The 65,301-nt window shown below is 27.1% G+C and overlaps 4 protein-coding genes across 5 annotated transcripts; 2 read left to right on the top strand and 2 right to left on the bottom strand.

Annotated features, from left to right (window-relative positions):
* The first annotated feature begins 25,998 nt into the window (after nucleotides 1–25,998).
* On the top strand, nucleotides 25,999–27,512 carry LOC135927366 (uncharacterized). The gene is made up of 2 exons (XM_065463333.1): nucleotides 25,999–26,086; nucleotides 27,132–27,512. The coding sequence occupies exons 1-2, from the start codon at nucleotides 26,059–26,061 to the stop codon at nucleotides 27,488–27,490; spliced, it is 387 nt and encodes a 128-aa protein (XP_065319405.1). The 5' UTR covers nucleotides 25,999–26,058; the 3' UTR covers nucleotides 27,491–27,512.
* Nucleotides 27,513–34,717: 7,205 nt separating this feature from the next.
* LOC135926174 (proteasome assembly chaperone 2-like) lies at nucleotides 34,718–43,301 on the top strand. The gene is made up of 8 exons (XM_065461923.1): nucleotides 34,718–34,789; nucleotides 34,834–35,005; nucleotides 35,043–35,101; nucleotides 35,143–35,261; nucleotides 35,305–35,453; nucleotides 35,506–35,701; nucleotides 36,433–36,541; nucleotides 43,053–43,301. The coding sequence occupies exons 1-8, from the start codon at nucleotides 34,733–34,735 to the stop codon at nucleotides 43,170–43,172; spliced, it is 981 nt and encodes a 326-aa protein (XP_065317995.1). The 5' UTR covers nucleotides 34,718–34,732; the 3' UTR covers nucleotides 43,173–43,301.
* On the bottom strand, nucleotides 43,287–44,661 carry LOC135926173 (uncharacterized). The gene is made up of 2 exons (XM_065461922.1): nucleotides 43,705–44,661; nucleotides 43,287–43,598 (listed from the first exon to the last, which is right to left on the bottom strand). Exons 1-2 carry the CDS (start codon nucleotides 44,647–44,649, stop codon nucleotides 43,377–43,379), a joined length of 1,167 nt encoding a protein of 388 aa, XP_065317994.1. The 5' UTR covers nucleotides 44,650–44,661; the 3' UTR covers nucleotides 43,287–43,376.
* A 3,126-nt stretch (nucleotides 44,662–47,787) lies between these two features.
* Nucleotides 47,788–61,286, bottom strand: LOC135925977 (ERC protein 2-like). 2 transcript variants are annotated; one of them, XM_065461595.1, is made up of 17 exons: nucleotides 61,156–61,286; nucleotides 60,429–61,110; nucleotides 59,472–60,231; nucleotides 58,112–58,333; nucleotides 56,709–56,993; nucleotides 56,522–56,611; nucleotides 55,849–56,016; nucleotides 54,607–54,774; nucleotides 54,238–54,405; nucleotides 53,214–54,011; nucleotides 51,606–51,788; nucleotides 50,441–50,760; nucleotides 49,767–49,902; nucleotides 49,539–49,673; nucleotides 48,641–48,801; nucleotides 48,266–48,410; nucleotides 47,788–47,918 (listed from the first exon to the last, which is right to left on the bottom strand). In XM_065461595.1, exons 1-17 carry the CDS (start codon nucleotides 61,271–61,273, stop codon nucleotides 47,904–47,906), a joined length of 4,554 nt encoding a protein of 1,517 aa, XP_065317667.1. In that variant the 5' UTR covers nucleotides 61,274–61,286; the 3' UTR covers nucleotides 47,788–47,903. The 2 variants fall into 2 exon arrangements, with proteins under 2 accessions (XP_065317667.1, XP_065317668.1); XM_065461596.1 differs by lacking the exon at nucleotides 47,788–47,918 and adding an exon at nucleotides 48,162–48,221.
* Nucleotides 61,287–65,301: the final 4,015 nt, after the last annotated feature.

The raw sequence follows: 65,301 nt of genomic DNA, 5'->3' as shown, positions 1-65,301 counted from the left end.
AGAGGAGCAAGAGAAGAGAAGAGAAGAGAAGAGAAGAGAAGAGAAGAGAAGAGAAGAGAAGAGAAGAAGAAGAGAAGAGAAGAGGGGATCTTGTTTTAAAAAAAATTCTGCAAATAAATGAAAAAATGGAAAATGTATAGAAATTAAAAACAATTATAATATTTTATGATCATGCAACGAAAATGCACCTTATAAAAAACATTTTTTGATTATTAAAATAAATTATTTTAGCTCATCCTAGGTCAATAGTGTCATATTGCTAATGGATTGTATTTATAATAACTTTCCAAAGTACATCTTTTACTCAAAAGTTGAATTGCTTTATGTAAGTTTTTTATCATATTTTTTTTCTTATAAATATGTTAACATTTTAATTTTAATTTATTTGTAGGATCTTTGGTGAGAATAAACGTTTTTTAGATGCCGAAAAATATGCCCTTAAGTATCAAGATTAATTTGATAGTATTATTTAAATTTTCGGGTCTTATATATTAAAATGTCATTGATTATATTACGATCTCGACAAAAATATATTTCTTTTTTTTAAAAAAAAACTCTAAATTATCCGGCCGATTTGGATATTTTTAAATTACCATATTTTAGCCATTGTAAGGAATCAGAATATGGCAGACTCGGAATCAAGAAGAATCTTGGAAGCAAAATCAGAATCAAATTTCCAGAAACGAGAACAGGTTAAAAGACAAAAATGTCACCTTTACTCCAGCAATTTTCATATTTATACCATAAAATAATTATTTTTACCAAATTTCTCCCGCAATTTAAAAATTTGACCTGGTAACCCTGTATGCGATTTATTTTGGAGAGCTTATTTTTATTGCTTATTAGTAGAATTCGGAATCAGAACCGGACCTTCGAACTTCATCAGATCTAGGAACCGAACCCCCATTCGAAATTTTTTAGGAAAATGTACCAGAAACTAAACTCGATTTATTTTTATAGAAAAATTATATATCACCTAAAGGTGTTAGTTCCGATTTAACAAATTTAAATAATATTTTTTAATTTTCGTTAAAATCAATTTAGTTATTATTCTTTATTTAATGTTATACCAAGGTTGTGAACTCAAATTATTCAGAAATTTAAAATTATTTGGTTGGACATTTTGAGACCACAGACCAAACAGTGACAATTTTATGGGCAACCCATCAAACCTGGGGCAATATGAATCCGGAGGGGAGAAGGTCCAGGCCTCTTTCACAAGGTTTCGATTAAGTTCAAAATTTATAGAGTTTATACTGAATCCTAATTCGGGTTCACAACCCTGGTTTTATCTTATAACGATATAATGTAATTAATCATTTTAATTGGGAAAATAAAGTTAAAAAAAATAACTCAATAATTCTTAATTTATCTTAATATTAAATAACGACACCGGTAACTATGTTTTGGGAATTTTTTTTGATAAATTTTTAAACTAAAAAAGATGAAACCCTCCTTTCCATTCTTATTATAAGTCTGTCTCAATCTACCGACTCTGAGACTATCGGCAGATTTACGACGATGGTCTCCGATAAGATTAACTGAAGAATATTTCTTACTTGAAGATTTGACTGATGGATAAATGTTTTTAAAACGGAGCAAACCACTGGAAATAGATTTAGAAAAAAAATAATAACCAAGACAAGAAACATGGAAATAATTTTTTCTTTTCTCACCTCTCGACTCTCAAACAATCAAAAAGATTTTTGGATATTATACTTGATACAAGAAAAATAATGTGTTAGAATAAGGACCTATTTTCTATCCTCTATCAAGGAGGAATTCTTAGAGATTTGTATATATGAAACATTCACTTTTAAATGAGATTTCTTATAATTTAACTCACAAGCAATTGAATATAAAAATTTGTTAAAAATCAATTACAACATCCCACTACTAAATTTAGATGACTTTTAGATGGAAGAAAAGTTTTTAAAAGAAAAAATCTAATGTCAACCTTATCTTAGATCATTTTTTTTAAAACTCAACAACAGCCATTTCCCCATATGTTTTATTTCTCAAAATATCTTAGTGGTTCCAGAGACCACATGAAATATGTTTAAATTTGAAAATATATTAATCTTAATTTTAAAGATAAATCAAGTTATTTGCTGCTTAAAAATTAAAAATATACTTCAAATCACTCTAAACCTTACTCAGAGTTAGATGAGTTATTGTTGTCATTTTGTAAAAATTTAATTGGCCAATCAAGTACAAAAAATATCGATAAGGGACAGATTTATTTGTAATATTGCATTTCATTGAATCTCTCTTGCCTAGGTACTTGCCAGATGAATTTCATTGATGAACAGCATGTTAAAATACGAGTTAAATCACTGAAGTGAGGAGAAATAGTAATGAAAACAAAGTCATAAATATTGCCGAATGTGGTTGGTATATCTCAAAGTAGTAATCTATAAACGAAAATATAAAGTGTTAGAAAATGGCTATATCTTTTGCCCTAAGGAAACCTTTCCATTAGTATTACCTTATCGGTCATAAGGGGAGCCCGACAAATATTCTCACAAAATTCTGACAGATTGAAAGACAGGAATTAAGAAATCTATAAAATTCTCTTATAATTTGACCATAGCGGATTTACTAATAACCAATCAAAGATTATGGGTCTTGTGTACAAATAGGAAGCAGAGACTGCAATTTTTGTTGGCCATACTTTTTAATTGTAAAGGCAAAAATGGTTTCCAAGTACTCTATACATTGAGAGAATTTATAATTCAAGGCAATATTAAGGGAATCGTGGCTACGACTTTAGCAAATCTAGGTTCAGAGAGTTTTCTATGGATAAAAATATGGATTTGAAAATAAGATCCTCATCAATTATACCATCCATGATTACCTATATCCAACTACTAAATCAATAAAAACTTTATGCAAGTAAATCACAATATTTTATCATAAATATTTACAATTTAAATGAGAAAATAAACACAATGAAAACATAATCAACTAATTATACTTTCAAGTAAATAATTTCTCAGATATTTCTTTCTTACCTTACATATCCTCAATCTTCCTCTCTATCTATCCCACAGTTTTAAATATCGAGTTATCGACTAGGAGGGATTGATCAAATATGTTTTTTTTGGAATAGGAGTTGGAGCTATCTTATCCATTTGAATGTAATTCGAGTGACTTGGATAATCTTATAATGCCGATATGTCACACTGCCATCGGTGAACACTTTATTCTACCAAGAGAAAATTTTGCTACAACTAATAACTGGACTATAAGGCTTGCATACATCGATTGAGCTTTTAATTAAGGGCTTAATTTGAAGTACATTCTTTTCGCTCACTTGATGACGCCTATTTTAGAAATGTCATCAAAAATAGGAAAGTTTTAATATACTGAATCTTCTAAATGACGCTATGCCTCAAATATACTTTAACCAGGAAGGTCATCTATCAATGGTCTAACTAAGAAGCTCATCCGTTATCAAGTTCATTTTCTTAATTTGGAGCACATTAATGTGCCATACACCCCTCAAATGGCTGAAGCACCAAAAAAATTACTACAATTTCTTATTCAAATAGAGGGGGTGACTTCATGGTATCCACAAGATAAACTTTCTCAAATCCTATTCCAAAAAAGTCGGAGTATTATTTTACTCTTGCCATATAATAGTAGCTAAGATCTTATTTCATCCAAAATAAAATTATTATATATTCAAGGTAATAATTTCTCTTGGCACGCCTTTACAAAGTATTTAAACGACAATTTCACTCTCGATTATATAATATTCTATCATTGATCCAACTAACAAAAGGATTTCTATTCGCGTTGAATCAAACTCTTATAAGTATCTTTTAGGCATATACACATATGTTTCAATTCCTAATTCTTCAAGAATTTATGTATTACCCTGGATGGTCTAGCTTCTCATATATTATCAAGTTATGAATAACATTTTTTTACAAAAGGCAACTAAATCTCACTTGTTTTTAGCATAGACCTTTGAATTCTTCTAATAGCTTCATAAGTTCTTCAACTCCATTCAAAAATGGTATTTCATGAGAAATGAAGAAGCCTGTTTTTTTTCAAACAAATTCTGGTGACCATACTCACACTAATAAAAAACAAAATAAAACCCAAAATTTCTTTCAGTTTTTCATTCAAGTTAGTGGATAAACTCTATATTTTCCTGTTAATTAGCATCCACCGGGTTTAATTTCAACGATCCCTACAAAAACATAAAGCTTAAGTCTTCCTCAATATTTTTCTAAATTGCAATCTCATACCAAAAAAATAAGCGCGGAACAATTAAAAATAAGTTTTGGGGGGAATATTAGAAATTCTTTTTTTTAAATATTTAATTTGAAATTGCATATAAAGCAAATAAAACAAAATTTTATTTATCAATTAAGTTATAAATTATAACAATTTGAGATTTAGAATCCTTCTCTTCCGGAGGTTTAGTTAGTTCCTAATGTTATGACACGTCCTGTTAATTAAAGATTTAAGTCTCATAATCCTCAATGATAAGGTAAGTGATCAGGCCATGGTTACAGGTAGCTAGAATTTATAATCAATCGACGAAGCTTGAGGTGAATGGGATTGAAACAATGGAATCCTGGATTTACTTACAAGCATAAAAATAAGAATTTTAATGAGATCTTGAAAAAAAAATATTCCATAATATCATACATTTTTCCTATAATTCTGGACTCATATTCGACGAATCTGGCTGGCAGAGATGCATTAGCTGGTATTGTTCAGCGTTCTGTTGAATTGAGTATCGTTACCATAATATTTTTAATTGGGATTAAGATAAACTTTTTATGTTTTATTCTTGTTGCTGTGATTTGAACTTCCTTTTTTGTTCATTATGACTTCATAGAGAGGTAGAAGGGTATTAAGTAGATTGTTAAAGGAGGGGTGGGGGTAGAATGGGGGTAAGAGAGATGTAAGGAGGTTTATAAGTCCCTAGGTTTAGAAGCAACCACTTAATCAATTTAAATTATCAGAACATTAGTAATTAGGATTATTATCTTTTATGGCATTCTCTAGAATTTACGTTATCTTGTGGCACACGAGGCGTATCCAGGTTTATTTCGGATATATATTATCGAAGAAAATTTTAAAAAAAGTGTGAGTAAAACCCTACTCCTTTACGATACTCTAATGATGATATTGGGTCACCTTCCAGTTCTCGGTGTTAGAAGCTACTGTTATCCTCAATAAATGTTGTGTAAAGATTTGAAATATACAGAAAGAAAAGAAGAGTATTATATGCTTTTTGATAAACCTGGCCTTCGTGTTCAATCACATAATATTTTTTCTAATGTCTTTAGGTTTTATCTGAAGCAAAATTGAATGATCGGAACAAATTTCAACTGAGTTATAAGCTGACGATTCTGAAATGCAACTAGGCCATCTTCTTTTATTTATGAGAATGCTGATTTCTACAGAATTACCCCTTGGATATGCCCAAGTCCATTTGTGTTCAATTTTGTGTTTTGTCTTGTCTCTATTATAATTGCATATTCTAAATCTCATATCATCTGGTAAATCATGATAAATTTATGAATTTCTGAAGACGGATTCCTCTTTAAGTGCGAACATCCTCCTTCTTATTATAACCAAAGTATGGAATGTAGGAACTTTCCCGGGTGAATGGCTTACTTCCTGGTAAATTTCCCAAAAATCAAAAACCCTAATTGGAGGGGAATCTTGCTAAATTCACCAATCTATAAAATGTTTACGTACATGATATTTAACAATCCTTTATTGAATCTTTTTTTTGAGAACTCTATTGTCTCCTTTAGGAAACTAAATAATGCCTTGGAGGCACTCCAACACAAAAATATTATAAGAACGGTCCAAAGAACGGAAGAGTCAACTTCTTATTGCAGTTTTAGACTTCAAAAGGGTACAAATCACCTTATGGCAAGCTTTAAAAAAGTCAGGGGTCCATGAGAAATTGCTGTACATCCTTATAGATATTTACCATAATTACTCAATCCAAATAATACACGTGGGACTACAATCCACTTACATCACTGTAAAACAAACGGAAATTTAAAAAGATTCTAGCTGTAGTCTATGATCATTTTACCAACAATTATTGACAGAAAACTAACTTAGGTAGGGTGCATCAAAATTGGATTGTAAATTGGTAAATTTGACTTTTATTACTAATTGTTTATCATGATTTCTTATAACCAGGACACTTATTATAACTAAAAAAGAACGATAACTATATAAATTTTGATAATTTAAAACCAAATAGTTCATTTTAAAATTTCCCCTTGATTACTATTTTAATTTTTTTTAAAGATATATATTTTGGAGGGATAATTTAGCTCTTGTATGACACTTTAATTTTGATTAACTGATATTTAGAATAATTTAGTGATTATTTTGATATAATAAATTATAATAAATATTAATCAAGCATAACATCATATGTAATAGGAGGTAATTGATAGGACTTTTCCCCCTTCTTTCTTCTTTTAGTTGCATTTCCCTCGCTTAATATTAAAATAAAATGGGCAAGCTCAATTTCCACCCTTATTTAATATACCTCTTTAACAAAGTTTGTTGGCACCCTTAGAGAAAAACCGGCATAATTATCCAGAAAATGGACCTATGTATAATTCACGTGTCCTCAATTTGGGCAGGTCCTAGACTAACCTGCTTGGTAAGATAAGATAACTGTAATTTTATTCTTTAAATAACTGTCCTTTGCCTTTCCCAATGAAGTCACCACATATCAGGAATAAGTAATGTTGTCAAACTCAATTTAGATGCTTTATTCAAAAAATACTACCTAAGCCTCGAGATAGATTTAGTCAAAAAAGGGCTAAACTAATCTTAAAGTTCAAATAAAAAAAAATAGGGCAAAAATTTTGATTTAACCGTTTTTTTAAAGTGGCTAAATTGAGGTTTTTGACAACACTAGGAGTATTTAATAATTTAGAACTCCAAAGATAGCAGAGAGTAGGTCTTCATAGAATTGACTTTCATTTGTTAGGGAATAAATATTCATGAGAATTAAAGTTGAATGTTTAGTAAAAAAAAGTGAGTCTCCATTTCAATAGGAGATATTGCTCATTTGTGTTCTTGAATGCAGATAATGTAAACTATCTTTTCCATTCATTTCATTGATAATTGATTCAGTTTTCCACTCTTCCTTAGGCTACAGAATATCTTAAGTTTCAGAAATTGATTAGGAATTATAAAATAGGCAATTTCTAATATAAAATTTAAGTTAATAAAATATTAAATACATACCCGGCGTAAAATAAACTAATGAAAATAATATGGTATGTGCTGCATTACAAAATACTTCAAAATTTGTCAAATATTTAATCTTTTTTCTATAAAGATTTGAAAAGATTTGAAAAGATTTGGAAGGATCCTGTTGTAATAAAATTTACAGATTTGTAAGTGCTACTGAATCAAAAATCTTTCATTCATTTGAGTCATAAGAATAGAAGACATAGACCTTCATGGGCTATAAATTTTTGATCCGGTCCGGCCCAGGGCCTACAGTAAAAAAAATTTTAGACCCAAGCCCGACTCGATCTATATTTATTAGAAAAAATTTCCAGACCCAATCCAAGCCCGGGCCATGCTCATAATAAGTTTCAAAAAATTTTCCCAAGCCCATATTCAAAAACTTTATTTATTGTATTTAATGAAAATAAATAATATTAAAGTAAGCAATCATTACAAAACTGAAATTAATAGTTATTAGAAAAGGAAAATTGATATTTTTTTAAGTTAGCAGCTGTTTTAAATAAGCTAAATTTAAATTTAAAATATTTAGACACAAGCCCGGCTCAATCCCATTAAAATAAAATATAAGCCACGAGCCGCCCAGGCCCATGAAGGTTTCTGAAGAGGGGGATAAAGATATTTATTTTATAGTATTTTTCTACTGAACCTAAATTAATATTGAAACGACAGACATCACTTGCTGCGAGTCGAGATAAGCAAATTTTGAGCTCATTGAAATTTGCTTTTGACTTAACAATGACATATAATTTATGAAATTCATCCTCTCCATTTGTCATAATTTTAATTTACAATATAATATTTTCAGTTATTCTCATAGTCTCAATTAATAAATCGATGTCAGATTTTTGAAATATATTTCATAAAATACTTGTGTAATTAAATAATTTGTTAATACATTCCAATGTATATAAAAAATATTGGTTGTAGTATTCTGTTCAATAATCTGTCTGCTTCTGAAGATGTGTATTTTTCAAGCCATTGTATTATTTCAGTATAAAGTCATTTATAATAGGCTCTAATTTACATTTTAGTTTTTTTGTAAGATGACTAAGATTCTGATTTTTATTAATACTGGTTAAAAAAAGATCTGCTGTGAATATGATAAATAAATATAAATTGAAATATATGAGATGCGAGGTAGGAATGATTATTATAAAATATAAATTAATTAAAATATTCATATTTTTGAAAAATATTTTAGCTGACATCTTTATTTTTTGGCTTGGGGGATGGGGGAGGGGGATTATCTCCCTCTCTCCCCTTAGCGCACGCAACTGTATGAAGAAATTTTTATGGAGAATTTTCTTGGAGTTTATAAATAACTTCTCATGTTATTTATTTTTCTTAATCTTTCATTTTGTGTCATTTTAAATAACTGTCTCCACCAGCGTACGCGCCTATATGAAGATATTTTCATGATGAATTTTGTTGTTAAAAAATCATATTAATTTTTTTTTTCTTTCTTGATCTTTCATTTATGACATTTTAAATAATGATAATATTCAGCCTATACCATATTTTACCTCCCCTAAGCCAATGTCGTTAAAACCTTTTTTTTGTTAACATCCCATTCTTAATGAGGAAGGAGCAAATAATACAAATTTAAATTTTAATCATTACCAACCTATCATTGAAAATCGCCCTAATTTATTTCAAATCTAAGAATTACTATTAAAAAGTATTTATTTATAATCTATTCTATACTGATTAAAATTACAAAAATGATGCAAATTTTTTTTTTAAATTGAGTATTTTTTTATAATTTAATAAATTTGTGATCCAAGCTAAATTATAATTGTTTACAAAAAAAATCCAATCATTTTTTAAAGTATTATGTCGTCACGTTTGAGTGAAATTGAGATTGATATCGATACTGAGTAATATATTATAAATAATTAATATTATATTTATTAGTTGTTTTTAGTACAGAAGTTAAAGAGATAAACGTCTGCTTGCAGTTTAAAAGATATTGGATGGTAAATTTTATAAATAATACAAAATAAGGATAGAGAAACATCTGCGAATGGTTGTCTGTGGACGACCTGATATAGCTTTAAAAAAAATTCAAGCAATTACCTAGTTCTGTGAATTACTTGATGAAATAGCTTATCAAAAAAGTTGCTATTAGTTCCCGTTCTTTCTGGCCTGACTTTTTTATAATTAGATTTATGAATTATATTTCAAACCAAATATATTTATTTTATTCACTATATTAATGTTAGGTATGAGTCTAATATTATATTTTCTAGCGGGCCAGGGCCGGGCCTGGATTAAAAAAATTTTTCTTAATGGGCTTGGGCCTAAAATTTTTAAATTTAGATTATTTAAAACAGTTGCTAATTTAAAGAAATATTGCCTTTACTTCTTCTAATAATAATAAATTTCAGTATTGTAAGCAAAATGATTGCCTAAATATATTTTAATATTGTTTATTTTCATTAAATAAAAAAAAATTAAATTTTAGGATATGGGGGCCGGGTTTGGGAAATTTTTTTGAAACTTATCATGGGCTTGGGAATTTTTTTAACATTAGATATGGGCCGGGCCGGCCTTGGGCCTAAAAATTTTTTTACTGTGGGCCTGGGCCGGGCTTGGTCAAAAAATTAAGGCCAATGAAGGTCTCTGGTTCAACCAATAACTTTTTGATAATTTAAATGTTTATCTATTTTACTTCTATTTGCAAAATATGATTTAAAAATGAATATTAAATATTTTTAAAAAATTTCTATATATTTAAACATATTTTATAATTGTAATATTCAATCGGGCATAGAGGAAGAATAATAAATTGTAGCATTAGTATTGTTTGGCCCACGTGCCAGGCAAATTTTAATGTTGTTATAGTCCCAATAAGATGGATAACTCGCCTATTCATTTTGTCATAATGAGAGATATCAAAAAAATGTTAATATCCGATTTGCATTACTTTAACACGTTATGACTATTAAGAATGTGATGAATGGTTTAACTAAATCTATAAACGCTACAATGAATACAAAAGAACTATTTAAGCTACTCTCACATTTTATATGTTAAACATCAATCACTACAATGAGGTGAGAAAAATAATAACTTAAGAATATGCTATTAAAAGAAGCTCTTAAAGCTCAGAAAGAAAATGAAGTCTCGAATTGGCAGCTAATTTATCTTTTAAGGCCGAAGAAAATGGTCGATGAAATTTAAAAAAAAATAATCAGTGGGAGATAGATATACAAAATAAGTATAAATTTTTTTTAAAAATACTAAATTCTATCCATATCAACCTTGGCCTTTGTTTAAGTATTTAACTTCGTTAATTTAATTAATAAGTCAAAGAGGCGTAGATTAAATGATATATATAATATTACTTGAAGAAAAATAATTTATTATAAAAATAGTGTTTTATCTGTTCTAGTAAATGAATATTTTAATTTATTCTTTTAAGCATAAACATTCTTTTTTTTAATGGGCATCCCTGTATTCTACGCAATATCATAAAATAGAGTCAATAATGGATTAAATAAAACTATATATTTTCCTTAAGAATTCACACCTTTGTCGATTAACTCCTCTTTTCAATAAAAAAAAAAGATTAGGGATTGGGGAAAAGGAAAGAGAAAAATAAAAAAAAATAATAACACATTATCATGATATTTTGCAAGAAAAAAATCGTATTCTCATTGTCTAAGGCTTTCGACTTGCGGAAAAGTTGACTATAAAAAAATCTAGTATCACTAATCATAAGAGATTCGAAGCCTAAACTCCTCTAAAATCTTGCCATCCAATTCATTAGAAATAATTTCATTAACTTATTAATTCTCCTTCGTATTTTTCAATAGCTTTTCTTAATTTTCTTCATACTTTATCTTGATACAACATCTGATCCTATACGCCCATAAATTAAAACTCATGTCTTAAATTAAAGGAACATTAAATTAGAGATGACTAGACATGTATAATCAGGGTCTTGATAAAAGAATTCTTTTTAAAAACGATCTAAGTTTACCCCCCCCCCTCCTTTCACATATATGTACTCCCTACAGCATAGAAGTTCACCTTCTACCTCTTCAAAGATAAATGAAGGAAAATGTCACCTTTTTTCCGGTCAAACGCTGTATGATGGACCTAATATGGGGGAGAGTATATATTTATGATCAAGTTGGATTACTATATGAGGCATCATTTATATAATGAAAAAAATAATATAATTTTGTGCGTCCCTTTATTTTACCCAATATTACAAATGTGGTATTGAAACTTGTTTACAAATCTATAAATCATCATTTAAGCAATTTTTTATTTAATTACAAAAAAATATGTTATTTTATACTCGAAATATATTTATATAATATTATATTTTTATGCAAGTCTTGTCTCATGATAATCTTCTTTACTGCGTAATTACAGAGGGCATTACGTGTGGACGCTTATTAGCACACAATACGATAGCGTGCATCTTAGGGAAAAAAATGCAGAAAGTGAAAATGTAACAATGCAGAAGAGTACCAGAGATCTGGAACATCATGCCTGTCATCGAAGCTTCCGTTATAGTTACCAAGATAATAAACCTGATTAGCCACAAGAGAAAGCAACCCCAAACAGCGTAACTCACTAAACGTATCTCCACAAACTCCTTGGGACATAGCCTTAAGGAAAAGGAATAATAGGCACACATTAATAACAAAACTATTTGATAACCATTGCCTATCCATCCAATATAGCCACCGGCCAGAGTCGTTTTGCAAAACATCTTTACTATAGGTTTACCTATATCCCAGTAGTTTTTATATTCTTTTTCAGCCATGTTATCTATCTTTCTACCCAAATACAGGGAATTGTTAGCTTGGCTTTTTTTGAAGTAAAATTCATTATAGGTTGATGATTTCATTACTTTATGATCGAAGATAGAAGATTTTTTGGCCGTATGGGGATATAAGATTATTTGGGCTAAGTTGAGAAACACCTGGATTGAAATATTTTAAGGTAAAAATTACATCATATACACATATAAAATTTTAGTTAATTTTACATACACAATATATACAACCTAGAGTAAAATAGTTTATATGGTACCTGTATGCTGGCCATGATAAACAAGGCTCCTATAACGTATCTCAAAGTGTATATTTTAGGTATTCTTTGGTTGTTTACAAAACTTTTATGAACTTGCTTAATGCGAATCAATTTAATCAATACTGTGGAGTAAATAAAATTGATAGCCAGGTTCACTATGAAGTTGTTTGAGTTGCATTTCCAATTGGTGGGCTGACTGAGCAAAAAAAATACAGAAACGAAGCCTAGGAGCAAACCAAAAATTAGCATATAATTAATTTGAATGATTCCCGATTTTAAAACCAAGGTATCCTTATATTTAAGGAGTATGGACAAAATTATTAACTCTAGAATTATTCCGAACCCAGCAAGGGTTTTCAATATTACAAAGTAATATTTGTTGTCAACGTAGTTTACCGGGATCTCTTGGCATAGCTCACCGTTATCCAGGTCTGGCCAGTAGTATTCTGGACAGGGAGCACAGCTTTTGGAGTATGGAACATCGTCAGATATATGCATTCTGTAATTTAGAGGACAACTGTAACATACCGAGCAGCAGGCCGTATCTGTACTCGACAAAATGAACCGTTTTGGACAAGTATTATCGCATTTTTCACCTCTTAGTTTTAACATGAATTTTAAAGTGTTATTAAGGTTTTTAGACAATTTCTCATAAAACCTTTTGCCAATCATAGATAAAACACTGTTGTGAGATATATTATAGTTTGATGTTGTCATAAATTTAATAAATTTTGAATCAGGATTTCGCTTTAAAATCTCGAAAATTTGTACATTGTAAATAGACTCGTCGATTATCCCCTTTGTTTTATTAACATTAACCAAATCATATATAAATGCTGTAAAATTATCCATATTCAAAACGGTACTATACCTCTCCAAACATTCATTATGTGCAAACTGTGATTTATAGCATAGTTGGTGCGCCCAGAATTGGATCATTTTTATTATCTGAATTAAGTTACTTTTATATTCATTTAGATTTGATGACCTATAAAACTTGGTGAGTTCATTATTATTAAAAAATGGTCTTAAGCTCTCTTTATTATCAGAATTGGCCATTAATTTTGTCGGCAAAGCCTTTACCATATATATATTTTGTAAGGTTTCATTCTCGAATCCCAAATATTTAAAGATGCCATTACAATATCGCCAGTTATCGATTAGAATCATTGCGACATTTAAAAGCGCTTTACTATCCCGAACTATTTTAAAGAATTCTACAAAATCTTTTTGGTTCAATAAGAGCAAAATAACTTTTTTCTTTTTATTTTGAACAATTTTAGTCAACAAATTAAATACTTCTTGCCTTTCAGGTTTGCGGAATTTTTGCTTGATAGAAATTTTATTTTCTAAACACATATCATGAGTTGAGACATACTCTAAAATGTCAACCATGAGTTCCATGAAAAAGTAAGACATCGAATCGTATATAACTGTAAATTTTGTAACATTATAATGTTGTAAAAAATTAAAAGTGGCATTGGCAATCCCAGAGAATTTATGTGCTCTGTTATTATGGGGATGGATACGATTATAAATGGTTAACATATTGAATCGATTGTAATCCAAACCGAAGTCCCTGTTATGGACAAACTTTTGGAGAAACGATAAATTAAATGATTTATTCCTCAAATAAATTAAATCATCTCTCAGCAACATTTCTACATTCTCGCAGTCTGTGTAGATCCTTAGTCCCAACTTAAATCCGCTGCGGTTTTCCTTATAGTCCTCACGATTTACGTTTAAATAGAGGTAGTGGTTATTATTAATTATTCCGTTATAAACATTCAAAGTTGTTCTCAATATTTGCGAGAATAATAAAGACGAATAATTGCTCAAGAGACAATTTATTTTGCTGTGGGCTTCACTATGCCGCTGACAGTTGTCAAAATGGACAAAATCCATGATATCTATATTAATATAGGCATTACCTGGTATAGTTATCAGGCTTATGTATACCTTATCAGGCAAATTCCTTTTTGTCCTGACTTTAAGGCGATTAGCCGACGATAGGTTTTTCGAGTCATATTTCATATTTAATTTCTTCATATTTGAGGGGATAGAGGATTCAGCATAAAAATCAAAATGAGTTTGATAGCTTTCTAAACCGTGACAGAATAATCTTTTGTTTAAAACTTCACAAACAAAATCACTTGATATCCTTAGCAACTCTCGAACATTTTGAAAAGTAGTAACGGACAAATTATAAGGGATTTTGAGGCCATGGGGTGATATCATTGCATCTGTTACGCCTAATCTTCTTTTCTGGACAAAAAACGAATTCATAATCACAACGCATAAAAACAGTAGTTTTATTTCCATTCGAAGATTTATTAAGTTAAGCTTAGTTTTGTTATTTTTTCAAAAAAAAATTATTTGGAAATTTCACAAATTTGATATGAATTCAGAAAATTACTTTTTTTTCATCCTCCTTATACTTCAAATGCTTTAATAATTAATAATTTCTAATATAATGTAAAACGAATTTTTTTTAAAAAAAAAAGTAAGTTAAATGTCATTAATAATTTATTGGAATTTTTTTAAAAAAAAATTTTGGATAAATTGTTTACTTAAAATATTTCATTATACTAGTATTGTGTACCTGAAATTGTTAAAATTTCTTTTAATCCAATAAATACTGATTGAATGAAATAATCTTTCAATATTAATGAATGATTTGAGTCTATCTATTGGCAAGCTGTCTTATATTATTAATGGCGTATAGATTAAGTGAGATAGGTTTAGAATAGATCTTCCCCTCCACACGTAAAATATGATTAGGTAAAATTTTACGTTTTCTATAAACAGATAATTTTCTATTTCTACAAAATCATCTCAAAAATATCTTCGATAAAAGTGCATAGAAGATTCCTAAAATTCTAAGAATGAACTATTCTGTATCTAGATTTGATATTTTAGTCATGATTTTCACACTAAAAAAATAAATTAATTTGTTATATAGATTATATATTAAAAATATGAAAAACTAGACTTCAAAAGATGCTAATTCTTTTCAATTTTTTCAAATGTATAAAGAGCACTTATTACAAGCATTAATGTACTAAAAAAATCATTCCGTATAAGTGTAAAAAAATATATTGTAATCGTTTTCAATCTCACCGTAACTAATCCATCATATTTTGGTTATCAAATTTCTAAAGACCACAAGTCTATTTGACATTTGACTACTTTTTTTGAAGCTATCGCTACTAAATTATGAAAGTATCAAGTCTACAACAATATATATATTACTAGATTGGCGATTCATTAATTAAAAGTTTCCATATATAGGAGTCAGCTGCAGCGCCATTTTATGGTTTGCATTCCAACCAATTGTCTTTATTTATCATTATATGAGTGCACATTAATGTTATTTAATATACGTGCAAACCACAAAATGGCATTACGCTGATATGGAAACTTAGATATGCATTTAATAAATGAATCACCAATCTAGTAATATATATACATCATTGGTCTACACCCAGAGAAACCGATTCACATTTTAAAATACGATAAAAAGTTTATTTTTATATAATAATGATAGTATTTCTTTTTATATATTAGTGCTTCAATATTTTTTATTCTATCTTGAATCTTGATACTAATTTTAGAAATTGTTTTGTCAATTATTTATACTGTTTTCCAAGGATTGAAACACGAAACTAAATCGTATATTAATTAAGAGGCGCTTACTCAGTGGAGGGGTGGGCAGGGGGGGGGGGGTGTCTCTTCTACTAAGGCAAAAAAATGCAACCACCAATTGGAGGACCATGACAAGTAAGTTTATGGATGAAAGTATATTTGAAAGGGAGGATTGGAATAATAGAATTGTTGGGAGAAAATTCCGACTTTGACATATTAAGAGATAAACTTGTAGTGGGCAGGATATTATTGACAATATCTGGAATGATGCTTTTAAAAAGATGTCACCGGCTATGTAGACATCATCTAAATACCAGATATTTATAAAGGCTTTAAAATTTGGATCGAATCTATTAATGTTTGAACAACAAGGCAAAATAACGGTAGACCCAATAGGTCACGTTGTGGGATATCTTCACAAGGAAGATTAATTTTGCCATAAAATTTTAAATATGTGAGCTCCTCGGAGTAGCTATGCAAAATGAACTTGGTGTATTATGGATAGTTATTGCAGAATATGCGGAAAAAGATGGTTTCTATTTAATAGAGTTAAGGAGGCATTATTTAGATCAATTTTAAGGAAAATTAAATTTATATTTGCATAAACCAGCGACATTGGCGCAGCGAGCGCTGCAACTTCTGCTCCTACTTTGATGCCAAATCCCATTTGATTAGAGAGGGATGATGTTATGCTGATTTTAAACGCATGCCTATGATTTTAGATTAATATTATGAAATATTGATTTAATAGCAATGGGTCGAACCCCGTTATTTGTTTAGAGGAATTGACCAAGCCCCAAATATTAAGGAATCAGTCTAGGGATTAGACCTTTTACTAGTAGATTTAAAAATTGTGTGATACAGCTTAATAATAAATTGCTATTATATAATTTTGATTATTACTATCATGGAAAATAGCTTTAATATTATGAAGACCACCGGATGGATGTTTTGATACGAACTCAATGTTTTGAGCTTTAAAAACTGTGATATCACTTGGTACATTGTTTGGCAGATGTGATTTGAAACCACTAGAATGTTTATTAACCAATACATTGAAAGTTTATACATTATTAGGAGCTAAGGTATTATTTGAAGCCAAGATGCGAAAAGCAGTATTCATATAAATGTATGTCATTGTTTAGTTAAAAACAGAGCTTTATGAATTTAATATTTGTCCGGCTCGCAGCAAGGTATGTCCATCATTCTATTAATATAAGGACAGTCGAAGAATACATAAAATAAATCTCTTTATCCCCCACTTGAATACTTTTCTTGATTTATCAGGCAGCAATTACAAATCTTCAAATATTATTATCACTGAATCCTTCAGAATTTATTTCAAATCTTAATAGAAAAAAATTAAATATATGACAGAGTTTATTGTGAGGATGTTAAAGTATCCCATAATACATTACTAGCTGAATATGTACAGTATGGTATAAAAGAAATATAAATAATAATGTTCCAAAAAATGTTTATGCTTCGCATAATTTCAAACACATTTTATACGATTTTCCTAATATATAAAGATTATTTTATGTTTTAGCAACTCTACCCATTATTGCTACCAATGAAATTTAAAAAAATTTTTTAAACAAAAATAAAAACATACATGAGAAGTGTTGATAAATGGCTCGATTTGAGTCTTTTTTTAAAAACTGTTATAACTCAATATTATAGCAGAAAAATATTGCCTAAACCTCAAATATTTCTATTAGATATTCAAACCTTGTGCCATCTATAAGCAAACATATTTGCATAATATATTTCTGGATAAAATATTTAATTGCCGTTTTTAAAAATCGGCTAAATTGAGTTGTTTAACAACATTACTGAGAAGTACTACTTCGGAAAATAGATTGAATGAGTGTTAGCTCTTCTCAATGTACATAGGAGAAATGACATCAAGCATTGTTATGAAATCATTAAAAAAATTAGATTGAATTTTGCATTATAAATTTATAATATGCTTCTTAATTATATTTTTCCCATCTTATAATACGCTATACTTTTGTTATGAATATTTTGTAAATTTATATACATGCAATAATACTTAAATATATTTTTGTGCATTATATTTCTGTAATTTAATTTTTTAAATGTAATTTTAAATATATCAAATTTTAAATGCCTTAATTTATGGTTGTAATTATTTTTCCAGACATTTATTTTATAGTATCATATATGTATCTATTATATACATTTATTTAATATTTTATTTTTTGAATTTGTGTTAGGAATTGTCAATATTTTATAGCTACTACTCCTTATACATTTTTGAAAATCAAGATATTCATAAATGGCAAAATTAACAGCAATTTTGAAAAATGGATTAGTAACCAATTATTTGTAGGATCCAATTTTTAAATAATTAGCACTCGTTTAAACAAATGCATTAATGTTTTATTTAAATAACTTTATTACTAAATTTAAGGACTTTTTAAAATAAATATTAATTTCAGTGGCATTAATTAATTTTAATTATAGTTTCCTCCCTTTCGGACCAAACAAAAACGAAATGTTGAATAATTAAAATATATAATGTTATATGAAAAAAAGGTATATGAAAAACATATAATTAGCAGTTTGAATATTCAAAGTAGGGAAATCTGGGGCTAGTTAAACCGACATTTGCAAAATCGGCTATAAATTCGGTGTTTTATTAGATATTATAAAGAATAATATATGAATCGATACCTATAATACATAAATAAGCTTTATAAAAAAAATTTAAGAATATAATCATATTTTTGACATTTTATTTTTTGTAAAAGTGAAAATTTTGCCTAACAAGTCCCAATAGCGGGGTTAGGCAGGTTTCCCTAACCATTAGTTTTTTTATGCTATGATGAATTGAAATGCATTTTTACATTTTGGACCTATAAAAATAAGGATCTTAAAAAAAGATTATGATTTCTTTAGCATAAATCTTAAATACCAATCATGCACACATGAAATTTTCTACCCAAGATTTTGAAATATTTTTTTCATATTAACTTACATAATTGACGTGTAAGGTTTAGCAAGCCCGCTAGCTCTAAATTGATTAATCATGATTTAAATAATATCTAGATATAATAAATATTCATAAAACTTTCTCAAATTATAAAAGAATGTTAAAACTTTGCTATAAAATTTAATTTGTATATAAATCATTATATATTTTAATAAAAATTAAAATTCTTTCAGGTAAATATCTTTTGAATTTTACAACAAAATTTTATTTCTTATAAACTTTTTAATAATTAATTATTACAAAAGATTTTTTGTCGATAGATACATACTAATAAAAGCTATATTAGGATTAAATTTAAACTCTCTAGTCTATTTAATTTTATGTTAATATTTTGATTTAATATTTGGAAGAACTAACCTTAAACGTTATAAAATATTAATTTATTATGCTTAGATCAAATATGATGAAGATAATTATAACTTGTACCAAAATTTTCTAAAAAAAGCTTACGTTTTTGAAATTTCAAATATTAATTAAAAATATGATTTTTTTATTATATCATCATTATAATTCATAATCTTTATTCTTCAATATGAAACAAGATTTACACTAATACATTTAAACATAAAAAAATATAGGATATTGAAATATGTTAATTTTGACAGGTAAAACATTTATCACATAAAACAGTAATATGCTTCAAACATAAAAATATTTTCAATATTTGGCAAAAATACTTAGTTTTCTTATCCCTATTTCAAGGCCAAATACAAGACTTCCTCTTGATAATTCCCATTTTCTTTACCTAATATATTGCAAATAGATTCCTTTAAAAGTTAGGGCAATCTGATTCTTTTTTTTGTATTTCCAGATATGACCTAATAAGTTCCATTGATAAATTTTTTTTACGAAATTTCTTCTTGTAATGGATATTTTTGTGTTTGCTGTATTATATTATGAATTAATTAATGTTATGTTTAGAAGTGTATGAAAAATTTCTAGGAGCCATATACTTAAACTTCTTGAAATTGAATCACTTTTTGTCTTTCAATCAACTATATCTACCCCACCTTTATTTATATGTTATCATTTCAGGTTTGCTTGGGTCATTTGTATCAACATTTTTATTGTGATGGAGAATTAGGACATTTTTTATTTTCTTTGGAACATATTATAAAATTATTTATTCATATCTTCTTTCTTTTTCTCTAAATAGATTTTATCTTTACTAAATTTTAATATATTTCACAGAGACAGAAACGTTTATACATTAGTCAATTCCATAGGAATTATGAACAATTTTGTTTGAGAAATTTTAAATAAATTTTGAGTCAGATATAATATATTGGAAGATATGGAAATAATTATTTGATTAATTAGGTTTATCTACCTAATCCAAATATACTTCTTTCTTCTTCAAAGGTTCAAAAAATCCCTCCACCCCTTTTAGTATTTTTAAGTAAAAATTCCTTGTTACGTTAATGGAGACCTTGAATTTATTTTTATTAACCTTAATAATAAAAAAAAAATTCGTCTAAACTGACAATCAATATGTTATAAGTTTTACATGATTTTTATTATCTTTTATGATATTTTTATAGAATATATTAGTAAATCAATCATTTCTCCAAAATTTATATTTTAAAATTTCTTGGAAAAAAAATAATCTTATTTTTTTGTTTTTGTTTGGGTATGTTTCGTTTTTTTGAAAAAAATCATTAATTTTTTATAAAACATAAATTCATCCTTAGCTTTCATAAAAATATTTTCAGATTGCTTTAACAACTAAATTTCTTATAATGAGATGAAATCTAAATCAATTTATCAATCATATAGTTATTGTAATGTGTCTAAATAACTAAGATATTTAAACAAGTTTTTTTAACCCTTGTTTATTTACTTAATAATTCAATCCAATTGGAAAATAGAAAAATTTTATATGATTTTTTTTTCTTCTAAATTTGAATGTGTAGGCGAAAATTAATCTAAAAAAATTCAATTAATTGTATCTTCTAGCTAGAAATTATTTTCTTCCTTTTTCAAAATGATGGCTTTTTGAATTTTTTTAAAACTCTTTCAAATATAATATGGTATAAAATTTATTTTTAAAAATGGTAAAAAAAGTTCTAAAATATTTATCAAATATTAGAATATCTGATTGTCATCGATAGTTGAATCTTCCCAAAAAGAAATAATCGGTCTCAGAGGAAAATGTTTATTTCATGGGTCAGTAAGAGAACATCTTACTTAATAATTTGCATTTTACAAGCGCTCTAAGTTGTATGAAATTATCTTGAAATATTTACGAATTTATGAGAATTTAAAGATTCTTTGTTAAAACTAATTTAGTCAAAAATTCAACCCTTTAAAACAATGAATATCAGTAAGTTGCCGGCTCTTAACCTCGGAACCATTATATATTATTTTACTCCTCTAATTATTATTGTCATTCTTTATCATAATACTTGAATTCACAACTGCATAAAATAGGATATGTTTCTTGAAAGTGAGATTATCTAGAATTGACAATAGATCCCTACTTTTTCTCCATATTGGGACTATAGAGCAATACCCCACCTATTTCAGTAGATTGGGAGTCAGATTCGAATATTTTATTTTAAAAACAAGTCCCAAAGTTAGATAAGAAAATAATGAAAATATTCGATTTTAAAAAAAAATAGTGCCAAAGGAAAATGTAAAAAATTATAAATGGTGCTAAAGAAGAAAAATAATATAAAATTTGGTGTTTTTTTATTAAAAGGAATATTCTAGCAAGACCGAGTTTTAGAATGCTGCCCAAGCTGGACCAATATATGTTCCACCGGATCGGACAGATACATGCAGGTAATTTAATCTAACCTAACAAAATTCTTTATAGTATCTGTATATATGTATTATATAAATCAGCTGTTTTATTTTGTAATCATTTAATTTTAAGACATGGATAGAGAGAAATTAGATATTCTGGAACAATTATGATTTTCTTAAGTATATGAAAATGATATATTTTGCATATTTTTTCCTGATAAATCGGGGTCTATTAATACCTCGGCATTAAAAAAATTTATATATTTTTTATTTTATAATTAAATGCAAATTTATATATAGTTTAGGTTAAATTGTGAGTTTTTTTAAAAAAACAACAAGTCAATCTATATAACAATTATGTCGTAACGTGATCATGTAATCCAAGAGAATTCGGAAAAGCTCAATTTTAAATAATTTACTCATATTTTGAATTACAAGCCTTGATTTGACTGAAAATCTTTCCTATGGATTTTGACAATTTTCGAATTAACTTTTATGCGTATTTTTTTTAAATATAAATTATGAAAAAAGAATAGTTTAATTACGGCAACGTTTTGTGAAATTTGTAGGGCAGGTCCTCTATACATTATTGGAAAATATGTCCAGTCAAATTTTTATTTGATGATCACCCAAAATTTACTTTTACAATTGTAGTTTTTCAAAAAAAAAACCTTATCGCTCAAGGTTTCATGTAAAATAGATATCAATTTTAACGGCTTTCATGGCACCCACCAAAGAAATTTTTTCTAAAAAAATAAATGACCAAAATCTTGGAAATTAAACGATTATTATTGAATGTAATATATTATTTATTACTACATTTTAGAATAATATTTTCTACAAAAAAAAATTCTTTCTTTCTTTTCAAATTTAAAAAAAAAATCATAAATTTACAAAAAAATATATATGAAATGAAAGAATGATAAAAGATCTATCGGCAATTCGTAGAAGAAATTTGGGAGATAAAAATAGAGCCGACCCTTGCAAAAATTATTCTTGCAAGCACAAACCAAATTCGGAGTGTTTGGTTGAAGATGGTAAACCCATTTGCAAATGTTTAAAAGGATTTATCAATGTAGGACACAGTTGTCAAGGTATGCATATTTTTATTTTCATATTATTTCGTTAAAAAAAATATATTAACAAAAGAGAGAGGTTTATAATCTAATTTTACAGGATAACTATTTTTCTTTAAAATTTAAAACTCCTAAGCTATTTAACAGTTGATCAAGTTTATAAAATCTTTTTAATGAAATGAACTTTTCATTTATTTCATTTTAACATTAATGCCGGAAAATTCACATTGACGCTAATATAAAATAGATTCTCATAAGTTTGGCCCTAATTTTTTATTTAGCCTTTTGTCTATATAGAAATAAGCGCATTGTCCCTATCAAACAGTATTTATATCTTTCTTTATACTTTTAAATGGTTTAGGAAAGTCTAGAGGGCTCTGGAAAGTTAGTGATTTAGCAAAAGATGTTTCGATGTCTTTTATTAATGAAAATTAAAATTATATATAGTTAATTTTTATCCTGAATTATATATTTAATAATATAGTTTTTGTTGTTGAAATCATCATATTTTTTCTTATCCCCTCATTTGCCTTCGCTCTTATTTTAGACGATCTGTGTATTAATTTTATAACCTTATTTATAATCATAATGTTATGTGTGCTTGGAATGAATTGTTCTAAGATGATTTTTTTTAAATTTAGATTTCTCGATCTTAAGAAATTGAAGAGATATATTAAAATCAAATCTCTATCTCTTTATATATCTATAATGTAATGTGATCCTTCTATTTTGTTTTATCATTTTAAAGTCTCCTAAATCCATATATGTTATATTGTTATCTATCTATATTCAATTTGTTATTATTATATTTAGTAAAATATTTTTATTAATTAACATTGTTACTGTCGATTTTCTCTGTTTCAAATAAATATCAGTCTTGCAGGCCCAGACCAAAGTTCAGACAGAGTATCCAGGTTAGTCGTTGAAATTTTGAAAAACTCGGCAAGCAGATTTTCTAAAAAAAATTCCAATTATATATTTAATACTTAGTTGGAATGTTAGAAAATCAATATAATAAGAAATATTTAATATATTCATCCAATATTCGTTAAAACAATTACAAAAAATAACCGCTAAAAATTATTCAAATGACTTAATTTTAGAACATCCGGACAAAACCGTACCACAAAATAATAAAACAAAATCCCTAGCGGGTCTAAAATTGACTTTCTAACAATATAAAATTCATAACAAAAACTTTTTAAGCAATATATTTGTAACTCTCAATTTTTTGTTTAATGATTTATACCATACAATTTCTCAGATGAAAACGAGTGCGATGGGGAGAATATATGTGAACAAATTTGCGTGAATAATATTGGGTCTTTCGAATGCAAATGTTATTGGAATTATAAGCTCGTAAATGGTGAAAGGTGCAAGGGTAAATGGATATTTTTTCCCATTTTTTACAATTAATTCTGTTTGTTCTTTATTCCTTGAGTATAATTTGTTTTTTTTCTCCTTATATTTCATTTTTACGCAAATAATATTTAACCTAATTGGGAAAAAAACTATAAATAGGGGATGGGCTAGTCCTGACATGGTTTCATTTGATTAAATTTTAAAAACAGTGATGTTTAGATTTTCAAATTTTGACTGATTATAAAAATATATTGAAAACCAAATTTATGATAAAATAAAGTAAGGTTTTGTTTAATATCACTTTAAAAAATTATAAATAGGGATTAATTATTGTATAAAAGTTAAACCCCATTTTTAATATTTGGGGAGGTTTCAGAGACAGCATATAAACACGTTTAAATATATTTTTAGAAGTTTAGGATTAGTAGAATCGGGCTCCTCAGGTCAGTGCCCTCTATCACTGGGAAGGTGGGGAGGGGAGAAGGGTATTATCGAATAGGTCATAATTTACGGTTTAAATTTTAGAATACGAATAACAAATGATTAGAAATCAAAATTGGATATAAACGAATAAAAGTAAAATTTGAAGGTAAGTTTTGAAAAATTTTTGAATTTTTTGTTGATTATGAAATCGTTTACAAATATTTGTAAATTTTTGTAAAAAATTAATGCCAGGATATTTATATTTTTTTCTGATACTAGCAGCCATTTTTTTAGGAATAAAATTTTCTGTCCTTTTTGAGAAATACGATTTGGCTATTTAAGCCAAAATATGAAATCGAGGCACGTGCAAATTCCATTAGGTTTAATTTTAGGTTCCCTGAATATGCATCCACTTTAATTTCTGAAACTAAACCACAGTTCTTACAATATATTTTATCCATTTTGGGGATATTCCCTCTCGTTCTGATGGCATAATCTTACAATTTATAAATGCTTGTCTTGATAAGGTTTTTAGGAATTATACGCAAGTAGCCACTATAGTAGACAAAAAATGTTATTTTATTTCAAAAATAGTTATTTTTATTTTATGAATTATTACAATGTTTGAATTTTCTCAATTTACAATAAAAAAATATATGAAAATTATTAATTTTAAGTAAAAAAAAAACCTGGCCCATACGAATAGCAATATATAAATTATTTTTGACTCATTTGAATATGAAAATTTTTAATATATATTTTTTTAAATAAATTTTGAAAATTCTCTCAGTGTTCAAAATATTCCATAATTTGTTATATATGTATTATATAGATGGAGTTAAAAGAATACAAATATTAATTTACATTATAGAAAATTTAATAAACCTATCAATTATACAAGCTTCAGCGATGATCCCACTCACCCCGAGTTTAGGGCATCTAGGTTCTAAAAACAATTTTTAATAAAATCAATTTAGAAAAGGGATTCTAATATTGTAAGATTTTGCCAATATATATTTATTGACAATTTGTTAATTCAAATACGATCAATATATCAGGATCTATAATGATCTTGATTGATAGACTAGTCCCCATCTCCCGTTAATTGATAAAACCTTTCAAAAGTCTTGTTTAAAAACCCCATGGGATTCGAAAAAGGGAAAGATTTTATTAATACTATTGCCATACAAAAAACTAGTTTTAACTTTCTCCTTAAATTCAAATAAAATCAAAGTCACGAACAATTTAATCTCGATGAAATTACCCATTCATTTTTTTTATTGATTGTGCTTTATTCAATTTTTTTAATATTCAACTAAAGTCATTTTTGATCCATCATTTTAGTCTTAAATTGTAAATTATATATTTATAACCTAAAATTTAGAAATTCCTTTTCTCGTATGTAGTATAGTAATTGTGGTGATTTTAGTTTTCGTATTTTTACCTTCGATTTGTTGGGTGTACTGGATTATGAAAAGGAAATCAGACAGACTTTTAGGTAAAAATCATTTTTTTATCTATTGTTAGAAAAAATTGTTTATTAATATTTTAAATACTAAGAAAATATTCTTTTTTTAATGTATAACCTGTTCCATATTAAAATAATGTTTGAGCACCATTAATTTAATTTAAATAGTTTTTTGTTAGAGTATTTTTTTTAAAAAAAAGGCTAAATCAAGATTTTGGTCAAACAAATTTAACCTGAGCCTTAAGATTTGGCGAAAATATAGCAGAAAGTGTTGGGCCTTCTTTTAGCAAAATCTTGAGAATTATGTATATTATTTGTTTCAAATGTTTATTTAGTCGCTTTTTAAAAATCGAATATAGTTTTTAACAACACTAGTTGTTAGTTTTTCTATTGTTTGATCAAAACCTTATCTAGTTTGTAAATTTTCCTTATACATCTAACTAAAGTATTAATAGGGATATGGAGTCATCATAATTAATGTTAAATTTGATAAATTTGTTTGAGTGTTAAATGTATATGAATTGTTATTATTTTTACAAAACCTTTTTAAATACTTTTGATTCATTAAATAATTCCTATTTCAGGATTACCTAAATAATTCCGTATCGATCGTTTCTATTATATGAAAATTCTCATTTAGATAAAGTTTTGTTGGACCATCTATTTCAACTAAATTTTTAAAAATCATGTTTCAGTATTTAATGTAGCATTTAAACAACTCGATTTAGGCAATTTTAATTAAGATTTTAACCAAAATAATATTACGCCAGCCTCAATTGGTTAATAGAGGTATAAACCCATCTACCATCTATGAGCAAAATCTCGGCTAGGTTAATATTTTTTCACTTAAATTCGCCGTTTTTAGAAATCGATTCCTTTAACAATAAGTTGAATATATGAGCGTAAATTTGGATACTAAAAAATTTGCAGAATATCTGAAGAATTTTTGTATATCTTGCTCTATAAAGGAGGCCCCATTCAAAAAAAATAGAGAATGGTTCTCAATCATATAATATTTTTTATTTATACATAAATTCTTTGACATTCATATTAATTATTATTCTTGTATCTTTAGCTTCCTTAAACGCCGCGACAAACGAAAGTACAAGATCATTGGAAAGTTCTTGCGATGATATAGTGTCTTTACAATATGACGATAAATTGTGCTCCAAAAAACGGGAGAAAGAATACATCATAGCCATTGGGAAGGATAGGTATCCTAATGATCCTAAAGCGAAGAAAAATGGAATTATAAAAATTTTTAAAGCTTTCGCCAAATCCCCAAAAAGCGATAAAATAGAATCCGATAATTCGGAATACACATGTGAAATGGTGACCGAGTTTCAGTATGAAAATTATCTTGATTGGAAGGATACGGATATTATTAAGGAAATTTTAAAAAGACCTAAGCATTCTTCAAGAAAGAAGAAATAGTTTTTTTTTAATTTTGTGATGATTTTTATGCTAAATAAACTATTTATATAAATTGTAAAAAAAAAATACAAATATCAAACAAAAACTTCTGGAAAATCTATATTTGATAATATTAGAAATAGGTTTATATAAATTTTATGCAAATCATCTGAACCACAACTTTATTAAATCTATAAAGCATTGGAATTAATAATAAATATTAAAAAATATATTTTTTCGAAATATGTGAGGCAGCATATTTATAATTTAAACAAGAATATTATTTTTTATTTCAATTTTGCGCAATTTAATTTTATCACAAATCTTCTTGATTTTCTATAATAACTAATAGTCCCCAAAAGGTTTGCAACTTATCTACTCCTTCACATTCACGTATTTGAACCATTTCTACGCCTGATTTCTTATTCCGCATGTCGTTCCACAATATCTCTCCACCTAATCCTGCATTCACGTGGCGAAATTTACAAAATTTTGTAAACTTCGCCGCGAATTCGCGCAGGTTAGGCAGGGCCGTCAACGTCTGTCTGTGAGTTTCAAACCGAAACCTTTCTATTGATATTTTTCATTTCTCTCGATATGTGTCTACTCCATATGATTTTATTTTCTCTAATTTTTTAACTTTGGAGCTGTCATTGATCATGTGGTGCAGTATGGTTTAATTTTGGCATATCAACCTTATTTCTTAAGATTCATCTTGCGATTTTTTTTCTATAACAAATAACGCCCCATGTCCCACTCTCCTAAACAAAACAAAGTTTATTTACTTGAGCCATCCTGCTGAATACTTGTCCTGATCTCCTTTGAACAACCTCCATTTTCTGTACAATCGAATCTATGGTTTAATTTGCTACTTTCGTAAAAGTGTTATTTTTTAGAACATTAATTCAATTAAAAACTCCCTTAATACAATGAATGCATTATTATGGTAGATTGTTTGGCATGAATATGAGTTTGCTGAGAATGTCTAATCCTCTAAAATTTACATTTAAAAGGATAGTATAAAGTTTTATTGGAAAAATAATGTCTATGATTGTATGGAATATATAAATTTTGTCGATGTTTAGCAATATCATTGTATTATAATAGGTCTATAATAAAAGTATTAATTTTTACAGCAATATATTTTGCCCTAGCTTATCTAAAATTTAGTATATAACTCCCCAATAGATTTTTCCAACCCCTAGCCTAACTCTCTTAAAGACCTACCCCCCCCCTCCCCCCCCCCCCAGAAAAATAAAAACTGGAAGCAAATTATTCCTATCCACCCTCCTATCCCGCTCATGTCTCTGCTGTGTGTACATAAAAAATTAGCTTATGCATAAACGCGTATGGGCATTAAAAAGATGATGAAAAGAGCCCATACCCGTTTTAAACGAAAATTTTATTTTATTTGTATGGGTTTGGAACAGCTAAATTTATTTTTACTGAATTGACGTATTTTTAAAACCAAAGTATAATGAGTATCATTTTAATAATTAAGTAAATATATATAAATTAGTACATTTTATTGGTTAGCATATTCTTAGATTGGTATACTTTAAAGAAAATGTTAGTTATAATGATAGAAAATTTTATTGGGATTCAGATAACGTTAGAATTTCCAATTATTTATATAATTAGTTTTTGTTTTTAATAGATTTTTTTATAGATTCTGTTGTTTAATTGAGTAATTGCTTCATGGTTAAATTAAAGCTGATCACATCTCTTGTAATTTTATACAATCAACGTGATCTATAATAATCGTATTTATTCCCTTTGTATTAGTTGAGCCATAGAATGCATCATATGCTTCCTTCTGTTCATGATTTATTAATATATGGCCAAGGACTCTTATACTCCGATGTTATGTTTATTGTTGTATGCGATGATTTTTTTAAAATGTTTTTTGTTTAATATGATTTTAAAATAAATGCATCCATTAAGTTGTTTGAGGCATATTTATAAAAGTTTGATTTTTTTGTGTTTTATTTATATCCCATGTATCGCTACCATATAATAGGATTGGTATAAGTGTAGAGCTATAATTTCTAATACGTGTTTTTAATCTATATTTAATTTTCTACCAGAACAAAATATTGTTACAATTATTTAAACATATGAATTATAACTTTTAAAATTTAGTTCAACCAATATCAATTTTCTTTAATATTATCATCATTATTTATCGATGAACCCAAAGTGGGTACAATGGATATTGAAAATGGGATGGATTATTGATTATTTTTAAAGTTGGATATAAAGAACTAGTTTTTTTGATAAGAGATTGTATTTGTAGTGGTATTTTTATGCTAAATAAAAGTAAAATTAACATAGCCAACATAACTTCCATAATCAAGTTTTTATTTAATCGGGCATGGGCTTTTTATACCTCTCCTATTATTTCTCATTGGATGGGCGTTTAAGTAAGTAGCTTTGCCTCTTGATGATAAAACAATAGTGATTATGCTAGAGAAAATGATACTATCATTCAGATATTCCCAATAGGTAGTGTATTTTACCATTTTTCTTAAATTAATGTTGATGAAAGATCTGCAGTAAATTTTATTATAATAATTTATTGATCAATAATACTATTTTATAGATAATACACGCATATCAGGGTTGCCATGTCTCCCCCCCATCAGCGGGAAAATCCCGCAATTTTTTAGTTTACACGCAGACGTCTCTCTAACGCAAAACTACCGCAATTGAAAATCTCCCGCAAAAATCTACCGCAATTTTTAAATTTCTCTCGCAATTTTTTTAAAAAGTATTTTAACTTTTTTAATATATAAATAATGATTATGAGAGACATTAATTGATTATTTTTATATTTTTAAAATAAATTTTAAATATTTATTCAAAAAACATGTCTAGTTTGTAAATTTCTTTCTATCCTGTTTTATTTTTATCCAATAATAAATCAACATCATTTCATTCATATAAGTCAGTACAGGGGAGTATATCAATATGATTGCAATACAAAAATATTCTCAAAAATAATAAATAATACAGATGCAACTACATTTGCGGAAATCGTATACATCTATCATGTAGTTCAACATTCACAGAGATATATCATCACAATGTGGGTCGAATCTTTTTCTTATGATATTTAACGACTCCAATATAAGTGCAAACCTTACTTGTGGCAGAACAAAAATGAGCAAGGCTATTACAAGTGTTTTAGTACCTGAATCCTAGAGGTCAATTCTAGATGATTTGAAAGATGGGCATCCATATGCAATAGATGCATTTAATAAGGGAAATATTAAAACATTTCCCTCGATCCTTCGCTCTTTCAACAAGAAAAAGAAAATTTCAATAAAACTGTTAAAATTGTTTCCTCGAATAGTGAAAAATTCAACGATGTAGCTAGCCACATAATGGTAAATATAGCTGATTCAGGGTAATGAGTTGCATATCAGCTTTCTGCGCTGATAATGCCTGTGAATTTTTGCAAAAATCATATTTACCGAATTGAAGCAGCACAATAATGAATTAATACTAATTGGCTGTATATGCCATATGCTACATAATTCTTGCAAAAGGCAATGAATGTACTATCTGTGGATGTCGAAATTATTGTGATGAAATGTTTTAACGAATTTAGTTCATCAACTAAAAGAGTTAATGAATTAAAAGAATTGGTGAAGTGGTCTGACTTGGAATAGTGTGAGTTGTTTGCGATATATACCAATCAGGTGGTTGTCATTAATACCTGCCATCGATAGAATTTTAAAATTTTACAAACCCTTAAAAAATACTTTTTAAATAAAGATTTTAAAAGCTGTCCTAAAATTTTTAAAAATTTTTTCGAGTATGAAATAGCAGAAGCTTATTTGGTTCATTTCACATGTAGGAAATCTACTTCATGCAGTTAATATTCAGTTGCAATCAGAATATTCTTTATTTAAAAAGATTCACAAAATCATGCTACAGCTCTGTTCATCTCTACAGTTAAAAATTAATAAATTTTATGGCGCTATTGCTAAAAATATTATATTAAATGTTCAAATAACACTCTAATTAATACATTTTTAAATGAAGCAATTTTTATTGACAATTTTATAATTTTTACAATCAAAATATGATTTTAATAATTCTATTTACAAATGTATAAATATTATGACCTTGGAACAGAAACCATTAATTGATGGTTTTTATAATTTAATAAATTAAAAAATTCTGAAAGACATTGATGCCTTGTTTGAGGAGATTGTATTTCTCTTTATTTTTTATGATTCGCCAAAATACTTAAAATTAGATGGTCTAAAAGCAGAGGAGAAATAGGTAGAATTTTTTCGTAATAATGATAAATCCCCATTTGGAAAAAATATGTGATTATGTCTTCTCCTTACCTCATTCTAATGCCTCATTTTAGCGCATTTTTAGCCTGATGAGGACTGCCTGGAAAAATGAGAGAAATCGGATTGCTATAACAACATTAGAGGCCGAGCTAATGGTTAAACAAATATATAATATGTCATGCCGGGAATTTTATAAATATCTCAATAACGACAAACATTTAGTTCTATTATTTAAATCTCAAATAAAATATAATTAAGTTTTAGCAATGGCGCCATAAAATTTATTGTCATTTTTTTACTGCAAAGATGAGCACATCTGTAGCATAATTTTGTGAATCTTTGTTAAGATTCTTCTGATTGCAACTACACATTAACAGCATGTAGTAGATTTCCTACATGTAAAATCATTCCTATATATACCTTTGCCATTCATTATTGAAAAAATTTTTAAAAATGTTAGGACAGCTTTTATAGTCTTTATTTAAGAAATATTTTTTTTAAGGTTTATAAAATTTTTAAATTCTATCGATGGCGGGTATTAGGAACATAACCAACATTGTGCTGACTCAATTCTGTAAATACAATCTGTTTTTACAAATTCACTAAGGCATTATCAGATCAGAAAGCTGACATGCAATTTATTGATAATCTCAAATCTGCTATATTTACCATTATATGGTTAGCTATGTCTTTGGATTTTTCACTATTTGAGGGGAAAAAATTTAATAGTTTTATTGAAAAGACCTTAATTTTGTTGAAATAGCTGAATATTTCCCTTATTATGCATAGAATTGCATATGTATGCCCATCTTTCAAATCGTCAAGAATTGACCTCCTGGATTTAGGTCCTAAAACATTGATGATAGCCTTGCTCATTTTTGTTCTACAAGTATAGTTTTCATAGAGTCGTTAAATATTATGGGAAAAAGATTCTACCAACATTGTGATGATAAGTATCTCTGTGAATGTTGCACTACAAGATTGATTAAAATTGCTGCAACTGTAGTTACATATGTATTATTTCTTATTTTTGGAGTACCTTATTATGTATTTAAACGTGATACGTGATAATTAAGCGCATATCCCTATAATATTATACACACACGGTAGATTTCCCATTGCGGCCGTTTTGCGGGACATTCACTTAAAATTTATTTTAATTGTAAAATTAAAATCGTTTTTTTATAAAATTTTATCTTGTTTACATTCTTTTATAAAAGATCGTTGGTTTTTTTATAAATTAATATATTCTAATAAATCAAGACGTATTTTATTTTGAAAAATAGTTACCAACTTTGTATTTATATAAACTAATTATAAAAATAATAAGCGGATAATTAAGTCAATTAAAAATCCCAAATTTTTTTTTAGCAATTTTTATATTTCTACCGTAATTTTCATATTTCTCCCGCATAATATGAAATTTCTCCCGCAATTTGAAAATTTTGACCTGGCAACCCTGCTCAGAAGTACAAAATTTGCTATCTGGTCATCCTATATTTTAAAAATATGTATATAATTAATTTAGAAACTTTACCCTGCTATTTTACAAATAAGGTAGAATGTTGATTGTGAATATAGCAAGATTTTTAACATCAATAAAAGGTTCATTCATATAATGTGATAATAAACAAGCTAAGAATTGTAAATAATATTTTCATATGAGGAGTATTAAATATTTACGATATACCACTTATGGATGCATTTTTAACTCAAATTAGAGAACGCTTATAGAATCGTCATCTGCTGCTCAATGTGAGCATCTCGGATGAGATTAGAAATAAAATTCTATTTCTATACATTTTATTTGCAAGATATAGTAGCCAGATAATGGAAGTAATTTGAATTTAAATATTGGTATGGTATGCAAGATTAATAAGGATGGACATTAAGCCTTAGAATGCATTAAGTGCACTCAATGTTTGTAAACATTATTAATAAACTTTTCTAAACATTACAAAATTATTTCAAATTTTTGCATGCCTCTTTATTATGACATGTACTAATGAAAGAATTTTCTCAAATTTACCAAGGTTAAAAACATATTTGCGAAATACTACCTAGCAAAATAAATAAATGACTTAACGCTCATAAATATTCATCTGAAACAAATAATTCATTATCAAAATCTAAAAGAAAATTAGATATAACATTATAAATTATTATCACTTTTTATATTAGTGTATATAATGTAATTTATTATGTTTTATATAAACTAATAAATATATCTCCTACATGCTCCAGACTTATTTTTTGATATAATCTCTAACAGTTTCGTATATTTTAATAAAGATTATTGTCATGGCTGTGATTGTTAATTGACATTTTACATAACAATGTATATAATTATTTATAAAATAAGTACAGCGATGACGATTATATTTTTTTTTATTAAAATTAACCTCTATTTTGTAAAAATATTTTATAACTATATATAGACTAAGGAAACCCGGCCAAAGCCCTACCCCCGAAATAAAGTCTGAGAGCGAAGCCGACAAAAATTTATTAAACCCCCCCCCCCCATCTTAGGAAAATCTTGGCTACGCCTATGGAGATTATTGTCCTTAAGGTTATTACATGAAACAAAGGCTTAAATCGAGAATATAGATATAATCACAAATAAAAATCTGATAATTCTGATTAATTTGACTTTGCAAACCCTTGAATATTTGCCTCTTTGTCAAACAATTTTTCAATTATATTATTTATTTGCACTAATAATCAAAATTTTTTGTTAATAAAAAAAATTTCGAAAGGCGCCAGTTTTTTTATATAATCTTGAAGCCTAATGAATTCTTTATCCAAATATTTAACTGACTAGTTCCCTCCTGACAAAGGCTTTATGCTGGCTTGATAATGTTTTGGTTCGAAAGTAAACGGCCGCTAATTCAAAATTAATAATTTTTCAATATAGTTCTATTTATCAACCAAGTTACAATGTAACCATTTATTCATGTTCGTTCCAATTGGAAAGTCAAAACATAATTGGGAAGATTATTCCTTGTTATTTGTATAAATAACTTACAATTGAAATATTTTAATAACTATTTTTAGCCATCAATATGTGTTGGGAATGTGGGCCAATTGACTATTGATTTAATCATATATTCATTAAAAGCAGTGAAAATTGGCTATTTCTATCATGACAGTTTGCTTGCATTAGTTGGAAATGATCCATATTCTGAATACAATGAACATGCAGGAAAATTAATGTTAAGCTCTGAAAGTGATTTTAATTATATATAATACTAATTGATGAACAGTTTATGAAGATAAAATCAACAAATATATTATAATTCAACAAAGATCCCCATTTTCTAAGGTAAAAAGTTGTTATTACTTTTATTGATTAAATGTATTTAGGGTAGAAGAGGCACTTTTAGAAAATTTTTAATATCATGGATAAAGCAATACAAATTTAGCAAAATTATAAATCTTTCAGCTACATTTTCCTATATAAGAAATGATCAACAATTGAAAAGGTATAAAAATTTGACAAATAGAAATTTTTATTATCTATTTCAGCATCCCTTTAAGATTTTTATGTTCATCTCAGATTGAAGATAAATATTATAGATATTTGACTGACAATTTAAAATGGATACACCTAGAAGAAAGTGATAATAATGATACACAGGTAAGTGAACAAGGCATAAAGACACCAGATAAACAAAGTATAGGAACTAATTTCATATTTATTATAATTATATATAACAATATTTTAAGATATTATGAGGGAAGAAATTATAAATGATGGTTTTGAAGATTTATCAATAGATACTAATCAACAAAAATTATTTACTAATTTAGTGAAATCAATTGATCTTTCCAACAATAAATCTGATAATGATTTTGTTGCATTAACAACGATCAAATATACAATACAGGGAGGTGGCATATCTCAAAAATTATTTCAAGACTGGTAAAAATTAATTTTAATTGACTTAGAATTGGATTTTATATTAGAGGTTAGCTTTGCCCAAAACAGCCTATAGAAATTTTTGAAAAGGATAATTTTATACAAGTTAATTGGCCTGGTCTATGTTAATTTTTTATAATGAAAGGAGACATAAATATGCCTAATTATGTTAAAAAATTGGCAAAATTCTGGTAGACCTTAAAAATATTTTAATCTTTTTGCTTAATCTGTGCCTATTAAGGACTTGCAAATTTTTAACCTGCCTACAATCTAACAGAGAAAAAAATTTAGACTTACTTAGGCCCAACCAAACTTTTAAAAAGTTATAGGGAAGAGAAATCTCAAACTTAAAGTATTTATTTTATTTGCTAATGCATTAAATTTAAATATTCAGCAATAACGTTAATAATTTAGATGATTATCTATTTTATTCTACCCATTTATTTCAAAATATCATATGAAAATGAAATAGTCAATATTTCTTCCTTCTAATTTTTCATAAAACTTTTCTTATTTTTATTAAATTAATTTTATAATTGTGATATTCAACTAAAGATATATTTTTTGGGTCAGTCAAAGGCCAGATCAATATTTTATTCATGATTTTACTGTAGGTTGGGCCGATTTTCCAGCTCTGCAATCTAACCTCTATTAAGCATATCACTTTTTTATTAACATAAAAAATATAGTGTACATGAGCATTTATACCTAATGTTTAAATTTTTGGTTATTAGCTGCAAAGAAGATATACCTATATTAATACTCTTGAAATTTTGTGATGAGGGTGACAATACAGATGATGCAATACAGTTGGCCAATTATTTTAATCAGCTGGCTAATTTGGTAATTTTTATCTATTTAATTTTTGAATACATTACCTATATTGGTATTAGATCAGGTCAATATTAAACTTTTTTTTAAAAAATATAGAATTAGCCAATATTTTTTAAAAATTAAACCAACACCGATATTTGATTTCATTAAAAAAGAAACTTATAGTAAATAAATAAATTTGAGGCTCTTATCATTATAAATAAAAATATCCAATATTATAATCTTAATTTTTAATAATTATTTTAACATTATTTTATTAATTAATATTAATTTTACTTCTATTTTTTAAAGATTAATTTATTTACATAACATTAATAAATATATATATATAAGGTGTTAGCATAAAAATTTATGCCTATTTCTATTAAGGCTAAAATAGATAAGTGAAAATTCTCATTAATATGGAAATGTATATATTATTCTTCTAAGAGCTATAACTTTATAAAATAAGACATTATTTACTTACCTAAAAATTTATTTACAGATAAGACATTTTTTTAGAATTTTAAGAGTGGGATAAGTTATTTTATTAAAAAATTTATATTCTTATATTCATTATTCTTCATATTATATAAAACAATGCCAAAAAATTAATGTATCTATTCATTTGGGATAGACATCAGATCGTATTGGTTAAAAAATTGTCAATCAGTGCACCTCTATTCTCAACCCATTTCCTTAAATTCTGATAAAAATAATATAAATATTATGGGTTTAAAAATGAAATTACATTCGCTTTTAAATTATCTGAGATATTTGGGGGTAACAGTGAAAAATTAGTCATTTTTTTTATCTCTTTTGGGTATTAAATAAGTTGTTTTTATTAAAAACTAAATAATTTGAATATTAAATTATATATTTATCATATATGTGCGACACAAAACTTATGTTATTCCTTGCCAATATTAGTCCACTTTAGTATTTGCAGAGGTCTGGTCTTTTATTCTAAGACAGGACTGGATCGTCGGACCGTTAAGTCTGGTGAAACCAGACCATCAGCCCAGTTCGGTCATGTCCCATCGAATTTAAGCTAAGCATGATAACAGTTAACATTTCTATATACGGATTTCATCAAGGCGATTAGAAAGGGCTGTGCCGAATTACATATTTTTCACCGATCCGATATATATATTGATTTTTCATCACCCCCCTTTGAAACGAATGTAATTAAGAAATTAATATTTTTTATGCAAAAAATCGAATTATGCATTTAATTTAATTTTTTTTATTTCTACAATAATTTTAAAAAAGTTTACCGATATTGGTAGTATTAAATGATTTTTTCATTATTCCTCCCCCTGAAATTAGAATTCCGCAGATAACGCATTTTGCGAAATTATCTTTGTCTTTTGTTAAATATTACCATAATTCAGATACCATATTTAAAAAAATATATTTATTTAAAGTATAAATAATAAAATTGGCTTTACTATCTAAAAAATTTAAAATAAATAAAACTTTGGGTGTTCCTTTCTATTTTTATAAAAAAATTTTTTAAAATACTATAAATCTATTTTAAAAAATAAATAACATTTAAGGGGTTGTGTATTTGCATTGTTTAAAAAAATTTATTTAGAAAATATTATTAATGTAAAATAAATATACATAAAATAACAAAAAAAAGTAAAGTAAAAAGATCGGATCGGGTTTTTACAGATATTGGCCCGATCTGATATTTTGGGAAACGCTAAATATCGGTGCCGATCCGATCCGATATTTAATATCGGCATCGGCACAGCCCTATTAGAAATACATTTTTTAATCTTTATCATAATCGGGTAAAGGCCAAGAAGGATTTGACACTAGGCTACCTAACAAAACTAGCTTGCTCTCATAAACATAATTAATGTGATACCTTATCAATTATATTAAATACATAATAAATTTATGATAAAATACAAAAAAAACCTATGGATTCCAAAACAAAATATATTTTAAATTTAAAAAATAAAATTATCTAAATAAATTAAATCTTCATTCCCTTATCTTAATTGATAAAAATGAAAGAGAACAAGAAATTTAATATTATAATAGTAAAAATTAAAGGAAACAACTTGCAATTAGAGAGTATTGGAAAACGAGATTTATATTTATCTTGGAAAGAAATTATATAACTTAATTTTTAATTCCACAATTTATTTTATTTTCTCTTAAACAAAAAAAACATGATTATCATAATATATATATTTTTCACCCCACATCTATTATTTTATATAAATATAATAATTCACATTATACAACATGCCCCCTTTCCTTTAGACGAAATCCGGGGTAACATAAGACAATTTACAATCATCACAATTAATGCTGTCTATTGGTACCAGTTATCAGACGTTTGTGTTTGATCTTTTTCTTGTTTTTGTTGAATTATTGGATGTATGTGTTTAATTTCTCGTTGTTGTTTCTGGTTATCGTACGCATAAATTTGGGGTTTTCGTTGGGTATCATAAACATGATTTTTGTTGTATAATATTTTTAATTTATTATGTATTTTTCTTAAATACTGCATAATATACATATTTTTAACTTATTAATTCTGATTAAATACATTTTATCTTTCTCTTCTCCTTTTTATCCAATTTTAGATTTTTTTTATATATATACTCATTAATTTTATAATTTTTTAATCATTAATATTTTCTTCGATTAACATTTCTTGTTTTTTCTATCTTGATACAGTTGTGCTTTTATTCTTTTCGATTATTAAATTCTTTTCGATTCACAAACTTCTTCCCGCTCTATAATTAATATCGTCTTTCTACAGTACGGAATACCCTCGAAATATATCACTGGTCTTTCCATTCCCCCTAACCAATGTAACAGAGCTCACACTACTTTGTTAGACTTATGTTGGTCTCCGCATATTCGCAATTCTTATCTAATTATTTCACTTTTTCCATTTTTATGACCTAAATATGTATTTTTATTTTTTGTGACCCCCATGACGCTTTTCTCGCGACTGGCTCGTATTCCCTTATTTTCAATTCTTTTACTTCCTCCAGCGGATTATGTTGCTCAGCAGTTATGGTCTACATAATAAAATACTACTTCTAACCCTTGAAAGACTGCAGCTATTATACGCCTAAAAATAGGTGCTGAAAATCCAAACGGTAACGGCAAACACGAATAATCAATTTTAGAAAAATATTTTGTTTCTTTTAAGTTTGCCAAAATTTCTTCAATTCATGTGTATTTTCCCTCTACCACCCACGGATTATGAGCTACTCTAAAATGCGCGCAAATTCTCAATTTTCCATTGGCTTTCCTTACCGGAACCAATTGGGTTGTTCATTCACTATACACCATAACAAATGATCTTATCGCGCACCCAGTTATCTAGTTATTTTCCATTTCTGCTCTCCATTTAAATGGCATTCCACAATTTTTTGGTATATTTATATATCCCACTTATTCGTCTAAAATTTTTGCATACTTATCTTTCATTTTACTTTTTTCCAAATCCTGGTTTTTGTTTTTTATTTCTCACATTCTTTTCCACTATTTTTTTTCTAACCAATTTCGCCGGGAAATTTTATGACTCAAGGTTGCCCCTAACAATTTAATATTTTTTTATATTCGGTTTCATAATATTGATTTCCAGCTCTGATCTCCCTATCATATTTCACTTGCTAAAACCTTATCTTCACTATTAATCTCAACGCTCTAGGATTTTATCAATTTCTTTGACTTGATTTAACTTATTTTCTTTACAATTATTATTCAAGATTTTAGGTGATTCTTGATTTGTCTCAAAATTTATGATCTTTATTTATCCGGAATTTCCGAAATATTGCTTACTATATTTCCAATTATAATACTTCCTGGAACTCTATTTTTAATAGTTTCTTGTTTTTTATTGAAAAATATCTAATTTTGTCCTTACAATATTCCAGAAATTATTATCTGGTCTAATTTTTAGTATCCAATTCTATCCCATAATTGTATTAATTTTTTCTTCCATCATACAGAAATACAAAAAGTGTATTGCCTCTTTTAGCACTGGTAAATTTACCCTTAATATCGCAATTTCAAACCTATTCAATTGTTTTACCGTTATTTTATCTTATATATTTATTTGGCCACAATTTATAAAATTCCTCATACGCCATAACTGATATAGTAGGTCCTATATCGGTTTGAATACTGTCACGACACCATTATTGAAAACCTTATTAAAATTATTATTTAAAACCCTATCAAAATTATTATTGAAAACCCTATCAAAATTATTATTGAAAACTTTAACAAAATTATTATCGATAACTTTTATTTTTAAAAATTACAATACAAAAAAATTAATGATTATAATCAGGACGTAACAAAGGCATTTGTGCGTTCTAGTTCCGGTCAAGTTAAATTGTTCCGTTACACATTCGGAACGTTACTAGGAAAATATCTAAATATATTTTTTTTAAATCTACACATTTTAATAAATCATTAAATGAATCAATTATTACATCGAAGCACTAATATATTTTCTAAAATTTATTATTTACTGATTCTTTGGTTGTTAATATAAATTTGAGTGCCGAAAAACAACGTTCAACACTTATCTGGCTACAAGGATGCTAATACGATCTGGGCCAATTCATACAGGAGAGAATTTTTATTTTATTGGATTCCCAGTATTCCAAATTTTTTAATTTATCTAGACAATCCGCTCGAAATTTTTTTTTAGTCGATATAATATCATCCTTTAGTAAGTTTTGCTATGTTTTTCTATTTAATCCTTGGACTTAAGAAACATTCTTCATCATATTCTTGTCCTTCAGAAGATTTATCCGAATTACTTAATACATTTAAATCTTCATCCTTAAAATTTTTAATATGTTCACATGTCGCCAATAGATGATTTATAACTATAATATTTTCCTATTCATTCAAAAGAAATTTAAATAAGGATATAGATATATGGCAGTAATTAATTCATCAGAATTTTTTCCCTTTTGTTGCAAGCTGAAATCAAGTCTTTGGATAACAGGTAATTAATTTTTTGAAGCCTTATTTTACATTTGGTCCATTGACCTATAAAATCACCTGGAAAGTTTTATCTTTTTGGAACATTAAGCTTGTTTCCTTTAACAACTCTAATGAGGCCACCATTTTACTATAGTTTTTCATTCTTCATTGGAAGAGAAAATTCGAGGGTGTACCATTAAAACGAACTTAATATATGCACCTGATTATAGAAGAGATAATAAATTTATATAAAATTTTAGAAACGTTCTGGGACTGTTCCACTTCCGTTCAATAAATTTATTAAAGTTTCATTCCATGTCCCTGATTATAATATGTTTTTTATGGCGATAGTATAATTTGTTTTTTTACACAACTTTGCATGATAAAAATAATAATTAACAAATAAATACATACATAACAGAGACTAGTAGAATACAGCAGTAATTTCAGCTTAAATATCCTTTTAAATACTTAGTAGTTTAATGGTCTATTATTATTTTAAATATTGATAAATGATATATTATAAAGTGTTAGGTATTAAACTAATCATGTTTTACATATACATCAATTAAAAAGTAAATTATAGTGAACTTGTATCTGCTTTTAATCAATCTTTGATTGGATTAGAACTAAGTATAAGATGGTTATTCAGATGGAACTGGGTGCAATTTTTATTTTATATATGATAAAATAATTTGAAAAAAGTTGCCTTTCTATGCTTTTATTCTTTCTTAGATTTATAATTTTTTAAATAATTACGATTACTTTTTATTCTTTCTATTAAAAATGAACATTTTTATTATATCTATAATCTGAATGACAATCTAAAAAAAAGAAACTAAGTACAATCTGAAAAAATATAAAAATCTCAAATAATATTTTTATCTTTATAATAATTTATGGGGAAAAAATCAATATCACAATCTTAATTTGTAAATTTTGAGGTAAAAAGAATAACACTTTATAATATTTTTTTTAAATATAAAAATTTTGAATTAAAATATGGTGTTGTTAAACCACTTTTGATCTGAGCCCATTTTTAAAAATGGTTAACTCAATATTTTATTTTGAAAATTTTACACTAGCCTGAAGATTTTGCTCATAGGTGGTGCTGCAAAGGTTTGGACATTTATTAGCTAATATCTCAGGCATAGTCAACATTTTGCTTGCTAAAATATAGTTAACCATTTTTTAAATTGGCTCAAAATGGACCATTTCTACAAGATATGATTAAATTATTTTTTATGTTACCTTAGTAATCTTATATATAAGATAATGATGGTGTTGGCAAAAAAAATAGTATCAGTGAATCCCATATTTATTATTAAGTCAATTATTGCATAAAAATCACTAAATATTTTCTCAAGAAAAATTTTAAAATTTTGAGGAAAATTTAATCAAAATTGTGTGAACAGGTCTTTTTAAAATATTCATTTTCTAATAAAGATTTTTTACTTTGAGGAGTTGTGAAAACCCTGTTTAAACTAATAAACATTTTATAATTTTTTTTATTTGCAGAATTTCATATTAAAAATCATTATTTACATAATATCGAAACTAGAAATTTCCATCAAATGACATATGTTATCAAAATCTAACCAACAAGGGACATATCTGGGCTATTCCACCTTCATGGAAGCTATTTTTTGGCAATACAAATCCTCCAAATTTTATTTATTGATTTTATTTGCAATTTTTTTTTAAATTCAGTATAATTATTATGTTCATAATTTATATATGTTGTAAATTAAACTATAATATACAGCAATCGAAGAGGTCAAATATATTTGAGATATTTCAAAAAATAAATTTATGATCAATCATGTGTATTGTCTATATTTTATTTTTATGTAAAGCTTTTACTTAATGAGAAAAATGCTATGATTTATTTGAGATATACATTCCAAGATTTTCTGATATCTAAAATTTTATCTAAATCCTTTGTATAATCATCATTTTTTTGCTCTTTGAGATTTGATAAAATTTGATTTGTTATAACATTTATTGCAATATGGGTTGAGCTTCTGCTATTACTCAACAATTTTTTATCAGGTTTGGTCTTTTTTGGCAACTTTATCTGACACTTTACATTGGTGGTTTTGTTTATCTAAAGATTATAAACTTTATAAGATCATTTCAAAGATAACAAGGTCTTAAAAAACTAAATATAAAAGAAAGCATTTTATTATAATTCAAATAATTAATATAGAAACCTTGTGTTTTCTTAATTCTAATATCTTTTGCTTCTCGAGTTGAAATCCATTAAGTTTATTTGTTAGTTCATTGTCAATATCATTCATTTTTTGCTGATTAACACAGAAACCCTGACTATATTCACATGTTCCATTAATTTTTTTATACCTTAAACATTTTAATTCATTAATTTTTCCTATTACATCTTTCAAATATTGGATATCTTTACATTTATTTTTAATGACATTTAAGACAAAATTTGTTTCATGTTTTAATATTTTATTTTCAATTTTATTTTGGTAATCTTCTTGCTTTTTCACCAACTCTTTATCAATTAATTTGTGGAGATTATTGGTTTTTTCAATTTTCAAATTATCTAGCTTTTCAAAATCTGGTAAAATGTTCATCTTCTTATTTTTTAATCTATTTCTTTTGTTTTTTCTCATCAATAACTTTATTTTAATCCTTTTTAATGTAGATTTATCTGTTATGATTTTGATAACATCTTCACATTCATTCTTTTGGGCATTAAAATTTTGCTCAATTTCTTTGCATAGCTCAAAATTGTTCTCATATGATTTCAATAAGGATTTAGTATTTAATGATCTATTTAAATCTTCAATTTGAAGCAATATATTGTTTAACTTTTGTATACTTTTTTTATATTCAGATATACTAAGATTATTTTCCCTAGTCATTGGTAACACATTTGACTCTTGTCTATCATGCCATTTTTCAAGCCAAATTTTAATTTCATCTATACCTTGTAGAGAAGAATTTAATGAGGGTTGATTTTGACATGAAACTTCTTGCAGGAAGGAAAAATGGAAGGGAGGTGGAAATAAATATGGTTGATAAGGTATATAATTAGAATTAAATGAATTATTCTGAGGCAGTATATTTGGTGAAATTAATGGTTGTGCTTGGTTAATAAAAAGAGGTAATTGATAATAGTGTGGATTCATAATTTTTTCCTCTAGATTTATATATCATATGCAATAAATGTATGAATGCTATTGTTGCTTTCTAGATCTCGAAACATTAATAATAGGTACTTCAGGCAATCATCATCAATGCAAAATTATAATCAAGTTTAAAAGTATTTTGATTTTCTTTTCTAAGATATACTTTTTAAAAATCTTCTGTTTAAATTATTTATGATTGGTTTAATTTAGAATTTATAATAATCAAGTTAAGATTTCTAAACTGATGAATATTAATAATTATTAAGATTTTATGGATATGGGGATGGACAGAGGTATTAAAGATCGAATCAAAAGAACGCCAATCCTGGATTCGATCCTAAATTTGTAAATTTTTCCGGATTTATGTTACTGACTTAAATTGAGGATCGTGATCGAGATCATTTTTTTTATATTCGATCCCGATCCTTTTAAAAATTAATTTTATACTTAAAAAGCAATAATTAAAATAAAAATATAATTTTTTTAAAGAAATATCTATTTACATCATATTTTATCAACTTCCATTCCACCGTATTTTATATTTCAACATCAACTTCCATTCCACCATAATTTATATTTCAACAATTTCCTAAATTTTATCTAGAACTCGATTTAGAGCCTACAAGTTTTATTTATTTAATTATGTTATATATAATATAAATAAATTAGGGGTTTAATAATGACCTCCATTATAGAGAAGGTAATATATCTGCTAATGATGTGACAGCAGATATAAGTGATAATGAGAATCTTTTACTATTTCATAATTTACGTAAGTATTTTACTTTATGTGAAATAGATGGAAGTAACTATACTATGATCAGTGCAAAATGCTCTTTATGTAAGAACAAAATATCTTCTTCAAAGATTAGTAGTTTAAACCTCAAAAGGCATTTAGAAGTACTTCTTTTTAAAATACAGTTTTCATTAAAAAAATATTTATTGATGTGTTAATAATGGCTAAGTTTTGCAGATACTTGATTTATATAAACGAACACTTATTTATTAATAAATAAATTATCATTTCTTACTATAGATTTCCTTTATTGTATGAAGACAGTAACATTGGCAGCAATATTTCACTCAAAATTTAAGTTAAATTAGCCTTATAATTGCCATAAAATCTGTTGGTAAAAAAAAGATTAATTGCTTATTTGGAAAATATGCAGGATCAACCATATGCAGATGCTTCAAATTAATGTATGAATGAAATAGATACCTTTTTGGGGAAAAATTCTTCACAAAATGCTCGTTCCATTTATTAATTATTTCCACAATTTATGTAATATTTTTAATAAAATATTATTTGTAATTGTTATATAATTAAGAATATTAATATTATTTGTAATTGTTATATAATTAAGAATATTAATATTAATAGATAAATTTGGGAATATTTATAAATATTTAGAACTGAAGAATATTTTTAATTTTCTATAGCATGTAATTCATTGTATTGCGCGTCATTATAAATACTTATTGTTGATTTTGAAAATACCAAGCGATACGCACTAACTATAAACGAGGCCTAATTTATTTTTAATTTTGGACCTAGTTAATACTTTTTGGTTGTATATCAATTATTTTTTTTTAAAAAAGAGGTTATTATTCGCGAGTTTTATAAATGATTTAATTTCCAAAAATTCTAAATATTTGTATAAATTTGCATGGATCAATAAATGCATGAAATCCCTTATAATTTATTATGGAAAGTGGCCTACAATTGCAAGTCACATATTATATAAAAAATATTTTATAAGCGCCAATCAGATGGATATTAAATATATATTTATCCCCAATTTTATTTTTCATGAAGATCATCGCCTCACTAAATATTTATTTGGTCATAAAAAATTTTTTTAGAAAAAATGATCTATTGTTATTTAAAAAGATTTAAATTGTAAGTGATGTGTAAATGTAATAGTGACAATGTGTTTTTTTAGTTAATTTGTTATCTTCAATTTTATATCATTTTTGGGTGCGTTTTTAAAATTATAAATATCTGCTTTTACCGGAAATATATTCCAACATATTTAAAATACCTAACCTATGAATTTTATACAATTTGATTTGTATATTTTAGACATTTAAAGTTTGCATTAAAAAGCTAATATAAATTATGGTAAGGTCAAATGTTCATGGGATGCTGAAAATCGCAAAGTAGATTTTATACATATGCTAGAATATATTTTCAGAAAAATTTCAACGTAAAAATTTAAAAATAACGCCTTCAAGATATGATTAAAAGTTAAAAAATGGCACATTAAATGTGTAAAAATTTACAAAATGATAAACGAGCCTAAAAATAAATATGAAATTATTCCTATATTAATACAATTACTGGGTTTATCTTCATAAACTAATATACTGGGCAGGCCGACAATTCAATTTTCTACCGAAAACCCATAAAACAATTTTCTAAAACAATTTCTCAAACTTTTTAAAAGGACTTCAGCAGCTGACTTAACTATTCATAGAATTTTTTTATTTTGATTATCACTAGCTGCCACATTTCTAAATCAATAAAATTGAAAAGTATGCCAATATTGATAGTTCATCCAAAAATCATTTCCTATTGATATTGAAATTAATAACTGTGAAAAATTAGAGCAAAAAAAGTGGTATAGATAAAACTTTGCATAAAAAAATTAATCAATTCGATAATTATGTATTTAAGGCTAACTGCTTTATTAATAGTATAATGAGATATAATGGGAAGGTTCGGATCTCTACTTGTCTGTAGTTAAACATTGCCAAGTTTAACATACTGCAATTTGCAAATAACGCCCAAAATATAATTAAAATGTAATAAGACTTATTTTTCAGTTCATATCTAACGTGTAGATATCCCGAAAAACAAAAATGCTTACGTTAGCTTTAAAAAAAGCCTGTTTCAGCTGAGATCAAATCCAGGTCGAATCTCATAGTGATTCCTCAATCAGAATTTGAGCCACAATCGCCCTCGAAGAACGATGATTTTATATATATATTAGAACCATATATGGCAGAAACAAAAAAAATACAAAATACTCGTTTAACATTACCTTAGATCTATTTAACATAAACCTATTTTCTCTAAATTTTATCGTTTTATATAAATATAACTGAAGTTTAAAAAATATATTTTACAAAATAAATTGCCAGTTAATTTCTTTACAAAACAGTATTTTTTATAGTTTGAAATAATAATCTTCTTTTCCATATCATTTCCATCATTGGTATAAACTCTATATGGTAGATTGGGAACTGAGTTATCAATTGGGATTTTCCTTACAATTAAATATAAATTGATTTTAAAATTTTTATTTGATTACCAAAACAGTAAAGCATTTGATTACTCCAATTTTTTTTTCTCATTATATAAATATTTTTTGGCTCATATAATAAATATTATAATTTAAATGAGCAAAACGTCAAAGAAGAGCTATTATTCGCAAAAAATCAGGTAACGGTGTTAATGTTGAAAACAAGAACTTATGGTAACAGGTTACCTTTTACGTTACTTGTATCTTCATATTTTATAATCATTTAATATTTAAGCTTAATTTATATGACCTCTAATTCCTTGTTTCCTTTAATACGTCTAATTTAATTATTTCTTACATATAATATTTACCTCGGAACTTTTGAGTTTATGAACTAATAATTCCTTTTCTTTCCTTAAAGCATTGATTTGCTCCTCTGTTTTCGGCCCCATCGTTGTCCCAAGCAGCGCAATCATGGCATCTTTTTCGCTAATTCCACTTTTGTATACTTCTTTCCTGGATAAACGGTTTTCATTTTTTTTTAAAAATGATTGAAAAAAGTGATTGAACCTTCTGGAATAAAATACCGGCAAATTCAATTTTTAAAATCTTAAAGATTCCAATCAAAATATCCTACTACATATATTTAGATAATTTATATTTTTTTAAACTTTTGCCCTCCTTCCCCCAAATTAATTTAAGAAAATCCTCATTATTATATTACTAAAAATCGGTATTGTATATACTTTGAATCGATGAGTTCATGCATAATTTTATTGCGTTCAGCTATAAGCGATTTCAAGTTTGTGTCCTTTTCCTTGTACTTCAAAAAAATTTCGTTTATCTTGGCTGTCTGCTGGTCGGTCATTCTCTCCAACTGATCGTTCTTTTCTCTTAAATCGGCTATCTGAAGATAATTAATAATCATTGGGACTTTATTCGTACCTCCAAGTAATATATATTTTTTATTATTTACAGTACAGCTTCATAATTATTCTCATAACACAGGAATGTCATTAAATTTTACAAAAACATATGTTAACTTTTAAATTGCAAAATGATATTTGACCATTTTAGTAAATATGTATGACAACCTCTTAAAAATGTCAAAAGGGATGTCCTTTTATTTAAAATAAAAAAAACTATTAATTATTTTGTATTTATAAAAACCCAACACTTATTTTATATATTAAGGTATGTTATAATTTTAAAACAAAATGAGAAAAAACTCAAATAAGTAACGATGCTGAAAGAATAATAATTGAGTACTTATATTTTTTAAAGCTTATAATTAATATGTTAAATAGATATTTTGACATACCCATTGATATATAACTTAGAAAACAAAATAACTTAGAAGACAAAATAAGAAAGACAAAATAAGAAAAACAAAATAAGAAAGACCAAATAAGAAAGACAAAATAAGAAAGACAAAATAAGAAAGACGAAATAAGAAAGACAAAATAAGAAAGACAAAATAAGAAAGAAAAAACAAGAAAGACAAAATAAGAAAGACAAAATAAGAAAGACATAATAACTTAAAAGCAAAATAACTTGAAAGCAAAATAACTTAAAAGAAATAACTTTGAAAACAAAATAACTTAGAAAACAAAACAGAATATCTTAAACATTAAATAATTAAACTTTAGCATCCGCGGTTTCCATTTCTTTGTTAGACTTAATTTCGACGGCCTCTTGGGTTTCCGAGGTTATTTGCTGGGCTCTCCTCAATTCTTCTTCCATCTCTTTCATTTTCGTCATATTTTTGAGGGATTTTCCCTTGGAAATAATATGAAATTAATTAACGAATAACATCCTTTTCTTTTAAAAGAATTGGAAATTGCAAATCTATAAATGGAAGCGTGAAAATACCTCTATTTGTTTAATATTCTTTTTCAAATCATTGTTCTCGTCCTGCATGCTTCTAACTATACATTCGTACTCTTTTTTTTCTGCTTCCAAGATTAATTTTTGGGCTTGTATCTCTTCATTGCACTCTAAAAGTTTACTAAGTTTTTATTTTATTTATTACATATTAAAAATATGCAATAGTGTTAGATCAATATTTTACGTTTGTTCTGGCTAGCAGAGTTAAGGACAAACAAGGAAAAAAGGGAGGAAAGAAACAAGGAAGAGGCAAGGAAGAAAATAGAATAAAGAAAGTGAGTTTAACTTTCTGAGTTATCAGCATATAAGAGTTATAAATAAATTTCATTATTCAATCTAAATTTGATTAACTAAAAACTATAAAGTATTTTATACATGAAAATGAGAATCGTTACCTTATTCAAGGCTATAAATACATATTTTTTTTATAAACCTTTTCCTTTCAAATCAAATGATTAATTATTTCGAGCATTCATTTATTTAAAAAGGAAAATATTTAAAGAAATAAACCTTCTATGCCATATTATTAATGAAAATTCAGAACTTGAAAAATATTCTGTAAAGAATTTTTAAAGCAGCCATAACTCAACTAAAATATTTTAAAGATCATGTTTTAGTGATTCATACCTTTGAGTATTATAATAAATTTCTTTTATAACTTGGTTAACTCGTTCAACGTTTCCTCCTTTTCTTTTAACTGCTCGGTTAAATCCAAAACTTTACCTCGCAAATCATCTTGATCATTTTGTGAGTTATCTAGGCAAAATCTTTCTTTGAACGTGCCAAGCTCAGATTCTATAGCTAACTTATCCCTTTCCATTAGTTTTAAGACTTTTGTCAATCTATCTACTTCTCTCTCCTTCTGTGATATTTCTTGGTTCTTGCTTTTGATCTCGTTTTCCAAGTCTATCCATTTCTTTCGATTATCAAACTCTAAATTGGCGTTTTGTTGGTTGGATCTTTGAAGTTCTTTCCGTAACTTTGATAAAGAAATGATTATGTGTAGTATAAATTTCCATAATATGTATTTTACTTATTTAACATCTAAATTATAAATAAAACAATTTTAAAATAACTAAATCCAAGTATAAAATATAATTGCATTTTTTAAGCCTTTTTCTTTATATCATGGGCGTAGCTAGGATGAATGGAAGGGGGGCAGAAGAATTCTTCTTTTTAGAAATTTGCTTGTTCTCATAAATTTCATTTTAAGAAAAATTCCCCTATACCCAAATCCCTTTCTTTTCCCTATGAAAATTAACTATTAACAATAATTTGAAAGAAACCAGCAAAAACGAACTACGTTCTACTTTACATAGAAGAAGCGCTCGTGAATAAAAAAAATGCTTACAATTGAGTTGCGCATACTATTTATCAGAGACCTTCAGGCAGCCGTAAGCTTGCCCCGTGTACAAGTGACGGGCCGTATTTTAATTTTTAATACCCTGCCCGGGCCTAAAAATATTTTTTTGAAAAGTGCACGGGCCGGGCTATATATTTTAAAACAAAATATTTTAAATCGTATTAGATAAAAATTAAAAATCCGGGTCAACTGGGCCGTGCAATGGTATATCTGCAAGTCTCTATTATTTGTTATTTAATTATAGCCATTATATTTTGCATAGAGACAATGGCAAGATAATTATAAACAAGTAATTATTTTGGATAAACAAATTTAGAAAGTGACCTGGATTTGTGAATAAGTATACTTCATAACTGATAAATATAATAAAATAGATTAAAAAAAGAAGCACTTGTTATATTATTAAAAGGGCAATTAACAATTATGTAGTTAAATAAAAAATGAAATGTATATATTGTTACTTGACTTCCTTCTTCAACGTACTTGTCTATCTGAGCCTCTTGATTTTTTACTTTCTCTTGTAGACCTTTTAATTGATTTTTGAGTGAAGATATATCAATGGACATTTTTTCGTAACTTCCTTTGAGTTTAGCCTTTTCATCATCATAGACTTTGATTCGATTAGTAGTCGCTTGAAGAGATTTCTAACGAGTGAAAAATAATGCTCAAACCAATAGTGACAGGTCAATCATAGTCGATGATATAAGTAGATGATATAAATATGTAAACAAGGGTTTTAGGGGATCCCAAAAGAGAGATTGACACCCAATCAATAAAATTAAAACAATTAAAAATATCTGATGGAGATTCATTAAAAAAATTCATTTAAATTTCTGTTTTATCCATATTTAAAACAAGTCATATAGCTTTATATTCATTAATTAAGAAATTAATGTCCTCCCATATAAAAGGCTCGGGACCAAATATAGTTCCCTCGTCCAGATACTAAAGGTTAAGGTGAAGATTGAATTTGGACTTAATACTTGAAATGAAGTCATAAATATCTAAGCAAAAGAGGAGAGGGCCCAAAGAATCTCCTTGTTGTACCCTCCATAAAAATACTAAGAGGAATTTATATAATGGGAATGGTCAGGAAAACTCTCAAAGAATTTCAAAGAGAAGGCAGGTCTGTACAAAGCACCTTGACCACAAAACTAAATTGATAATCATCAAGGTAATTCATTCCATGAATCTTAATACGTTTCACTATTTGAAACCAAATATATCTCAATACCAGTCCACATTACCCTATCTATCCTTAGAATAGTGGCGCCACTAGCCTTTACCAGGTGACTCAAAAAATTTTTGAAAATTATTTTCAAAATTACCTTTTTTTTTAGCTAATAATTATCAAAATTACAATGGTACAAAAAAAATTCAAAATTTATAAGGTGACTAGAGCCCCTGCGCCTCCCCCCCCCCCTTCATAGTGATGCTGACGATATTGCTTTAGAATAATTTTGTAAATATGATTGAAATATTTCTAAGAGTTGATTGCTAAAACTCGATTAATTATTATATTCAAAAACGGCTAGATGTTTTTAACAGACACTAATAACTTTTCAAATAATATCATAATATTTTAAATATGGATATGATATTTACTGTAAATTAATAAATATTAGCCATATTATTAATGCAAAAGGCATAGTCTCATATGGCATCAAACGCCATAAATTTTAGATCAGTGCTCGTATTTTCAGGTTTTTAGCAAACATCTGATTAAATCTTACGTCTTGTTAAATAATATTATATTAAATTTCAATCGCTGCATTAGCAAATATTTCCTGAAATATTTGTATATGATTTATACATTTAATTTTTTTTTAAAGTAAGATATGAGTTAGGAAATAAAATTTTACTTCTTTTAAATTTATAGTCAGAGTATATACACATTCATTGAACATAATAAAAAAAAAATCTGACGTGAATAGGATCTAGAATTTATTTGTTTGGTGGATTTAAAAATGAAATTTAATATGGAAATAAAAGTCAAAGGTATAGTATAATTATGATACAAGGTGTTATAACCTAAATCACCTGAACGAATTAAATCATATAATAATAACCTCTTTTTCTAAAAAATCCTTCTGTGTTTCATTGAGAACCTTTTGTAGCGCTTTAAGCTCACCTTCCAAACTATGAACTGTGTCGTTCTTATCACCCATTTTATCCATTTCTTGTTTCAAACTTTGTATGAGTTTTTCTTTTTCGTCTATTATACTCTTGTAATTGGCTATAAGTTTTTTTGATTTTGCCTGGCCTTCTTCCATATCATTTTTAAGGTTCAAAATATCCAATTCTAGTTTTGAAGTGTTGGCAATTTTTTCGGCCAACTCTTGATCCTTTTCTAGCATTTTATCTTCATAATCAGACTGGGTTCCCGAGTCTTTGGACTGGTTGTATAGTAGTGAGTCTTTTTGATTATCTTTATTAGGGCTACTACTCATGGAACTTATTTGACTCCCTGGGTTTTCGTCATCGTTTAATGTTTTAGCAATATCCGTCATAGAAGGTGACTTTTTGATGAACCTAGAATTTACCGTGGTATTATAAGAAAATAAGGCTCCCCTTTTTTCATCGCATAGCGGTGATGCAGCTTTACTTGAAGAAGTAACAACAATAGGGTTATTTTTGTTGAGTTGTTCTACCTGGGTTTGAGATAGAATGGTGTGAACAGATGATTTAGGAATAGGTACAAATTCTGCTAGCTTAAAATCAGTAGGATGGCTTGCTGGTGTTGTCAATATTCTATCTGTGTCCACGCTACTGCTTCGTTGAACTTTCTTTTTGAATTCGTAAAATTTGTTGAGAACAGTTTTAAGTTGAAGATCTTTCTCTTTAATAAGGTCTTCTAGACTTTTCGTCTAATCAATTAATATATATATATATATATATACATGTTATAAATGATAGTCTTATAGATGAGTATGCGGAATTCATATTTTAACTAATTTTATTTGTATTTAATTTTAAAATTAGATTTTCATATAACATGGTTGTTATTATTGTCTTTTTTTTTAACCTACATATTTTTTTTAAAAACTATATTGCTATCTTCTATAGTTATATATGTATATTATATATATATACTTTGTGTTGATAAATTTGTAAAGTTTGATCTTTAAGCTCCAGATTTTCTAGTGTTTGAGTCAATTGTTGAGACAGATTATATTTTTCCTGAACAATACCTTTAATATCCATTTTGTTTTTATCCAATACGGTGTTGAATTCATCTATCCTCGTTCTTAAAGCATCCACCTTTGATAACAGAAATTGAAAAATATAGTTTTAATTCGGGTTTTTATAAAATAAAATATTTCCCAGAAATAAATTATATTTATATTATCTTCTTTAAAGGATCTTGCCAAAAATTTTATTTTAGAATGAAATTTTATAATTTTTAAATGATAAATTTATAGTTTTTCTTTTGATAAAGCAGAAAATATAATTTAAAATTACGTCTGTTTTTAGCATGCCAGCGTGAGCGTCTTTAGCAGAAATATTTTCTTTTAAAAAAGATATATGCCTCTTATAATCTTCTATCTGTTTTTCCAGTGTCTCATATTTGGCCTTGTATCCACACAATTCTGTCAAAGTTTTGTTGAGATCTGCTTGAAGTATATCGGCCTATTGGATTTTATTTTATTGGAATGCATTGTCTTAATTAAAAAATTACACGTGAATTTCAAGTCTAACAATAACAGCTTCTCCATTTAAAACGCCTGAAACCTTCAAAAGATCAAAATATTTTTTTCATCTCAAATCATGTTTATTACTAATTACTACAACTTTGAATAACTATGGCAAAGTTTAAAAAATTACAAATCGTCTCATGGAGAATTTTATACCTAGAAAAATAAATATATGTCAGTCCAAAATAATATTTAATAAATCAATATTTTAATTTTTTTTTTACGATTTTCTTATTCAAAAAATTAGAAGGATAATATTTTAATAGGCCTTAATTTGTTTTAGAAGAAAATTGAATACTTGGGATGAAGAAGGTGGGGGGGGGGGGGTACGCCACCTGTAAAATAAAATATTATCAATTTTTATATTAAAATATTATATTATAAAAAAAATTAAAAATAGTAATCCACTTAAATTCATTTTGCCAAAACAAAATTTTTTACAATTTATAACATATCAAAAAAAATGGTTTTGTTTTTTTTGTTTTTGGTTTTTCAAAAAGTGCATTCATCTTATGCATTTGGCCAAAAAAATAATCACTTTTAATCTGAACCCCCCTGTACATGTATAAAACTTTAAAACATTCATTTTCCTTGTTCCCACAAATAAAAATGTATATGGCCCACTGAGATGGAACATTTCAGCAATTGTTTTAATATTAGCAAAAGTTTGGGAGCTAAAATTAAACAAACTGCTCTTACAAATGCATAATACTCGGTTTGTCTTCATCGTTTTAATTTTTTTTTTTAAGGAATCCATATTCATACTTTCCTCTTTCATTAATAACTATTTTACCGTTCAAACTTATCCTTAAAAATATTTACTAAGATTTGTGTTTCAAGTTTTGGAAGGGATTTTATACAATTAATAAGTTATTAAAAGGTCCCTTTATGGAATCCTAACAAGTTATTTAACTTTTAACTATTATATTTTTATTTTAAAAATAATATTAAATTAAAAAAACGTTTTTAAAGAAAGGATATTTTAGATTAGAACCGATACTATACAAACTTTTTTTCTTAAATTTGCGTCATCTTCTGCTTTCGAATCGATGGACTTATCCGAAATATTGTAATCTTGAGACCGTATGTGACCATTTGTCCTGAGTGTCTTACTCTCAAGTCTGGCTTCCTTATCTAAAAAATTTCTCTCTAGTTCTAGTGATGCTATACGGGCATCCTTGAAGAAAAATAAAATAAATGTGTATTTTAAAGAAAAATAAGAAATATTAATAAATCAGTATACAATAAATTGTTAAACGGATCTGTCAGATTCCAATCTCAGTTTGAGTTTTCGCAGGTCTGAATGGTCTCAAAATATTTTTATTTTACTAAATTCTTATTTTCCTGAAGTTATTTTAATTTTTCCTCTTTTTTATAAATAAATAATCCATAAAATTTTTCATAACGCCTAAATTTGGATCAAATACCTTTATTCTAAGAATAGTTTTGGCCAGATCTGACCTGGATCTTTAAAAACCTTTGGCTCACACCGGATGTAAAAAAAAGTTTGATGCAGGGCTCCAGTTATAATAAGCAACGATAACTTGATTGCCGCCTGCCAACGAGTCAAACATACAAATACTTTAAATAATGACTCAAACTGGTAAAAATTACAGCCATTATGTTCAACCCAAAAAAATAGCGCGCTACATGTTTTTTAAAGTTAACAATATTATATATACTTTGGCTTCCAAAATGCTTTTAAGCAAGGTAATCTTGGACGACAAATTCGAAGAGTTATCTAATCTATCCGATGGATTAGGTTTGCCAGTCTGTTGGTAAAATATCGATCAAGATTCATTTACAATTTTTTTTATCTTACTTTTAGATCATTATTGTTTTTATAATTTTATGTGGTGTAATATAAACCTTTTTAGCCTCTTTGTATCTCTCGATCTCGGCATTTTTCTTGCTCAATATATTTTCACAATATTCCAATTTCGATTCAGTCGAGATCAATTTGGATTTCAAGATTTGACGATCCATCCCTTCAGCCACTATAAAATCCTTCATAATATTTTTCTTCTTTAGTTTTACCTCGTGAGATTCCCCTTCAAATTCGGAATAGCTACTCAAGGTCTCATACAAATTTTTGATAGTCTCGTCTCTACTGTGAAGAGTTTTTATGTGAGTTTCAGCTTGAAGTTCTAATAGCTTTTTTTGGATTTATTTTGGAAATTAAATTTAGATCTGAAAAAATTATTCATATTTAATTAATAAACCCCTTTTTTAGACATATAATATTTTAATAATTCCGAAAAACGATATTAAAAGGTTATACAGCCATGTCTGGGTTTGACTCATTACTGGTGTAGCCAAACGGCTCGATTTGGGTCTATTTTTAAAAAGGGCCCAATTAAGATTTTTACCTAAATTATATCATCTAAGCCTCAAGATTTGGTAAATAGAGGTTTAAACATTTCTGCCATCTATGATCAAAATCTCCATCCATAATATTATTTTGGCTAAAATCGTAATCGGGTCTTTTTTTAAATCATGCCATTTAACAACACTACTTATATACTGAATAGCCGCTTGTTTAGGCTGATATTTCGTTTCGACTAAACAGCCTAAAAATTTATTGAAATTTATTTTTAAAAAAACGAAAAATAAATGGAAAAAAATGACAAAAATCACGAAATATAACAATGTCAAAATGCTTAAAATTAAAATAACCCAAAATAGGGTATTCTAGTTCAAAAGCTATTTAACCTAGCTGCATTATGTTGAACCAGGACATAGCCTATATATTAATTTTTTTCGATTTTAAGGTTTATTTGCATTTTTAAAATTAATTAAATGTAAACCTAGATAAATAGTCTTATAATCTCGCAGAATAATGCAAACATTACTAATAGTAATAATCGGATTAAGTAACTTACCTGTGCCCTCATATCAGAGATTCATACCCATTCCACAAATATTGAAAAAAATATTTATTATACTTAGAAAAATTTAATTTAAATTTACTCATTTGGATTCATTATTTTTTTTAAATATATCTATTTTTATCGCTTATAATTTCTGCAAATAATTCGAAATCACTACAATTTTAATACAAATCGTCCAATATGTAATGGTATAATAGTAATTCTCTCAATCATGTTCAATTATTACAAATGGTACAACTTTAAAGTGCTCTTTATAGACCGTTATTTTTTAGCCAATATAAAGAGATATATAATGCTTTTAAACCATGTTGCCTAACATGGGAGAAATATGGCTCTCTGATTGAATATAATTTTTAACTATAAATTGATATTTATATTAACATTATATTTTTCCTGCAGTGTTTCCATTTGGGACTCAAGAGAATTTCGGTGGTCGAGTAACGTTTCAAAATCGTTGATACCTATAAGAGCTAAGGGCTGTGGAGTTTCGTCAGCTGCAGTTTCTTGGTGTGTCACATTTTTACCGATTCTCAAGATATCTTTGAATCTGCATTCCTCCGATTCCATTTCTTTTCTTAAAATTTCCAAAGCAATTTCTAGTTTCTTTTTTAATCAATTTTCTTTAAAATATTATCAAATAATCATCATGCAAAGATCTCTAATACAAAGGGAGGGGGTTGAGATGCACTCACGTCATTAAAAAAATTCCAGTTACTACATAAACAGTATCCATTTTATAAACGAATTATTTTATATTTTAATCATCAAAGGGGTCTTTGCATCGGTTCTAAAGGTAGTACAATGATATATGCATTTACCAAAGTCGTCCAGGAGCCGACGGGTCAACCCAACCTGGCTACCTAAATTATAGACCATGCCCGCTCCATGGCTAAAGATATAAAAAATTAGTAGATGGGAATTATTTACTATTCATTTTTAAGTTATATTTTGTAATAAACCAGGCGGACCTAAATCTAGAAAATAAATTCAAAAAAATTGGATTTTGCAGGCTTCTAGTATATGCCATGTAATAAATATGTATATTCCGAAATAAAATAAATTTAAAATAATTTTGTTAATTTTTAAATTTAGTTAAAAAAATTCAGAACTTCCATTCCCTTAATCAAAAATATTGGATATTCTTTTATTTATACTGTTTAATTAATATTAATGTTTATTTATATATTTTTTTCCTCAAAAAATTAATGAATTTTAATCATTGAAAATTAGAAAAGCCTACGCGGCGAAAATTTTTATTTATGAAATCTTTTGACAATCATAAATAATGCAAGCAATTAGCTACCTCCATTAATTTTAAAGGTGAGGGAGAAGAAAATTTCTGTTTTCATCGAATTCCTAATAATTAGGTCAGAGCCCTCTATCTAGACCCCCTAAGCCAGAAATTGATTCAAATATAATATGGATACTGGCTACAAATATCTGTTGATTAAAAGGTTATCCCCTAAATTATACTCTGAAATTTTAATGACACAATTTAATCGTGTACCATGTTAGAGGGCCTAAAATCAGTTTGAACTTAATATATTATCTTGTTATTAAAAAGTTTGTAAGTTTAAAATGTTGAGCTTATATTAAAACTATAAGTTTAATATAATAATTCACAAAGTATAATTCTTATATTATTACATTTTATGTTATAAAAAATAGTATGAATTGTAAAAATTATTTTACAAAATATCTGATTTATAAAAAAAAGAATTAAACTTATAATAATATTTACCCGATTCTCCGAGGAAATGAGTTTAAATTTTTCGGTATTCATATCATGTCTTCGCGTTTCTTCTCTTCTCATTTCTCTTTCCCTCTTAAGTTCAGGGCTCCAAAAATGTTTGATACTGTTGACGGAAGAATTAAACCTTTTAACTACGCTTTCCAATTCCATCTTTAATGCCGTCTTTTCCTTGCATAACAAATTAATTTTTATATTTAAACCAGCCACTATACTATTTGAGTCCTTGTCTTTGTTATCACCACTTGGTCTTAATTGAGCGAGATTTTCTTTTACTTCCTCGTCTTTATTTCTATCTTCTTCCCCTATATGGCTTTTAATTTCGGAGGAAAAATTTTCTAGGAAAGGGTTTGATTGCCTAGATTTATCGGATCTTCCACGATATTCGATATTATCCAAATTGACATCATTAGGCGCATATATATAGTCATCATTTTTAGTATCATCGGTGTTTGAGAGAAGAAAATGACTTTTATCATCGGCTACATAATTTCTATATTTTGGATTATTTGAACAAGGATGATTAAGGCTACCGGATTCCATAGAGGAAGAATTAAACAAGGGGGATTTGTATTTAGGACCACTTCCTTTAGCTTTGATATTCTCGATTTTGATATTACCGTAATGATTAAGATTCTGATGATGCTGATGATGATGGTGGTGGTGAGGAATCTTTTTGCCATTAAAATGATAGTTAAGAGGGTTCCAATCGGAGGATTGGGATGGATTGTCAAAACCATTAACTATGAACCTAATTATATTTACTATTATAGATATTAACTCATATATAATATAATAGAATTTTTTTTGTCTTTTAATATTTTTAAGGCTAAAAATAAATACTCTTGAAAGACCCTCCCCCCCCTCTCCTCACTACCATAACCATATTTCTCTCATGTATTCATTTAGTCAATTTCTGCAAATAAATATTTTTAATAATCTATTAACCTTTTGATAGGCTTAGAAACGAGAACTGGGATGGTCTTGCAAGAGTAATCGGAGAAAGTCCGGTTAATTTCCGTTTTACTAGTGAGAACTCTGGCTGGCGCAGTCATATCGTTGGATATTTCCCGAACGTAATCATTGTAATCATTGTAATCAATTAATGTGGGTGTTTCCGGGTCTGCAGCATAAGCCAGATGAGGTTCATAGTTCACCAAGTTTAAGTTTATCAGATCGAATCCTTCATTCTCGATATTTTCGTCCTCATCAAAATTATAATCATCCCATGAGGCTGGTGGTTTCTCTACTAAAATTTCCGATAAAGCTAGCTGGCTCATACACCTGGGTTTGTACTTGTTATTTAGCATGTCCTTGTTATGATGATGGTGATCATAATAAGGATATTGATTAGCACCCCGATTTAAAAAATTATTTTTGGTCACTGGGTATTTCATAAAACAAGGGTAATAATCCTCGTGAAAGACTAGCTCCTCTTCATCGCCTCTATCATCGACTCTTGAAAATGGATTTTCGATGTTTTGGGTTGTGGTAAATTCTTGTTGTTGTGAAAGATGCTGAGAAAAAGAAGGAGGTAGTAATGGGCTAGGTTTAATAGAAAAGTAATCCTCAAAATAATCTTCTGGTAAACTCCTTAGACTCATGGCGCTTTGAGTTCGCTTTCGTTGGGCTAGTGTAGGGCTAGAAAAAGATATATCATTAATACCATAATTACTGTAATGTGGAAGACTTTCCCCATTTTTATAGCATTCTTGATGCGAGATGGGTTTAAACAAATTTATGGAATTAGAGTTATCGATTCTAGTTACAATTTCATTTTCATTAGTATTCATTTGAAATGCCGTAGATTCATCTTTATTACGTGTTTTTTCACCTTCCATTCACTAATTTCATTTGTTTATGGAATCAATAATATTCGTGATGAGGATAATTGAGCGCAATTCCTATTATATATCTAAACATTTATAGATTTTTTTAAAAAATTCAATCAATAATCTATTGTTGCTCACCGTAAAATAAATCCAGTCTTTTGTGTGTATATCATATTATTTATTTAGGCCAGTTCAACGTTTTATCAAAATAGTTCATTTTTAACATATAAGTAAATAAATATATACTGCGAAATTTTAAATAGTTTTTTTTCCAGAGAATAAGAATAATAAATAGACTAACCTAGAAGGCGAGATGAGGCTTTGATCCCTTTATATCTTATAAAATAAGATACTTTAGGGATTCTAAAAGAAATAATAATGTGATATAACCATTATCGATTTTATTTTTCTCTCTTGAGTTAATTATCTTTTTTTTGCGATAAAACTTGGTAATAATAAGGTTCCATGTGAATTATATCGTTATAAAAAGGAAAGCTCGAATTTATAATATCTCTAAAATTTTGCGAGGTATGGAATTCAAAAAAAAAAATTAAAGAAGAAAAAATGCAAAAAAGGAAATTGCTTCTAAAGGGTTTAGGGAATGATTGTATAAGGATTATAAGATCTATTATATTAAATCTATTCCAAGGGTGAAGAATAAAAAAATATGTTTCTTTAAATTATGTATAAAAAAAGAAGAAATATTCTTAAATTATCACAAAAAATAAATTTTTCTTTATCATAAATGGAATATTGATTATATTATTATTTTTTAAATATAAATTATAAAATAAGTAGATAAGAGTATAGTCGCATAATAATAATAATATATTTTTATAAAATATATAAATAAGGGGGGGGGGGGATAATAAAAAAAAATCAATACTAAAATAATTTTTGGGGGCGAAAAAAAGCATTACATAGTAATTTAAAAATGAGGGCAGCAAGGGTTTATAATTGAGATAATAATTGAAATTGGCTAAAAATAAGCTAATTTCCAAATATATATGCGCGTGAGGAAAAAACCCGCTAAGCAAGAAAGAAAGAAGGAGATACACGAATTAATTTACACTTATAGCTTATGTTTTACAAAAAAAACCGAGATAAGTTTTAGACTTTAAAAAAAACTAGGTTTAGCTCGTTTTTTTCTCCGGCTAAAAATAAGTTATTCAACTTTAATTAATACCTCATAAAATCTGCTTTATTTCAACACCCACTTGATAGGATTTTTGGAATTTCCTCATAATATTACTTGTGTAGTGTTAATCTTCATCCTTTAATATTTATAATGGCGATACTAGATCGATATTGCAAAATACTGAATAGAGTATTTTACTGCAAACCGGAATATAGTAAAAATGTTATTAGTGAAATCAAATTTTAAACCTCCGGATAAAATTTTCCTATTCCCATATTGCTAAAGAAAATATAGGATATGAACGTTTTAATAAAATTTTTGTTATTGTAAAAAAAAGTTTTCATTTGCATTAGCATATTTCATGTTATATTATAGTGACTGAGCCTTTAATTCATACTATTTTTTCTTCTTTAAAGTCTACTTTCTATTATCATACCTATGTGTGATCGTGGTCGTACTGCAAATATTTTTCTTTTTGGCCAAAGATTCAATCTATTTAACATGTAGAAAAAAGGTAAATTCAATTAAAAAATCACATATATATATTACATTATTGTGTAGCTATTATATTTACTATGCAAATGCATCCTTACTATTCTGACTTAATTTAGAACTAATCAATCGCTACCATACCTAATCTTTCCTCCTCCTCTACAATAAAAAGTGTATATAACATCATATAGGTGATCCATATATTAGTGGGAAATGTATGGTGCAGGTTTACTCCTTCTGAAGTGCAATGCCCTCAAAACTCCATAGACCCATATAACAATGATATCTCCGCCGCTGATTACTAAAATAATTTAATTATAAAATGTATCGACTGTGTATGTTGGTAGACTAAAAAAGTCCATCCCCAAGATTTCAATAAATTGATTGGTATAAGCACCCCTCACCGTGCCATGCGGGATGAACTTATATTCATAATTAAATTTAATGTTTATATCAAAGATGTGTAAAATCAATTGTTTTCGGCCCGATCCCGATCGTGACCAGATAACAAATATTTTTTTAAACGTAGACCCGGCCTGTCCGTTGCGGGACTAATTTATAAAAAGAGGATGCTTATAAAGAAGAAATTTAAACCTAAAAATATTTATTCTTATTCTATATTTTGATGTTATGCAATAAATTTAAGCATTCAGTAATTATTTTATGTTTTAACTATTCCTTTTTTGTTCTACAAAATATGATATGAATTGTTATAGAATGAATTTTATTAAAATTAAAAAATTGGACAGAACAACTACTACACCTAATAATTATCCAAGTAACAATGCTTTGTAGACTTTCCTTGCTATAAAAAAATGGCGCGATTATGTGAGGCTCAATAGATATCTTGTCAGGACGAGTCGTGTACGAACGTACTAAATGACGGAATAAAATATTTCCCACCTTCTAATTCATTTTTAAAAGATTTATTTTATAATTGGGATGATATTTAATCAGACAAATAAATAAGTATAGTAAAGGAATATAAATATTTTTCAAGTTATGGGACGAACATATATTTTTTATATGAAGTTTTCACTAGCGCGGCAGAACTTTAGTTTATATTCAATAAAAAATAGATTAGACCACTAGAAAATAGAATCGAAAAATTTGATTAGTATCGAATATTTTAGTATTCATAATAATGTATGATTAATTTAGATTTTTTTTCAGGTATTCTATTTTGTAAAGGCAATAAAAATATATTCAAACATACTATTGTCATGATTTATAAATATTTTTAAAATAAATTTATATAAAAAAAGCAAATTTCTTTCAGACATAAAGTTTTACTAAATAGTTTCTCATTTTCATTCCATTTTTGGTAAATCATATTTGTACCTATAAACATGGAAATTTATAAGATGTATCACCCCACATTCACAGTTAGCGCGAATTCGTGCTAACTATGAATGCAAGATAAGAACTCTATCATTTACTCGCTTTTTGACCGTTCAGTGATGTTTATTTTAATTTGGAAATTAATTAAATATTTGTAAATAATATTTAAAATTAACGGATAATTCGAATATTTACTAAAATTTGCGAATTTTATTATTCGTCAAATTTTTAAATAAAATTATTATTCGTTATTTGATTATAATTTTTTGAATCGATTCATTTGTCATTTTCGTTCACTCCCTTTTTATCCGAGTCCTGTCCAGCCCTAACTGTTATTTTAAAAATTAGTCCGAAACGACTTAAAATTATATCCAAATCCAATCCGAAAAATAAATTGGTTACTAAAAAATTTGATTTATTTCAAGGAAAGCGGAAAAATTAATAAGTGCTGGAGGAAAATAAAAAATAATTTCTTAAAAAGATGGAATTAATAAAAGCATTAAGAAAATCAAAAAATAACATAAATTTTTGCAAATTTATGCTCGGCCTATTCCTAATATAAAAAAAAATAAGAGTTGCTACCCGACCTTAGTCGTGTTAGAGCTAGCATGAGAAATCAATTTTGCAGGACATTATCGTGCTCAATGGACTGAATTAAGCTTAGTTTTGTTTAACTTGATTGCCGATTTGTAAAAACGGTTAACTCAATTATTTTATCCAGAAAAATATTGTGCCTGTCTTAAGATTTTGTTCCTAGCTGGTACAAAGGCTTGGACAATCTATTAGAGAGAATCGAGGTTAGGCAATATTTTTTCTGGCTAAAATATTGAGTTAGCTATTTTTAAAAATCGAGCCATTTAACAACACTAATTAGACTAATATAATTGAAAGGAGTTCGGGTTCACCAAAATAACCCTTAGTATTCGAAGCTATATAATGACTTTGATTTTAGGCATCCGCTTATACCTTTTATAATGATAAAATTCAAGAAGCTGTATGGAATTTCTACCTTAGATGA

The sequence above is a fragment of the Gordionus sp. m RMFG-2023 genome, chromosome 3 (genome assembly GCF_954871325.1).
Source record: "Gordionus sp. m RMFG-2023 chromosome 3, tfGorSpeb1-WG-v2, whole genome shotgun sequence".
Classification (NCBI taxonomy): Eukaryota; Metazoa; Nematomorpha; class Gordioida; order Chordodea; family Parachordodidae; genus Gordionus; species Gordionus sp. m RMFG-2023.
This window is presented reverse-complemented; position numbering and strand designations above follow the sequence as displayed.

What these genes read in the sequence shown, in the direction of transcription:
- LOC135925977 (XM_065461595.1), bottom strand. Translation starts at nt 61,273, where the DNA reads ATGAATACTAATGAAAATGAAATTGTAACTAGAATCGATAACTCTAAT. An exon ending in CACTGCAGGAAAAATATAAT is followed by an intron (nt 56,994 to 58,111) that starts GTTAATATAAAT and finishes ATCCAAAAAAAG; the next exon opens with CTATTAGAACTTCAAGCTGA. An exon ending in ACGTTGAACGAGTTAACCAA is followed by an intron (nt 49,903 to 50,440) that starts GTTATAAAAGAA and finishes ATAAAAACTTAG; the next exon opens with TAAACTTTTAGAGTGCAATG.
- LOC135926174 (XM_065461923.1), top strand. Translation starts at nt 34,733, where the DNA reads ATGTTCGTTCCAATTGGAAAGTCAAAACATAATTGGGAAGATTATTCC. An exon ending in AAGATTATTCCTTGTTATTT is followed by an intron (nt 34,790 to 34,833) that starts GTATAAATAACT and finishes AACTATTTTTAG; the next exon opens with CCATCAATATGTGTTGGGAA. An exon ending in ATTAATGTTAAGCTCTGAAA is followed by an intron (nt 35,006 to 35,042) that starts GTGATTTTAATT and finishes ATTGATGAACAG; the next exon opens with TTTATGAAGATAAAATCAAC.
- LOC135927366 (XM_065463333.1), top strand. Translation starts at nt 26,059, where the DNA reads ATGAAAAGGAAATCAGACAGACTTTTAG. An exon ending in GAAATCAGACAGACTTTTAG is followed by an intron (nt 26,087 to 27,131) that starts GTAAAAATCATT and finishes TTGTATCTTTAG; the next exon opens with CTTCCTTAAACGCCGCGACA.
- LOC135926173 (XM_065461922.1), bottom strand. Translation starts at nt 44,649, where the DNA reads ATGAATCCACACTATTATCAATTACCTCTTTTTATTAACCAAGCACAA. An exon ending in TAGAATTAAGAAAACACAAG is followed by an intron (nt 43,599 to 43,704) that starts GTTTCTATATTA and finishes TATAATCTTTAG; the next exon opens with ATAAACAAAACCACCAATGT.